We start from the raw sequence: 64,177 nt of genomic DNA, 5'->3' as shown, positions 1-64,177 counted from the left end.
GGAGGGAACATACCTCAACATAATTAAAGCCATATATAACAAACCCACAACGAACATCATTCTAAATAGAGAAAAATTGGAAGCATCTCATTAAAATCAGGACCCAGGAAATGTGTGGGTTTGTCTTTTTTTTAATGCCTAAGGCCAAATGCTTTTTTGGTAAATTTTCTAATTGAATTTTTGTGTATTTCATACAGAACATCTTAATTAGTCTTAATAGTCTTTATACCCCTTTCCGCACTGGCACCCTCTCATAGTTCCCCCCACACTGGAATTTATACATTTTGTCATTTGTGTTAAGGTCTATCATGTCAAGCTAGTGTCCCAGACATCCCTCAGTGCAAGTTCATCCACTGGGGTCTAGTCAGCCTATCTAGAGTATCCCTTTGAGAAGACCAGCTCTTTCTTACCCAGCAGTTTTCAGCTGCCAAAAAATCTTCAACTAAGAGTGCAGTCTGATTCCCATTTGCACAGTTCTGTGCTGGGGTTTTGTCTACTTGAGTTTGCATAGGTCTTGTGCATGCTGACAACATTACTGTAGATTCATATGAGCAAGGTCCAAAGAGCTTATAGGACTCTATTTCCATATGGCCATGTAACTCCTCCCTGGCTCTTAGAATCTTTCCGCCCCCTCTTCCGAAATGGATCCTGAACCTTGGGTGGACGGATTTTAACATAGGAGTCCTATCCAAGGACCCAGTCTGCAGAGTCTTACTCTCTACAATTTAACCATTTGTGATATTTCGTATTCCTGACCCTCCACTACATGAGTGAGCTTCATTGATGAGAACTGAGAGATGCATTAGTGTCTTCTTTGCCCCTTGTTCTGTGTTATGTGAGCCTTAGTTATAGAGGTTGCATTGGAGAAGTGCCATTTAGGCTTGTGCAATTCACAGACAATGTCTGTACGTGACCAATTGTGGAACTCTGTAATAATCGTTGTCTGTTGCAAAAGCAAAAGAAGCTTCTTTGATGAATGGTGACTGGCATACTTGTCTGTAAATAAAGGATCCATATTTAGCATATATGGATTACTATACAGACTTTAAATTGTATTACAGAGCTATAGTCATAAAAACAGCATCTACAATGTCGCTTAGGGTTGGGTCTCTCACAGACATTTATTCTCTGTGTGTGACTAGTTGCGGAACTCTGTAATGGTCTCCATCTGTTGCAAAAGAAGCTTCTTTGATGAATGGTGACTGGCATACTTGTCTGTAAATAAAGGATCCATATTTAGCATATATTAAGAAATTACATTTGTCTAGGGATTTGATAATCTTAGGGTTTTCTCTAAGATCTGTGATCTTTCTAGCCATGTGTATTTGGCTATGTTTACAGTACCACACATAAGTTTCCTCAACAAATGGTCATAGAGAATAAGAGTCTGCAGGGTGCGGGTCCCTGGACAGGACTCCTGTATTAAATTTCACCCATCCAGAGATTAGGGACCATTACAGAAGAGGGGGTGGAAAGATTATAAGAGCCAGGGGAGGATATGCGTGATGATGTGGAAACAGAGTCTTACAGTTTCCTGGGAACTTGCTCATATGAACTCATAGCAACGGTGTCAGTATGCACAAGACCCATGCAAACTCAATCAAACAAACCCCAACAAAGAACTGGGGAAATAGGCAGCAGGTCCCAACATTAGCCAAAGAACTATTGGCAGCTGATTACTGTTGGATGAGAGAGAGTTAATCTTCTTTAAGGGAGAGACTCTAGATAGGCTGACTAGACCCCAGTGAACTTGCACTAAGGGACTTCTGGGTACACTAACTTGACTCAATAGGCCTTAACATATATGACAGAACTCATGAAATTTGATGGCCAGGCCATGGGAAATTCAGAAGGAGGAGGGGCTGTAAAAATGATTAAGATGTTTTGTATGAAATGCACAATTGTGTGTGTGTGTGTGTGTGTGTGTGTGTGTGTGTGTGTGTGGCAAAGTACTGAGTGAACTACGATTAGAAACAGAACTTCTAGGATGAAACATACATAGTGACTCAGCAAACCTTTCCCTTTTGGTCTGACCTTGGTCTTTATCAGCCTTACAGTCGTCCTGACTTCAAGCACTGTTAGGAAAAGGCCTCCTCCATGACTGTCAACCTTCTGAAACAGAGAACTTCACCTTTCTTAGTCCATTCTTCAGTGTCCTAAATTTTTCTTGGGTTTCTGACACACCATAATTTCTCTATCTTTTGAAATGTTAACAAGTTTAACCTTCCTCCCTTAGATGAAGCTTTTTAAGCTTTTTCAATAAAGCTAGGCAAGAAACAATTATCTTGAAGAAAATAAGATCTCCATTGAAAAAACTCTATTTTCCATTGACATTTCACCACAGGAAATGAAGCACAAGCAACTAAATTTAGAAACCTCCGATCAATATTTTTACAGTCTGAACCATGGAGCTGCACTGTTTATCTAACATACTGACCCTGCATTTTATGAGCTTTGATAAAGGATCAAGTATGTCTCCATTCTAAAAGAACATTATAATGCCACATGGTTCATAAGATAAAAGGATGATGTGGTGCCACACCTCAGGATATAATATATATACTGCATTATTATATTATATTAATTATATTATATTATATATTACATATATGTTACCCAATTTGATTACTCTGGTGGATGTTTTTGCTCTTGTTTATACAGCATCTTTTCTCTAGACTTTTGGGAAACCACACCTTCCTCTTCTTCAATGTAGTTTGGCACAGCTGACTCTTCCACTGAGTATACAGATGTACAATAAGCTGTAAGCCAAAAGTCAATCAGTGTATCCCATACCCACATACAGACTGGTTCAAGCCTAAGACTTTGTAGAACTGTTGCACAGGGGACACATCCCCTTTTATTAAAACTGAAGTGCTGGATATGGTGGCACACAGCTTTAATCCCAGCGCTTGGGAGATGGAGGCAGGCATACCTCTGTAAGATAAAGGCCAACTTGGTCTACACGGGGAATTCTAGGTCAGCTGAAGCTACAGGGACACCCTATCTCAAAAAACCAACCCCTCCCTCCAAAGAATGAAGTTATGGGACTATGAACCAGGGTCTACTAGCTAGCATCCATCTTTCCTGAAGAAAGAAGTGTTTGGATTCTACTCAGAAAAGGGCAGAGCAGGTGAATAAGAAGAAAAAAGGTTTTGGATTCTGCTACCTGAGGTAAAGACATGAAGCCAATTTCCTATTTTGATCATATAAGTTAGAATTGGTTTTTCTTATTTGTTTTGTCACTTGCAATCAAAAGAATCCTGAATGTCCCTCAGTTTTGACATTTGAGCCTCTAAAATGAGGATGTTGTAAACTAGTCAACATTTCTCAGGAGAGACAGACACTATGGGCATTGAAGTAGGAAGATTCTTTATTGTGGAAATTGTCCAGAACATTTCTTTTCCTCCACCCAATTAATGCAATAAGTACCTCCACAGTCTTTACACAGCCAGGTACCACCATATTCCACATACACACAGACACATACACACAGACACATACACACACACACACACTCACACATACACACACACACTGACACAATCACACACATGAGCATGAATTTCCAAATGCCTCAGTCCCAACCTTAGATAAAAGCCAATAAACTAGAAAAATTTCTAATACCTTAATAATCAAGCTGAAAGTAGTGATGCTGTGTATCAGTCTAATCTTAGCATCCACCCAGAATAGTTTATTTTCATGTTCCTTTCTTTGGAAAATGAAGATAGTAATATACAACATCATGGGTAAGTCTATCAAAAATATTGCAACAAATTACTTCATATGAGATAACTCTAACATAATCTAGAATGGACCCTTAACATTCCCAGGAGACATGTCCTAAACACTTGACTAACTTTAATATATATGCTTTTCCACACTAAAAAAAAGAGAAAAAAATCAAATTTTAAAGTGATCTTTTAACTCTCTTATCAATAAAAGATGAAGTAACTTGAACAGTGTCTTAGTTTGTTTCTCCATTGCTATGACAAAACACTCTGACCTCTACTAACTTGAGGAGGAAAGGATTTATTTGTCTTACATCTCCCAGGTCACAGTTCATCAGGGAGCCCAAGGTAGGAACTCAGGGCAGGAACCTGGAATCAGGAGCTGGAGGGCAGGCCATGGAGGATCACTGCTTACTGACTTGCTTCCCTGGCCCCTGCTCAGCCTGCTTTCTTATACAACACAGGGCCATCTACCCAGGGGTGGCACCATCCACAGTAGGCTGGGCCTTCCCACATCACATAACAATCAAGAAGGTGCCTCACAGACATGGCCACAGGCCAGTTCAATGGAGACAATTCTCCAATTGAGGCTCCCTCAACCCAGGTGTGTCAAGTTGACACTAAAGCTATCCAGCACACATAGCTAATCTCTGCAGCCATCATTTTTCTAGACCTCTTTAATTACACTCTAGCAAGAGCAGCTGGCTTAGGGGGTAGTGGGAGGCTCATGTTAACAGGGAAATGGACCCAAGTGTTCCTTTACGAATGAGAACAGCAATGACATTGATGGCTGGGAGTCAGCTGTACTCCACAACCCAACTCTGATCCCTTCAGGGACATAATTTACTACATGTCATTCTTTGTTAGCCAAAACCACAAATATTAAACCCATGAATGCCAAGGACCTCTTGTACCCATACTGTTAAGTAGGTGAAAGAGAGCAACGTTTCCAGTGCTATTTATAAATATTGTTACTTATACTTCATCAGTTTTTAAATCTACTTTTGTTATCTTTGTAGTGCTTGTGAACTTGATTATCTTTTGCTTTAAGCTAGTTTGCTTTCTCTCCTTGGTAAGTATGTGCTCTTAATATTAATTCTCAAATGGTCTAAATGCTCCCCTGGCAAATTTGGATATGTCAAGAGACTGGGCCATGTTTCATGCATTGCCTTTGAAATCTGAGCACAATAAGATGACTTCACATTGCGTGAGCATACCAACCAAATTCAGGCTGAGGGATCCAGCCACAACACAGGCAGGCCTTTCATCCAGCTCTCTTCAAAACTGTCATAAATTATTGCTGTTGGGTATATTGCCAGAATTCTGGGGCCAATTTTCACGGGTAAAAGGATTTGAGGAATATCCACTACCGCCCTACTACTCAGTGAGCTAACTGATACCTCTCCTCTCTGTGACAGTGGCTTTACACCATGACCTCTGTCCCATGCAGCAGCACAACCATTTCATTGTATGAAGGCTAAAAAAGATGAACCGTGGGTGTCAGAGAAGTAAGACAAAGGGCGGAAGTAAGAAGAGGAAGTCAAACCACTTCAAAACTACTTTAAAGTTTCAGGCTGCATAGACAGCGGCCCTGAAACTCAGAGGGAAACCTCAGTTTTCCTGCATTCAGCTTTGAAGCCTGAAGTTTGCAGGAAGGGAGGCTGTGAAGAAAACCTATACCTTTCTGGATAGAAAATTTAAGTAATTTCCCACCTTAGCTGTGCTGTAAGTTACAGAATATTCTCCCTCATCTTCCCTTTATTTCCATGGTCTTCATACCTTCCTCAAGTTTACATCTTCCAAAGAAACTGAGATGTGATATTCATCAGAACAGGATATGATCAAGCCTCACATGGAAGTGTCTATATGTTAGAGAAATGGAAGAATCTAGAGTCTTGGCTGTTCCTCCTTTATGTAAAGTAATCATCTCCAGCTGGACCAATTTGATAGAGCAAATGTTCAACTTTTCACATGATTTTTGCTGGGACATCGTAATAAATGTATTTCTTTGATGAACTGAAAGAAGCTTCACGAGATAAACTGTTTAAGGATCTGAGCTGGAGCTGCAAACATGGGCTGCTTTGTTCTTTTGACAAGTGGTTCCCTATCTGAAATGTTTCTCCATTTTAAGGATCTGTCTTTTCTCTTCCAACCACAGGCAGCCCTCAAGCTACAATAACAGGCTCATGACTTCTTTTTAGATGCCAAAGTTATGAATACTCTTTTATGAATATCTTCCTTTGAACTCGTTTCTCTTGAAGAAGAAAAATAACCCCATGTATTGCAGAGTTGACACTCAGAGGCAAAACGTATGAATGGTTCTCTTAGTGGTAGTAAAATGCTCCACAATGCGCACAGATAAATTCCTGACACAACATAATGTTTATGGAATCCTGCCTTTGCAGCTGTAATTTTCAAAAAGTAATATTTCTGACTGGCATAAATTATACAGAACATATTTCCGAGATTACTATCAAAATTAATACCCTAAAATGTCTCCCTTTATGACCTCATGATTGCTTTCTTCATATTCGTGCCAACGCTTGATAAATAGAAGTGTATGCCATTGCAAAGCAAGAAAGCCCTCATTGGATGAAGCTGCTTGTGTTTTCACTTTCCTCTGTATCCCATTTCAGCATATCCTCTGACTCCTTTAAAAATAATTCTGTGAATGCCAATTCAACAGATTATAGCAGTTCTATTAATTTCATTCTGCCTCAAAAGGAGCTTATCATTTCATCTTATAATTATATATGCAGTACTGTCGGCTAAAGTTTAGATTCCTTATGAAAACCCATTTTCCTGATGCTTATTGTCCATTAAGCTATTATCACTTAAACCATATATCATGAAGTTATTTCTTTTCTGATGTTAAAAATGTGTCTTCCCTGAATTCCTTTTAACTATTTTGTCATGTAAAACATTAATCTGGAAAACTCATCTCCCTTTAATCCTGCTTTGTGGCTTAAATTCTTTAGCTCTGGAATCACTTGTGTTGATTTCTCTTGTACTCAGACTAATGCAAAAATAGCCTCTGGTATGGCAGAGATGTAATTCTGCATAGAGATGATGTGCCTTTGATGCCTAACATTGTGAGGTGAATCTTAGCAACGAGGATTCAAGAATACTACCCAGATTGAGGGAATGACCTATAAAATTTTCAAGATACAACTTTCACTTTGTGTTTGACACTAACAATCTTCTGCAAAGTTCTTTTCCTGTACTGAGACAATACTCCACAGTGGTCCAGAGTATGTGTGAGCTTGAGGGCCAGACTCTAAAGTTCTGGGTAAAATCTCACCATTGTCATATTAGCTACACGATCTTGAAAAATACAGTTAACCATTCTGTGTGCCATAAAGTGAATGTAATAATAACACTTTGCTCTTGGGATGGTGTAAGGATTGTGTTGGTAAAAACATACAAAGCACTTCTAGCATTGTCTGTCAGAGAGATAGCACTCAAGCATTAATTCCTAATATTGACTTGTAGGCCTGGGAATGTAATGCTGTTGATAGAGTGCTTACCTAGAATGCACAAAGCCCTGGGTTCCATTCCCAGCACCACATACACTGGGCATGGTGGCACACACCTGTGATTTCATCACTCAAAGGATAGAGATAGGATTATCAGAAGTTCAAGGTCATCCTCACCTACATAGTGAGTTTGAGGTGATCCTGGTGTACATGGAACCCTGTCTCACACAAAAAAATAATAATAATAATTCACAAGCACACACATTCCTTGTATAACTTTAGGAGCAGCATTATAAAACAAAAAGAAATTCTACGAAAAATTTAATTGTGTAAAATATGAAATTGTAATGTGTTTACAAATTATATAACATGCATGATTATGAGGATATTCTTGTACATAATTACACACAGCCATAAAATTTAAATTATGCTTTTTTCTTCTTGCCAGAAATTATATTTTAGTAGGTAAATTACTTTCTCCATGACTTCCATTGTAGTTAACTTAAAGTTGATACTGCCTCCCAACTCATCTGGTCTGTCCAATGCTCTACCTAGCCAGAGAATAACTGAGTATTTACTCCATGTCTGCCTTGAACATAGGACACATAGAGAACAGTGGCCACAGCTAACTTCATTTATACAGATGGGCCAATTTCCCTAATTGTTCAATTAATCAAGATTACTGTTTCTTGATAATTGCTTCCTGTCTCTAAAGATAATCCAGGATTCCTATGTGATTCCAGGGAGAAAAATGCTGTAATTAATGCTATAATATAATCCTGAATGCCACATAATCTACCTGCATAAAAATTAACAAAGCTTATATGCTACTAAACTCATACCTTAATAATGACTCTAAAGGCCTCAATGGTCTTTTCTGTCTTTATCTCAACCCAAGACCCAAACATCAAATACATTAACAGGAGGGAAAGTCCCCCAAAATTAGAGATATAGTTTGATTATACCCATATAAGAAATATAAGAAATATTTGCAATTTAAAAAAAGAGAGAGAAACATAGCTGGACGTGGTGGTGCATGCCTTTAATCTCAGCACTCGGGAGGCAGGTAGATCTCTACGAGTTCAAGGCCAGCCTGGAACATAGCGAGTTCCAGGCCAGCTGGGGCTACAGAGAGACCCTGTCTCAAAAAGACGAGAGAGAGAGAGAGAGAGAGAGAGAGAGAGAGAGAGAGAGAAACTAAAGAGGCAATAGTGATTCTATTAATACAATGGGATATTTTTCATTTTTTAATATTTTATTTGTTATTTTTATTTTATGTGTATGAGTGTATTGCCTGCATGTATGTAAGTGCATTCATGTCGTGCAATGCCCGCAGAGGTCAGAAGAGGGTGTCAGATCCCCTGGAACTGGAGCTATGGACAGTTGTTAGCTGCCATGTGGGTGCTGGAAATTGAACTCAGGTCCTCTGAAAGAGAAGCCAGTGCTCTTAACCACTGAGCCATCTCTCCAGTCCCCATATTTTTCATTTTTAATCTTTTTTCCAATGATTTTGTTACTGACTGTATTATTTTTACAAGAAAATGTTAAAGTTGTGAAGTTAAATAAAAATTGAACTATACATTAAATCACATTTTCATTTATGTACGTAAAAAACTTACAAAATGGCATTTAATTCAGATTTTAATTTCCGTAAAATAAACTTCACAAAGATTTCACAAAGAAATTTAAGGGCTGTTAAAGTACATCTACATTGTGTTATATAACATTATATAACATGTAACAAATCATTAAACTACAGCTATACACTGAACACCATCATATCTAAGTGTTGTTTAAAAGTCTATGATATTGACAGGTGAATCTAAATTCATTTCAAAGTTTTTATCTAAAGGGCTTTCAAGAGACTATTTTTACTTTTCTTTACATATTCCTTATCTGTAGATAAAAACTTAATGAGCAATTGATAGCATAAGAGAATTCTATGATTCATTGATCACATATTCAAAGATACCTACAGAGTAAATCTATAGGACAGAAGTTTATACACAAGATTTATCTGGAATCAAATCATTTAAATAATGTCCTTTGTATTTGTTATAGAAGCAATTGCCATGAACTGAATTAGAATGTTACAAATGAAGATATTCCAACACAAAGACTTGAATGATTTTGTTTAGATTGTCAATAGTTGACTCATTCAAATTTTCTTCATTATCATCCATGGTATGCCATACTGCAGGGAAAGGAGACGCTATCAGATGAAGAACTGGAACACCTAATGGGAGAGAATCAACTTGTAATTTACTGTATATTTCCAATGGGTCAACTAGAAAGTGACATTCTGCAAGCAGAGAGAGTTCTATATCATATGACATCTGATAATTCATCATCTCTCCTTCGCTTCTCTATGTCTTATCCTTGTAGTCCAAAAACATTGGCTTATCAAACATTAATTAATCCAGTAAGCACATACAAGACACAGCTATAAGAAATGCTAAAGTTTATCAAGAATAACAAAACAGGGTCTGGAGAGATGGCTCAGCAGTTAAAAGCACTGGCTTCTCTTGCAGAGGATCTGGGTTCAGTTCCCAGCCCCCATGTAGCAGCTAATAACTATCCATAATTCCAGTTCCATGGTATCTGACACCCTCTTCTGACCTCCGTGGGCACTGAATGACATGGTGCACTTACACACATGCAAGCAATATACTCATGCACATAAAATAAAAATAATAAAGTATTTTTTAAAAAGAATAACAAAATAAAGTGAGGGGGTAAGGATGAAAGGTGGGCAGCCATACTGGGAGAGGAGGTATTAAAAGTCAGGGAAGGCCTTCTCCAAAAGCTACCATTTAAAAAGAGCCACAAGCCAAAGAGAAAGCAAGCCAGGCAAAGATCTGGGAATGAGTACTGCGGGTAGCAATATTCCCAAATGCAAAGGTCATGAGGGTTTCCCTGCTTAGAAAACAGCAAGACAGCCAGTATGGCAGAATCACAGGGAAAAAAATGAAAATGAAAATTGGAGATGATATCAAAGGAGAAAAAAATCAGAAAATGGAAGTTCTTACAGGGCATGGAAAGGACTTTCAGTTTTACTCTACAAGATGGCAAACCACTAGAGCATTAAAATAGTATTAGCATAATTTGATTTACATTTTAAAAAGAGAATTCCAGTTTCTGTGCAAACAGAGTTGAAAGAGTAAAACTTAGAGACCATTGGAGAAGCTACTGCAAGAGTCCCTGGGTTGATTTAGACTTCTACCACCTTGACACAGGATAGCTTCCTTATCAACAAGATCACATCAGAGTTACACAAAGAGCAAGAATACACCCTAGCTTTATGGAAGGGAAGATATCCTAAACCCCGGATGTCAGTGGGTTCCAAAGATGTCATCAAGAATTAGGAATGTCTAAAATAAGAAAATAAAAGCCATGAGACGAATGACACAATGGAATGGCTGAAGAAATCAATTTATTATGTTTAATGGCTCCTGATACTTCTGGATTGCTGTAAATCAGGGGAAATAAGAATTATTATGTAAGCCCAGTGCTGTACATAGTGTTCAACTTAGATGCCATCTTGAAAATTTAAAGATGAATGTGTATAAGATATGAATGTGGAACAAAGGGAAAGGGCTGAACTAAGGACAACTCCCAGGAGTCTGACTTGAACAACTGGATGAATGCAGATCATTGCCTGAAAAGGGCAAGACAAGGAAAAAAGCATTTATTTCATGTCACTCATTCTTTCATATCAATGAACACAAGTGGGCTCTATCATTTCATCTGGTCACCCAAACAGAAAGGCTTACTAAGGGGATGCTATAGTATACATGTTGCATCTAAATCATTCCTGGCATCGATACAGACTAGGTAAGGGGGTATCTAGATTTCTTCCTTCTCATTTAATTTGGCTCAAGTATTTAACTTCTCTCTTGTGGTACATAATCAAAAGAAACATATTGGTTAAAACATTTAAAGCAAATATATATGCTTCCTTTTTTAAAATAGACTTCCATTCAAATTATTACTACTATTAGCTTTTTTAAAACAGGGTCTCCCTGTAGCACCAGCTGCCTGTAACTCACTATGTAGACCAGGCTGGTCTCAATCTCACAGAGATCTGCCTGACTCTGCTCTCAAGTACTAGGATTAAAGGCATGTACCACCATGCCTGATTCAAATTAATTTTACTCTTTATTTTAGATCTTTTAAAACACTTTTAGATTGGTCAAAACATGAATATATAAACTTAGTTCAGTCAGCTTTAAAGAATCATGGTCTTAGTGATTGAAAATACATCAATTATTATTTTTATCATTATTACTGTTGTTATTGTTATTCATGTTTAATTTGCTTCTTTGTGTGTAACAGAGACTTTGAAACGTTCACTGCAAAGAAAGCTATTCAGTGGCACCAGGAAGCTAAGTAAAGTTTGAGGGAACAGGAAGCTTCTTTTTGCTTTGGGCAGTGGTAACTGCAGAGACTCAAACTACTTAAAGTGATGCGAATAAATGAGTGCTGACTGCTCATCCAGAAATGGAATATCTATCACCTCTCCAAGCTTCAGTGAACTTCATGCAAGAGAGGTAAGAAAAATGTAAGAGTCGAGGAAAGGTGGCGGAATGGTAGAAAATGACGATTTCTGGACATGAGATGGCCATTGCACTCTTCAACTTACAACAGCTGTGATCTGCATAAGATTGGGCCCATCAACATCATATCACTGTGGAAAGAGGAAGGAGGAGCTCATGAGGTTTCATCCCTCCCTGAGGATTTATACATAGTTAATGGTTGCTGGAGGGAGAGAATAATTTTCTTCAGTGATGTAGCCACTGACAAGGTGCCCATGCTCCTATAAACAACATTTCACCTATGCTCCTTGAAATTCGTTGGGTCATAGGGGGGAGAAGACATGGAAGTAGAGGGGAGATTAATTGGGAAGAGGAAAAGACCAATAGGTGTGGGAGGAAAACAAGAAAGAGTAAAGGGGAATGAATGTGTTCTAAATCCATTCTATATATATGAAAATGTCGTAATGAAACCCATTATGTATAATTAACATATACTAACTAAAAACTAGCAGACAAAAAGAGTGGATAAATGACACGTCGTCTTAAATTTTCAAAATGCACATAAAATACAATAAATACAGTAGGCACAGTAGGCAAAAATGCATGTGCACATGTACACGCAGTTACCTTTTCTTAAGAATGGAACATGGTCATCCTGAATAATATTTCCATAACCAAAATTCTGGAAATACCTCCTCTCCAAAGAATGGTCCTTGAGAAAACCCAATTCATGGAGTTCCTGTTCTGCAGATGACAATTAGACAGTAGATGAACATCTATTTTCTTCTGATCAAGACCCAGAATGCATCCGTATTTAAGTAACTTTAAATCTTATCATATGTGAACATGGGCGTATCTATGAAACTGAGCATCTAGGCTTTGGCTTTGAAGGTGAGAACCCCATTGGGGTAAAAACTCAGGAGAACAATGGTGAGGTTGAGAAGGAGAAAACCAGAGTCAAAGGCTTCAGGAAAATTCAAGTGTAGATGTTCCTAGGTCCAGGTGGTGTGAGGAGAAGGCCTACACAGAGGTGGGAGGCTTAAAAGTAGAATATTCAAACAGGATGAAGTCTATCAACTGACCACTCTGTGGGAAAAGCATATCTACTGTGACTCATATCAATGATTCCCAAGGTGTGGCTCCTGATCAGCAGCCTCAGCACCACCTGGGAATGACTTAGAAATGCAAATTATCTGATTCCACCTCAGGCTTACCGAATAAGAAATACTGGGGAATAGTCCAATGATCTATGCCTTAACATGCCCTTAAGGGATTCTGATAAGCACAAAAGTTTGAGAATCACTGGCCTACAGAGCTCATCACTCTTGTCATTTTGGAACATACAGCCCATGTTATAAGGTGATTAGGGATCATAAAATTATAAAACAATGATTAAAAACTCCCCAGAATAGCTGTTAATTTTTTAAATTGTTAAATTTAAAGGTTAAAATTGGACCAACCAGTAAACAAGTATGTATAATGGGATTTTTAGGAACATTGAAAACCACCAAAAATAATATTCCTATTTGTTTATCAGTATCTATAGCTCCTATGTACTATAAGTTACATTTTTCTTTTCAATTAGAGATATAGTTCAAAATGTAAATCCCAGGAAGAAGGGCAGCACAATGGGTTATAATTGCAATAAGGTGCAATTGATTATGTGCATTCTGGCAGAGAAACAAGGAAAATGCACAAAACCCTTGAAAACAGACAAGCTCAAAGTAGGGGAAGCATGCTACAAGGAAGGGGCCCAAGGAGTTCATATTAATCATAATTAAGAGTTCATAATAGCATAATAACAATTCTTTGAACTGGGAATGAAAATTTGCCTAAGATGAACACTTGAGGCTCAGGTAGATGTTTCTGTCATGCAATTCTAGATCTGTTTTGACAACTCATGCAAAGGTTTAAGCTAAGATGATAGAAGCATGATTCTACCGTATTCCAAGAAGTCTGTGTGTCTTGTAACAAGTTTCTAGCACAAAGTTTTTGCCTCAGAGCAACCTCCTAGCCTCTTTAATAAAGGTATATATGTACTTTTCTTCTTTCCCTGATACTTAAATTTTGTTTTATTTTGTTTTGTTTGGGGGTGATTTAAGTACAGAGGAAAGAAGCCATTCTCCTATTCCTTCAAGTCACAGGTATCTTTGAGCCATAGATGTTTCCTGGCCCAGTCCAACTTGATCTTGCTTAGCTGACTTACATTTATTTCACTTCAAATCTTATCAATGGCTCTGAACAGATCTCTTTCTCTTGATGCCTCATCTCTTTGAAAAGTTGGAATGGCAAGGCGTGGTGGCACAAGCCTTTAATCCCAGCACTCAGGAGGCAAAGGCAGGCAGATCTCTGTGAGATCAACTCCAGCCTGGTCTACATAGTGAGTTCCAGGCCAGCTGGGGCTAGAGAAAGACCCTGTCTCAAAAAACAAACAAACAAAAAAAAAGTTGGAATGTCAGGACAAGGTAGAAAATTCAAAGACAGACATAGAAAATAAATTCAGTTAAAGAGTAACTTTTGGTATCATTTCTAAGAATATATAAATGTAAAATGTACTGTTTTGATGTTTAAATTTCAAAATAAACTTTCATGTAAGAAAATAAACTAGGCCTGTGAGAATTAGGAATAATAAAGGAATTAGTAGGACAAGATAAATGCCATTGAAGAATATTATATATTTAAATCACACACTTAAATCATGAATTTTGAATTTTAAAGTGTAGTACTTGTCAGTAGAAAGAAGTCACATTTTACTCTAGTAGTACTTACCAATTGCCCAAAGTCTATCAAACCATCTGGCAGACTTTGGAAAAAAGTTGGGAAATGTTGGATTTTCAGCTCCAATTAAATCTAATAAGACCAATAAATCCTAAGGAAGAAAAATATTGTATAATTACAATCAACAAAACATGTTTCATATTTTTCAACAGAAAAAAGTCAAAACTAAATGCATTTTAATAATTGAGGATATTACACAGATCTGTATAAATGAACAAAAGGTTTAATTATATTGTTTGCTAATTGAAGAACCTGGTAAATCTTACTTATGCAGTATGGACACGTGCTGATGTATTATACATCAAAAAGATATAACTAAGGACAGATCAGAAAGGGTTATTTGACATATATTTCATATTTTTAAAATATTTTATTATCTTTTATTTTTTATGTGTTTGAGTGTATTGCCTATAAGTAGGTAAGTGCATCCATGTCATGCAATACCTGTGGAGGTCAGAAGAGGAAGTCAGATCCCCTAGAACTGCAGTTATGAATGGTTGTTAGCCACCATGTGGGAACTGGGAATCAAACCCAAGTTCTCTGCAAAAGCAGCCAGAGCTCTTAACTGCTGAGCCATCTCTCCAGCCCCCATATTTCGTATATCAAAAAATATACCTACTTTATTTTTAGATGGGCCTTTAAGCCTGTTTGAGCTCCTGGCCCATTCTAATTAGTCTTTTTATCTTTAATCTGTAATGACATAATATCTTCCAGGAGAGCACTTGGATGAAAGCTATGGATCATGCAGCATGTAAGAAAAATTCCTTGAAGTCAGGCATGGTGGTGCAAGCCTTTAATCTCAGCACTCAGAAGGCAGAGGCAGTCAGATCTCTATGAGATCAAGGCCAGCCTGGTCTACACAGCAAGTTTCAGGTCAGCTGGGGCTACAGGGAGATCTTGTCTCAAAAAATTTTTTTCATTGAAAAGAAACTATATGACATCAAGGTCTCCATTTCCTATCAAACAAGGAGCTCAACCTGGTGAATCTCTAAGTCCCCTTCTGGTTATAAGCTTCCATAATTAAACCAATGTTCTTTAACTTATTTGAGCCACAAAATGTCAGCAGGCTTGAGGACTCCCTGAAGACTACCCCTTATATTGTCTTCTTGATTTATGTAAGTGAAACGGTGTATGGGAATCAAGTGTGAAATCTGACACATACTAGATGAATATTTTCAGATTTTAGGATTCCAAAGACATATACTCATCATTGGGAAAATAGACTTGTTTGAAATGGGAGCATATCACGAGATTGAATAAATCACTATCTGGAAAATTATCTTTTCCATCAGTTTGGATTATACATCCGGACTGATAAATAACTGTTCCCACTATTAATCATCATCTAGGTCTCTTCTCCTTTTCCTGAACCCTACTGAGCCACTTGGGCACAAGTAAATTAATAAAGTCGTGATCATATTCCCCTGACCCATGACAAGCTGCTAGTATACATGGAGGGGCCATTTTAACATAAGAAGTGTTACAAAAAGCCATAGATGACATTAAATAGCCTTTTGATTCATAGAGTGAAGGTCTATAAAAGGACATACAACACTGACAAGTGGATGTAGAGTGGAGAGGTTAGGAAGAGGTTATTAGTTTACAGATGGGGTGAGGGTCAGAGATAGATGAAGAACACTCAAGGGTAGTGTGAGGGTCTAAGCTGGGGTTGGTGAAGACTTAGGGAGAGTAAAGATCAAGTAGGGAGAGTAAAGATCAAGTACGGAGAGAGTCACGGGGAAAGGATTTACTAGCAGGGTACAGAAACAAAGACAAAAATGAGCCTTGGGTGCTGGATCCATTACTTAGTATCAGAATTTTAAGGCAGCATCAGAATGTCTCCACCTCCATGTTAAAAATGCCATATTGATCTAGCACATCAAATGAAATATCCACACTAGGGTTACTACAAAGCTTTAAAAACACAGAAAAGTCCTTGCGCCTGTCTCCTCTTACTCCATTTCCCTAGCCTCTCCTGTCTGTGCTAAGGCTTTTCTCTCTCCACTCCACACAGTATTTGGGGAATGTGCACACTGGATATATGGTTCCTTAATCTGATTTTGACATCATTTTAATTAGGTTCAGCCAAACATGGCTTCTAACCCAGAATTATTCATTTTAGCTCTGGAGTTCCTCAAAAACTCAGTGCTTGCCAAGGAATGTTCTATAATAAACACTGCTCTGAGAATTTCATGGCACTTTTAGGTCTTGGTGTTAGCAACCTTTTCTTTGGAGGCAGAGACTAAGCTACAGAGCTATAATGATTACTCTGACTAACCATGCCATCCAGTTGGTTAGTGCCTCTTGCTCCAGGTGGGTGTGGAGTTGATGCCATCTTCAGGGCCAAGTGCCGAGACCCATACAGAGAATCTTGAGGAGACCAGTGAAGGAAAGCCTCTTCTCCATCAAAGAAAATTAGCTGCAGTGAGAGATCTGGCTTAGAACCAGAGACATTCTGGAAAAAAAAATTTTTAAGAGAGCAAGTGAAGCGGGTGGAGGGAAGGCCCAGTGGTTAAGAGCACTGGCTGTTCTTGCAGAGGACACAGTTTCAATTCCCAACACCCACATGGTGACTAACAAACATCTGTAACTTCAGTTCCAGGGAATCTGATAACCTTTTCTGGCCTCCTTGGGCACTGCCCCGGCACCAGTGCATTTACATCCATGCAGGTAATACACTCATTACATAAAATTAAAATAATAAATAAATTAATAAAATTTGAAAAGAGCAAGTAAAAACTCTAACTCTGACCAATCACAGACTCACAGACTATATTAAAAAGCGCTTAATAAGTACATATTGACTTAGAATTGTCTTCAGAGATATTTATAAACAGTGTATCTTCATGATGGGCTTATGAGGATCATCAGGTAAAGAAAGAGCAAAAATTCTCTGGTCATTTAAAAACTCACATGCTTTCCTAGGAACTGGACAAAAAAACAGATGTTCCATGAAGCAAAGATGTCAAAAGTTATTTCACACTACCTTTGTGCCAAAAATCACATATTCTGCAATCTTTGCCCATTTAAATCTCACCTCCAACTCTTAAAAATAGATGTTTTATATTTGTTCTTACTCCTTAGCGAATTTTCAGACTATGGAACTCCTGCAGCGAACACTGCGATGTGCCACATAGTTCCCCTTCAGGTGGATGTGTTCTCCCGTTTGCTGGGAGAGCTGTTAGCCACTCCTACTCCAAAGATTACTTCTCCTGGGCTGTCCCTTCTGGGAGGATCCTACATCCCATGACTACCTACACCAGCACTGAGAGCCCTGTACAGAGCCACCACCTCCACAGCTCCACAGAGGTTGGCTGAAGCTGCTGCAGAACTTGCAGTGCAGCTCTACTGCTCTCTCTTCCTAATCCCATTTCTTCCCTCTACCTACCTCCAATGTTGATCCAAGGTCACTCCCTACTCAGTGACCTGAATGCTCATCAGATGATGCTCCACCCCGGAATGTGCTTCCTAGGAACCCAACCTGAAACAACTGGGCATCTTCTTCCCTCTCACCTATGTAAGTCTAAATTTTTTATTAAATCTGAGCTCAGCAGTCTGTCCTAGGAATAATGCAGGGACAGAAGGAACAATTAAAGCCTTTCTCCTAAAACAGCCTATAGTTTAGTTGGGTTATGAGAGATTAGACACATAAGCATGGATTATAATATGCAGAGAGGCACAAGTATAACATACATCCAATAGAAATTGAAAAGAATGAGAGGTGGAATCCTTGGGGCATCCTGGAAAGCTTTATGAAAGAGACAGTGTTTGAGCAAAACTAAAAAGATTTTCACTTTTCACTGCTGGCAATGACTCCTTTTCAAATCAGTTCGTTCGGTTCTTAAATCTTCACAGTCCTTCAACCTCACCAGAATCCTCTAATCTGTTGAATCTCACCTCTTCACAGCTGTGCTCCCATAATGACCCCATTTCACTCCAGGTTCAGCTGAATTCCAAGTAAACATTCTGATTGGTCCCTTGTATCTACTCTTGGCTCCCTTGTTTCTCTGCCTGGTCACACTTTGACGGCAAAAACAATAACATTGAGTCCTGTCATCTACCTACTTATTGTGCCTATGTTTGAGGGGCTGAACCTGGCTACTGAAAATATACTAGCTTAAAATCCATGACCACAAACTCTAAGTCAGCCTTTTGTTTTAACTGGAGGTCACACTGTCCTATGTTCATTCATTCTTACACTCCTCTCCCTAACCTGCAGTACTTCACCTCACCCATCCTCACTCCCAAGTGATGACCTTGATTTCTTCTTGACAGTTTCCTTAGATGCCAATCTCTCCACAAATGCACTAAATCCCGTCTTCTCTCATCTGCGCAAGGGCATAGCTTTTGCAAACATCATTTCTCCTACATCAAGTTTTCTGTTTCTGCTAGATAATCCCCATCAGCCTAAAAAACATGCTTGGGTCCACTAACTTTGCTAACTATTTGTCCATTTCTTATTCCATTCATAGAAAAACTCACTGGAAGGTTCTGTATTTGTACTGTGTCCAAGTCCTATTCTTGAGTTTCATTTTTTGTAGTCCTGGGGATTGAATCCAGAGCCCCATGCATGCAAGGCCAGTACTCTACCAACTGAGCCACATCCCCAGTCCTTTTCTGAGTGCTAGTCTTAGACCTATCCCTTCTGGCTTCATCTCTTCCATCTACTAAAACTGTTCTTATCAAGGATACTCACGATCTCTACATTGCAAACTCCAAAGATAAACTAATTTGGCGTAACTGTTCCCTCTTGGGTACACTTCCACCATTTGGCTCTAAGGACACCATCTTCTTCTCCCTCAGTCAGCTAATGATTCCCTTCCTGTCTCTTCCTTTTGAAAGCAAAAAAGTCCCAGAGCATGCTCCTTGGATCCCTTCTCATCTCTGCTGGTATCTATTCTGAATATATATACTCATACATATATTTACATGTTTATACATACATATGACACACATATGCAATACAAAAAAAATTAAATAGACATCTCAAACATTGTGTCAAAACGTGTGTTCCTCCTAAAATTTACATTATCAATAACCTTCCCCAAATAAACTGATGACAACACTATCCTTTTCAATTACTCCCAAAAGTCTCCTCCCTGTCTCTTTTCTGTTTCTACACAGGCACACACGCACCCCAATCTAGCTCATAGTGCCTCTGCAAAGCTATCTCCCACCTTTTCTAACCCCTGATCCCTTCTGTGATTTTTGTGAAGAGACCACTTGGCATCTTCTAACTCTTCTTCCCTTCACCAGGAAATGTGGCTTCTCTCTACTCTTGTTTTCATACTGTGGGGCCACTAACACATGTGCCTGGTTTCTTCAAAGATAGTTTTCTTGATTGCTTTAGGATGGTGCATTAAAAAAAAAAAAGAAAAACAGTTTTTAATCATCTGAAAGTTAAAGTGTTTTGTATGCTAAGTATTTCAGTTTTCTTAGTAGTAAGACAGCTCATTATACTCTGATCCCCAATAACCCTGGATAGTATTAAGCAAAATATGTATCCCTATAACATACATGCCCTGGGGGTTTAATAAGGACTATATAGTCAAATAGATTTTCTTATTTGCAGAGATATGAGGTACATACTTCAGTGAAGATAGTCTAAGCTTCCAGTTGTAAACAAAAAAGAAGCTTTTAGTGCTCCAAATCAAACAACATAATCATGGAAGAAGGCAGAATCAGATTGCATGGAACCAGAAACATTCTCCCCATGGCCAGGGCAAGAGTATTCTTCCCATGCCCAGGGTTGAGGCAATGAGAGGTATTTTTCATTTTCTTCAGGCTTGAAGGTTCACTAATAAATAAATAAATAAATAAATAAATAAATAATAAATAAATAAATAATACATGGTTTACTTTCATTTCATTCTCTTAGCATCAATTCATTTAGACAGGAGTAAACTGTGTGGATACTGATCTGAATTCTATGAGGCAACCTGCTCTTTGTTTATTTTCAGAACTGGCAGGAAAAAAAAATCATGGTCTTTAATGGTCTACTAACCTAGGCTTATACTTGGGAGTTAGAAGAATCCATGTGGCCTGATTTGTAATAGTATTTTTTCTTAATTTTCTTTTCAGTACTAGAATTGAACCCAAAGCCTCATGCATGTGAGGCAGGTACTCTATTGCTGAACTGCTACAGCGCCAGCCCAATATTACTTTTTGTTTTAGACAAGGTTTTCAGTAAGTTGCTCAGGTTGGCCGTGAACTCTCTCTGTAGTCCAGTCAGGCCTTGAACTTGTGTTCTTACCTCAGCCTTCTGAGTAGCTGGGATTACAGTGTATACCACAAGCCTGGCTGTGAAAGTTTTGATGGTTATAAGAGTTTATAAGAGTTTAGTTATGAGGTGTCAAAAAGCATTGACTATTCTGTAGTGTTTCACAAGCCAAGGTTATATAACTTAGCTAATACTCCAGTAGTAAAGTGTAACAAACCACCCCAAATCCAGTAGCTTAAAACAATTATACCTGCGCCTGAATATGTAACTTCTATGTCAGCCAGGGAACAAGAGGCCTGGACTGACTTTGGCTTGAGCAGCTGTGCTTCCCCCTGAAGCCCCTGAGCTTGAGTATGACCCACTGGCACCTCATCCTCCTGCTAGGATTGGCAGGCCAGTCAGAGCATGTCTTTGTTGTGATGATGGCAAAGACAGGGACAGCAAGCACATACCTAGCCTCAGGTCACACCACTACCATCCCGTTGTCCAAGAAAAGCAATAGAGAAGTCCACGGTCAAGGGATAAAGAAGTGCAACTGGATACATTGGGAGGACACAGCAAAGTTAAGACACAAGATCTGGGTATGTAATTACTGTGCTATTACTGGAAAGCAATAGGAAGAGCTGCAAAGAGTTGGAACAATAATCTAGCCAGCTCCCTCCCAGACTGCTTCCCACCACCACCTGCCCAAGTAATGATGGCTAAAGAACTCATGTCCTCCCAAAAATTCAGTTAAGATACAGCTGGACTAATAAATCTGATATTGTTTACCTTCAAAATTAGCCCATTTAAAAATTCTCCACATCACCATTTACCTCTAATAGAAAAGGTAATTAAGCCAGGCATGGTAGTGCACATTTTTAATTTCTGTACTTGAGAGGCAGAGGCAGGTGGATCTCTGCAAGTTCAAGGCCAGTTTGGACTACAGAGTGAGTTCCAGGCCAACTGGGGATATAGGGAGACCCTGTTTCTAAAAGACCAAAGAAAAGAAAAGGTAATTAAGATGGATTCCCCATCCAATAATTCAGTCTTTCTATTCCTTTTCATCATCATCATTTCTTTTTTGTAGACCTGCCTGGCCTGGAACTTACTACTATGCAGTTCAGGGTGGTCTCCAACCCATAGCATCTTCCTGCCTTAGTCTGGGATCAGCGCTGGGATTACAGGCATATGCCACAATGCCTGCATTTCTTGTCACCAAAAGCAGATGTGTGCTGTGTGGAAAGAAGGCAAAGTAGCCCACTAAAGAGAACACACACCTGCCACGCAGAACTGTGCCTTTTGGTCACACTTCTCTCATTTCATGTCCTTATGTTAGAAATGCAAATATGAAAAATTAAGATAGCCTCTCAGTTTATGAGTTCTCTCACCCACTTCTTGGGATGAATACAAGTTCAAAGCAGGACAAGGCATGGGACAAAGGCATTATAGAAGGCTCAGAAAACAAAACAAAATGAAAAACCAGTGAAAAGGATATTGAGAGGGTATAAACAAGTCTTGCTTTCTTCAAGTTCAGCATATCCAGCAATAGAACCAAATATCTCTATTACTTCCATTACAAGATAAACCTTTTACTTCTTTACCCCCATTGTATCAAAGGCTGGACTCTTTGTGAAGCCCGGGATAGTGGGAAGACATTTATTGCCTATGAACAAAGTTTTTGTTTTTGCTTTGTCATATTTGCTTGGTTATGAGTGGTATCAGAACAAAATGTCTTCATCTCATTTAGCACTTTCTTCCAATATACTCTTAAAAACAGAGACTGAAATAACATCTGAAAGTTCCAGAAGTATCTTGAGCTGCGAGCATAACAAAAGCTCTGCTGTGCTACATAAAACTGAGCTGAGAGTCACAGATAATAACAAGAAGGCATTCCTGCCTCCTGCTTTTCACCTCCCTATCTCTGAGTTACCCACACTCTGGAAATGCCTTCCCACAGCCTTTCCCCACCCCCACTCTCTCCAGAGCCACCATTTCTCACAGCAAAGGTTGTGACGTCTCATAGCAAGAAGAAATAAACACGGTTCAATATAAAACACGATTCACACACTTGGGCTTGAAACAGCCTTCCTCTTCATTATTTGCGAAGAAATGTTGTACTTAATTAAATTAATTTAATTCAAGTCAAGTCTGAGATAGTAGATGCCAATTAACACATTGTCATCTATCTGTGATTTATTGCTCATGGAACATATTTCAAATCATGTGCTCTTTCAACGACTATTCCATCATCCATCAACCTCATATTTTGTAACAAATTATTTTAAAATGTACCCAGAATTCTCAGTTTCTAAATGGCCTTCTCAGTCCAATGATTCTAGAACTCACTCTGGGTTGCTGTTTATGCATTTTATCCTAGGAGTCCACAAAAGGAAAGCAGATACCTTTAATGAAAGGAGTTTCTTGTCTAAGGCACGAGCTAGTTCCAACATCATTGCACATGGCACGGCTGAATCAGTGGCTCCTACAAATACTCTGTTATCCCAGCTGGGAAAATACTTGGAGTCATAGTGGCAGGCGAGGACCAAATGTCGTTTAGCATCCGGGTTAAGAGTGCCGATGATATTTGAGAAGGACCGGTACCCATATGGTGTCTTACTCAAGAAGGTGTCTACTTCCAAGACCCAGTCAGCCTGCAGTCTTTGAATTCGCTGCATGATGTGCTGATCAAACACAAAACAAAATTTCAGATCAAACAAATGGTTGTCATTCATTAAATATGTTTCTAAAAATTCATGTGACGCCTTCTTTTTGTTGTTGTTGGAGACAGGGTTTAACGCTGTAGCCCAGGCTGAACTAGAGCTCATTAAGTAGTCTCAGCTAGGCTCAAACTTGTAGCAATCTTCCAGGTTCAACCTTCCAAGTATTAGGATTATAGGCATGATGCCTTCAAATGAAAATTACAGTACATGTTTATCATGCTTACTGATAGCGAAAATATTGCTAACAGCTGTTATTGTAATTAAAAGCAATTTCCTCTTTTAAAGAAAAAGCTGATGTGCTCCCTCTCCTCTAACCTTTCTCCTACTTAGCAAGCCCATCTAGTTGTCAATATTTACCAATGCCAACAGTCTCATGTAGAGCTTTCCACATCTCAACTCTTTGCTTACACAAACCTCACTAACATACAAACACATGTATTTGACAGAGTATGTGGTTTTTATAAGAGAAGAGGCCTACTTTACATAATACTCTGTCCCTTGCTTTTTCCACTTAACAATATATAATAGACATATCTACAAGCCAGGAGATCTAGCCCAGCAATACTAAAGTCTAGATTGAATATTTCTAAGAAGTTATGGTGGTCTTTTTTAAAAAACTAGACATACCAAATCTACAAGCCTCTACTCTAAGCTCTTCAAAGATAGGACTTACAAATGGCAGCACTTTTTGTGACAAATGCACAGAAATGTGCCCCAAGCCCAGTAAACACTCACTATGTAGTGAACACTAAAAGAAAACACTAACACTAACACCCATCTGATGAGAGGAATGAAGAGAGTTCCCATAGCAAAGGATGGATGGGGGATATGGTCAGGCCCTGCCCACAGTAAGACTCAATAAGTAACTCTGACCCAAATTATTTGTCAGGCTTTTACTCTGCATTCAAGGAAGATCCAGACCTGCTGCTAATGCTGGTAACATAAGAGAAGTTCTTTGCACTACTTTATATGTACTCTGGGCCTTATGAACAGCATAGTGACCGAAGCAGGAAGTCACAAGTGGAGAAAGGACTACCACGCCAGGGACCGAAAGTGTCTTCCCTAAGAATCTAAACTTCATGGGGGCTGGAGAGATGGCTCAGCAGTTAAGAGCATTGACTGCTCTTGCAGAGACCTGGGTTTGGTTCCCAGCACCCACATGGTGGCTAACAACCATCCATAATACCAGTTCCAGGGGATCCAACGCCCTCTTCTGACTGGCTTTGCATGATAGGGATGCACTTACATACGTGCAGGTACTACACGTGTATACATAAAATAAAAATAATTAATAAAATATTTTAAATAAGAAAAGAGAATCTAAAATTCATGGTCTGAGAAGTTATGGGTGAATTCATTGCTATTTCATTTGCCCTTTTCCTGTCCACATTTTTGCTTGCCCTCGTTTCTCTCACTACATTTCTTTTTTTTCCCCTCAAGTATTGTGTCCATCTGTGTAAAATGCCTTATTAAATCAATTAAAAGCCCCAAACCACAAACTAACCATTATAATAACTGACAGTTACTAACATGTAGAAGGGATGAACCTAGAGATGATGAACAAATAACTCACAATAGCTGGAAAACAGTGGGAGGGATATTTGTTTTTCCTCCCAAGGAAATACAAGATATTCTATTCTGGCCAAGTCTTGTGTGGCCTACAGCCCGCCGATATAACATGGCACATGGGCAAAGGGCTTGGGAGAAACTACAGCAGGAAACTTCCAGGGACAGGGGAATTTAAACAGAGGTGGTGGGGGGCCTTTGACACACAATCGATCCTGAAAAAGTCAAACAGATGATTCCCTTTGCTTTCTGTAGTGGGTAGACTTTAACCTAATAGTACTGTGTATACCTTCCTTTTCTTTCTTTTTTTTTTAATAAAAAAAGGTATTTATTTAAAACATGTATCTTTATAATAAATTGCTAATTCAGATTTATTAGAAAATATTTGTCAAAGAAAAACACACAAACAAGAAAAGGCAAAAGGAATAACTGCTTATTTCCTTATAATCATAAAGGTTTTAGTGTCTAGGTTCTGTTTTGTTCTGTTGTTTTTTGTTTTCTTGAGACAGAGTCAAGCTTATATAGCCAGGGATGACCTGGAACTTGCCACGTAGCCCAGGCTGACCTCAAACCTGCAGAGATCCTGCTGTCTGCCTCTTAAGTACTGCTGGGATTAAAGGCATCACCATGACCAGCTATCCGGGTATTTTAATAGGCTTAAAGAGGTGGGCCTTCGTTTGCTTGTTTGCACTTAGTTAAGTTTTTACCTTCTTTTTCTGTTACAAGTTTGTATGTTGTCTTTTTTATATCATCAGAAGAAATGACTATAGCCTTTAGCAACCAGCTTTTCCATCCTACTTATTTTGTTATTCTCCAGCATTCTTAGTGCCATGCTCTACTCACAGTAGGCTGTCATAGGAAATATGAGTTGATAATAACAGTAACTGTGGGTTAGTGAAATAAGAACATACACAATTACACACTATAGAATATTAGCTGTTTGAATAGAAAGAACTCTCTATGCATCTAAAAAAAGCTTTTCCAAAGAATATGAGAGTGAGTTATCCCAGACTTGCTGAGCTCCAGAACATCTGGTATCCAGATGATGGACTGTTCCACCAAATGGCTTCTAACACCAATAGTAGCCTGCACAATGAATTGGGATTTTTAAAGTATCTGTTAAAGGATGTCTGTTAGCATTGCTCAGAAGTTTCACCCAGAACCTCATTTCTCAAGTACTAACCATCCTTAGTCATGACCTCTGACATCGATATGCATATTTACAGCCACAAAAAATCAGCAAGTGCCTTCTAAAGAATTGTCCCTGCAGTAACCTTTTGGTATATGATGTAAATATTTTTATTTATCTTAGCAACTAAGATAAATTTAGGTCACTGTTACCAGTTGTGTTTTTGGCTTTCAGATTTAATCTTCAAGTTCCCACTGCAAGTCTCTGAAGGAGGCTCCCCAAACCACTGTTTTTATCACTGCAGTATTCCTGAAGTCTAAACACCATTGTTTCCCTGAGTCAGAGGGTCCAAAGACTAGGCCCTCCAGGAATGATGAGGGAGGGGAATTATTATTTGACATTGTAATTCTGGGTAGGGCAGTGAAAGCAGTTACTCTAGGCTAACAAATTAGTGAACAATCCTAGCTCTAATTTAATTAATTCTAATTTCAAGTATCTGAGAAATGATGACATCAGCAGACCAGGGTTGTTTGGAAGAAGTGGATTCCTCAGTAGTTGCACTGAGTGTGCAAACACACTGCTGTCAGGATTCTGACCCTGCCACAGTGAACTTCCCGATCACCTGTCCTCTTGGATATCTTGGATATACCCCATACGAGCCTCTGGTGCTCCAAGCTGAAGGGACCCCACACAGGGACCTCCACTCAGGATGGTGTACCCTATAATCTGCACACCTTTTACTGTGAAGAAGTTCATTTTCAGCCTCTCAGACTCACTGTGTATCCCTGGTTTTTCTAGTTTGTCTCTTTTGGATAAAGGATCTTATTTGTCTTTCATGAGACTTTATCATCCTGTGTCTTGATTTATTTTCTATGTCTAAGTTAAGAATTAATGAAATGTCTCCAAATTTAATGCCTTCAATCATTTATTTTTCTAAATCATTTATAAATAAGTTATATCTTCAAATAAAAATATTCCAATAATTTATTAGACAGCTTTGGACTCATTGACCAAAGATCATAAATGCAGATTTTAATATATGACTCAAAATACTTTCTCTAAAAGAATTCATAACAATTCATATCTTTTTTGATAACTGCAAGAGTTAACCAACCAACTTTATATCAAGTCCACAGCTTTTTAAGATCTGAAGGTCTTCAACCCTGCAACTCTATGAACTATGAAACATTTGATCTAGTTCTCAAAAAGGTGTCAGGAGAAAAACATTTGCTATCATGAATATATAAATTCAGTTCTTAGTGAAAGGCTCCAATCCTAGTTAAATTAAGGCCATTAGCATGGTCCCCTGGATGACCTCAAACTCACCTTCCTCTGCCTCCTGAGTGTTAAAATTAAAAATGTGTACCACCATGCCCAGGTCAGTTTTGTAATTTTTTTAATAAGGAAATCACCATTAATTTTCAGAGGCATGCCCAGTAAGCTGTGGAAGGCAAAGGACTCTCTCTACTTCATTTTCAAATGGGGAAGCCCTTTGCCACAAGTTCCAGGCCAGCCAGGGCTAAATAATGAGTAAACAGTGAGACAGTGAGACCCCACTCTGTCTGTGTGTGTGTGTGTGTGTGTGTGTGTGTGTGTGTGTGTGTGTGTGTCACATACCTTTGATCTCTGTGCTTAGGAGGCAAAGGCAAAAGAATCTCTGTGAGTTTGAGGTCAGGCTGGACTACATAGGGAGTTCAGGGTCAGCCAGGGCTACATAGTGAGACCCTGTTTCAAAAACAAAACAAACAAGAACAACAAATTAGATGCTAGATAGATAGATGATAGATGATAGATAGATAGATAGATAGATAGATAGATAGATAGATAGATAGATATAGATAGATAGATAGATAGATAGATATGATGTAAGTAAAAAATAAATTACAAAACTGAATTTCTTAAGTAAGATTTCTTATACAGCCATCCTGTTACGATTTACTGCTACATCAGTCAGGTCATGCATAAGCAGCCCAGTCAATTTCGTAACTTATTCTAAAACACTATCAATGCTACTGCAGATTTAATAACACTTGTAGATGTATGTGTATCTTTTAAATTGTAACAGTATCTATGTATACTGTTTCCACTGTATGTTCCATTGGAGCTAGAGCTTCAGCAATATGCTTACGGGTTTCAAGGATCCATACACAAGGAACTTGGACCTGAAGTTTGCATGTGCGTTTCTGGGTATAGATGGTCTTCTGAGAAAATGATATGAGAAAATGAGAAAGACCAAATGGAGTGAGTATCATAGACTTAGATATTTTTCTAATGAAAGCTGAGGATTTTAGAAAGTGTCAGTAAGCATCCTGCCCTCTTTTAAAGAAAATGCTTAGGGCATGAAACTCTGAGGAGACTGTGAGATGAAATGTGTCCCTCACTCTCAATGTGATATGAGAAGACCCAGAGCTTGGAGTTCATAAATCACTGAAGTGGTTTCTCCCAGATCTCCAGTCATAAAACAGCAAGCAGACTTGAGCCCAAATTTTAACTCATCACTAGTACATATGTAACTGTGAATAAATTACTTCAGATACCTAAACCTCAGGCCTTTTGAAATAAGTGCATTGGAATAGGAATGTAGCATTGTTTTGAAAACTAAATAAGCTATAAAAGTGATCAGTGAAAGGTGGCCATCATCAATCCAGGCATGGTGGCTCACAACTATAATCCCACCTCTTGGGAGACTGAGACAGGAGGATTGCAACAAGTTTATGGTCAGTCTAGGCTACATGGTGAGAGCTTGTCTCACAAAAATAGAAAGAGAGAGATAGAGAGTGAGAGAAAGAAGAAGAGGGGAGGAAGAGAGAAGTTGACACCAGCATCATTATCTGTCCTGTCTTCTTGAAAGTTAAAAGGAATTAAGATTTTGGGGTCTAATCATAGGAGCTATTCTCATGGAAAGCAGGAGGCTAAAAGGCCAGCAAACACAGTAAGTAAAGAAGAGCCTAAGAGCTGGACAGATGGAATTTGTAGGTCTCTCTTGATACAGCAATTATTGCCAAGGTCTATTTGTCTAAGAAGTTGAACAAGCAGATGGTTTTTTTGGTTGGGTTTGGTTTTTTTGTTTTTTCATTTTATGTGTATAAGTGTTATGCCTGCACATATATAACTGCACCCATGTCATGCAGTGCCCACAGAGGACAGAGGAACATGTCGGATCCCCTGGAACTGGAGTTACAGACCATTGTTAGCCACCATGTGGGTGACTGAGACTCAAACCTGGGTCTACTGCAAGAGCAGCCAGTACCCTTAATCACTAAGCCATCTCTCCAGCCCTGCAAGTGGAGGATTTGAGAGGCTAGTCTCTTTCCATCTCAAGCTGCCGCTGAAATGGGGTTAATCCAAAAAAAGTATTAAGAGATAGGATTTCATGTTATTTAGGAAGATAGACACTACAAAGAGAAAATCAAGGTCCAGTCCAACTTATGGCTTATTCTACCCTTACATCAATGTCTTCCAAAAAGTGTTTGTAAAATCAGTGGATCTAGAAATCAGCTTCCTGAGTCATGATTAGCATTTTTAACTCAAAAAATATAATTCACAATACCCAAGTAAATTATAGGTAATGACAGTGATTACTTTTCCAAAAATGTTTGTTACAACTAAATATGTTGGTGCCTCTGTGTCTACAAAATATGTAATATATTTTTACTGTGATCAGAGCAAGAAGTTCAAGAAGCACTTCTCTAGAAAAAAACCAATCACTGGCCTCAGGAAAAAAAAAAAAAAAAAAAAAACAATTTCCCTCAAGAGGAAGAAGGCGGACAGCACAGTGACTCATGCTTGGCTAAGAGCTGTCAAGTAAGTACTGTCAAAAGCTGTTGTTGACATTTGGCTTTTAGAGGCCAAGAAAACTTGGTTAGGATGCTAGAGTGTGTTACTGAAATGATCAAGAGTTGAAAACTTAGTATCCTGCTGCTATACCCAGACAGAGATTTCATACATACCTGATTCTGAATAGCATGTACCACTTAATTCAGAAAGCCATTTATTCTGTTGTGTGACTTTCTCCGTTGCTTCAAATGGTGAGTAATGAGATGATGTAGCTGAACATTATACAGCTCAGAACTTCAGCCCTAACATTATCCTCCATGGTAAATCGAAAAATTAAGCAACCTTTAGGGATATTCTCACCTGGCGTGCAGCATAGCTTCCAGGTGATCCTGGATAACGTTCTATCAACAATGGTCGTAAGTCATTTTGCCACATTCCAGAAATACTGGTACCTTCTACAACTTGCCAAAGAGATGAAGAATTCAAAAGTGCTGGTTGGTGATAGTTCTAGGAATAAATAAAATTATTTAGCTGTAATTCTATATGTTTAAGACAACCTGACACATTTGTAATTAGAAGCTTTAAGTCCTCAAAATAAAGGAATAAGTCTTATGTCACATGAGGTCAACCTCTCAGCTGCAAGATTTGCCCCTTACATCTTCGAGAAACTTAATAAAACTTTGGAAGCTTGTTTTAAAAATAAAATTAACAGTATGCTTTCAATATGAGAACATTTCATACTTACAACCTATATAACTTTTAATGATTTTTCTAAGTAACTATGTTGTAAAACTAAGATTTTTAGAATAAGCTAAATGGATTGATGAGATGGTTTAGTGTGTAAAAGGCACTTGCTGCCAAGCAAGTCTGATGACCTAAGTTCAATTCCCAGGACTTACACGGTGGGAGGAGAGAACTTACCCTTAAAAGTTGTTTGACTAAACTGTGTGTATGCGTGTTCATGTGTGTGTGTGTGTGTGTGTGTGTGTGTGTGTGTGTATGTAACATCGTGCACGTGTGGAAACCAAAAGACAACCTTTTTCCCTGCATACACCAGGCTAGCTGGCCTGTGAGCTCCCAGGGCCTTTCCTGTCTCAATCTTTCATCCTCCCATAGGAGTGCTAGGATTACAGGCCCTCAACTATACATCTGGCATTTACATGGATTCTGGGCAGTCAAACTCATGTCCTCATGCTTGCACAGCAAGCACTTTCGGCCACTGAGTCACCCCTCCCCCAGCCCTCATTGCCTGTTTCTATTAGCACTGACTCAGATGATTGGTGACACTCTTTCAACCTGAGTGGGATGAGTCTATAACCTGCTAAATAGGAATTCTTTTAAATCTTTGGTTAAATTATTTTAATATTCTATTGAGGCTCATGTTCTTAAATACACTTATATATTAAAGTGAAACTTTTTTTAAAAAAATGAGCCTAACATTCAAATTTGTATCCTGAATGTGGCTTTATACATGCTGTATTTTCTGATGACCTTCAAAACAATTAGTCATTCATCCATTACAAGTTTATCAGATACTCTGAGGGAATGTGTTACTCCTCCTCAAAGGGAGATGAATTGTAGATTAAATGATTTCTTCCCTAATGATAATAATGAAGGTGACACAAAGATATTGAATTACTTGTAATGCAAAACAGAAATTGAGAGAGCATTACCTATCCTATAGTTCCATCCAGGATTAGTGTTAATTGTATATGTTTAAAATAATCATGCAGGCAGTTTCACTCTGTATGAATCACCCCAGGAAGCTGGTGAGACACTGTAGAATTAGAGAATGCTTGTTGCCTAATGACTTGTATTCCACCACACTTTGAGATGGCCCAGTGTTTACTAGGGGAAGAGTATAGGCTATTGGATCAGATACAGCCTCTCAATTCAGCTTTCAACTCAGCTGTAACTCTGGCCAGGTTACTTAACCTCATTAAGGCGCCATTCCTCCATCTATAAAATGCAGCTACTAGCACCTACATCCAAAGGTAATTAGAAGTAAATGAACTAACATATGTAAATTGCCTAATAAATATTCAGTCTGTTAGGTCTATTGTTCCCTCTGTCAAACCCTAAAGAGGTATAGAATATTAGAGCTAGAAAAGCCCCTTAGAGATGATCTAGCCCAACCTCCTTGATTTCTCAGTGACAAGTGAAGTTTGTAGAAACCAACTGTAGGAGCTGCAGCGAGCTATAGGTAAATCCAGTGAAAGAGCCGTGGTAGGTGGGTTCCCAATCCAGTGCTCGTTCTTCCACCTCACCGCTGCACTTCCACTTTACTCTTTAATGTTGGCATTGTGCCTGAATGTATCAAGGTTCCTATTTGTTCATTGGTAGCACATTTTAAAGTATATTTCTGGGGACCAGCAATATGGCTCAGCAAGTAAAGGCACTTGCTGCCAAGCCTGAGGAATCTGAGTTCAATCCCTGGAACCCACAAGGTAGAAGGAGAGAACCAACTCCCACATGCTGTTTCTCTCTCTCTCTCTCTCTCTCTCTCTCTCTCTCTCTCTCTCTCACACACACACACAAATAAATATAAAAAATATCACTGTCTATCTCTGTACTGTGTCGAGAAAACTGACTTCCACAAGTTGTCCATTGACCTCCACACACGCACTTTCTCTCTCTCTCTCTCTCTCTCTCTCTCTCTCATACACACACACAAATAAATGTAAAAAAAATTGAAGTCTAGTTCTGTAATGTGTCATTTTCAGGAAACTAGATTCAACTAGAGATAATCACATCATCTTTATAGATATATAAACTCATATATACACTGATGACTTGAAAGTAGAAGCAAAACTTTGTGGAGAGCAAAGGGGACTAACAGGAGGGGAAGGGAAGAAGGGGAGAGATAGTGAGGAACAGGAGGTAAGATATGCTTCAAGTACATTCTATACTTGTATAAAAATGACCCTGTATAACAAAAAAATATACTTCCTCAACAGATTAGTCATTGTAGCCTTTAATTCCTTAGTACCTCCAGGGTCTAAATCCTCATGTTAGATCTCATGTTAGAAATGTGAGGTGGAAGCAGAAGAAAATTGAGGGGAGAGGGAGAAGATCTTCATGGTTGTTACTTAACCGTCCAACAAAAGGTTGTCTGTGTCTCCTGCTGACTGGCAAGCCCCATGCAGTGCTGCAGGCACCAGTTCTCCTTGCTTTGGTCTCCTGGTATCCACGCTTCCTGAGGCTCTGCCCCTTGGGGCCTTGGTGTCAGTAGTGTATGCCATCTATCTTTCAGACTGATTGTCTTCATGTGGCAAACTCTCGCCTTCTTCATATTTCAGCTTGGAGGCCGTGTCTCATGTGTTACGTGTTTAATGTCATACAAACCGTAGACTACATGATGGCTAGGACTCCTTCCTGTTTACGTGTCTCTTCCCAGAGCTGCACAGGACCTGGTCCATATTGAGCACTCAATAAATATTGGGCAATTTCAAGAAATCAATAGATGAACTCTCTTTCTAAAACTATCTTAGCTAAAAATGTGTTTACATAATAGCAAAGTAAAATTTGCGTTTCTATCTTCATTAGCACTAAACTAGCTGAATGCACAAGGAGAAGAGACAGACAGACCTGTTACAGAGGGCCAGGCTGTTCCATGTTAGTAAGCTTTGTCCTTTTTTAATTTCCAATAGTCAATGCTTCTGACAATTCAGATCTGAGTTGGCCCAGAGCCATCTCAGTGACAATCAAGAACGTTTGTGTCAAAAGCTTCTTTAGGATCAGCAGGAAGGCTGAGCTAGTAAAGGTGCTTGCTGCCAAGCCTGATAGCCTAGGTTCAATCCCCAGAATCCACAAAGTGGAGGGAGAGAACCAGTTCCCACAAGTTGTTCTCTACCTCCACATGTGTGCTGTGGCATATGTACCTACACACACACAATAAATAGATTTTTAAAAATGTTATTTAATAAGCTGTTTCAACCAGACATGGTGGTACATACCTTAATCCTAGCACTCAGGGGCAGAAGTAGTTTGATCTCTGTGAGATCAAGGCCAGCCTGGTCTACATAGCAAGTTCCACACCTGCTGGGGCTACAGGGAGACCTTGTCTCAAAAAATAATAATAACAATTAAGCAATAAATAAAATAAAATGTTGTTTCACCAGTGGATTGTTTTCTATCTACTGTCCATTTCTCAATCCCGAGGCCTAACCAGTCATTGTAGACAAAGATCTTTGCTTCCTGCCCACACTGAAAGGAAATCAAGCTAATGGTTAAATAAGTGATTTAAAGAGGTTTGACAAAGTTCCTAAAAGACAAGCAAGGCAGTAGTAAAATAAATATCTCTCCAACATCTCTGTATTATTTTTTTTCTTGATGCTGTGACAGAATACCAGACAAAACCACTTAAGGAAGGATTTATTTTAGCTCAGAGTTTGAGGTTACAGTCCATCATGACAAGAAGGCATAGTGACAAGAGAGTGAGGCAGTTGGTCATATCACATCCATAATCAGGAAGCAGAGAGAGATGAATGCTGGTACTCTGCTCGTCTTCTCCTTTTTATTCAGTCCTTGAAATAGTGCCTCCCATATTTAGAGTGGGTCTTTCCACATCAGAGGTTTGTCTCACCTATGTGATTCTAGATTCTGTCAAGTTGGCAATCAATATTTAAACATTGCAATCTCTAACTGGACAAGATATTATGGATGAAACTAGATGATGATACTTTTTAAAATCTTAGTGATGAAGCTGGAGAGATGGCTCAGTGGTTAAGCACACACTGCTCTTCCAGAGGACCTGATTTAAATTCCCAGCAACCATGTCAAGCAGCTCAAAACTGCCTGAAACTCCAGCTCCCAGGAGATCTGATGTCTCTGGCTTCTAAGGGCACCTGCACTCAAGTGCATATACCACACACTGACACACACATTTATACATAATAAAAATAATAAATATATGTCTTAGTAGCTGATAGTAAGTTTAGTAGACAGGACCATGGATATTCCTGAAACAGACTTATAAGCACTGTAGATCTTCAGCCTCCTGGCTTAAGTCAGAAAATGGTTGATTTCATTATTACCTTCAAAATCACAGAGATAGCAAACTTCCTAGTCAGTGAAGAACATTGACGATGAAACAACTACACTCATTTAATTACTTAAGCCTGTCTATATGGAAAGACATCTAACTCAGCAAGGTTAAATGGCAGACATTGAACAATTAAGGAATCTTACTCCCAGAACTCACTAACAATAAAAAAAAACTATTAGGAAAGAAGAAAAATGCAGAAGACAAATGTGGGAAGAAAGGGTAGCCTCAGCAGGACAGTAACAGAACCTAAAACTATACTGAAGCTGGGTATGGTGGTGCACACAGGGAATCCCAGCACTTGGAAGCCAGAGACAGGAAAATCACAAGTTTGAGGACAGCCTGATCTACATAGTAAAGGTCCAGCCCTATGCCAGGGCTGCAGAGCTAGACCCTGTCTTAAAACAAACAAATAAGCAAAACAGTGTTGAGCCCAAGGGTAAATGTAAACTTCAAACTTACTCTAGGTTTACTTCAATTAAAAGGTACTTCAACAGTTTCTACTGATGCAGGCATTCTCAGAGGGATGAGGCTCTGTTACAGCCGTGGCCTTGCATTTTCATCCAAGCAGAAATGACAATAAAGTCTGCTCTAGGTGACAAGAATCTTTCAGCTAAAAAAAACGTGTGAACCAGATATCCTGAACCACCTCCTGTCATCTAATCATGCAGTCCCAGGTCAAAGGATTTGGTTACATAATTTAGAGAGCTGGCCCAGCTTATAAAGGGAGATAAAGTGCCAAACCAGGGAATTATAAGGGAGATCATTACAGAAATACAGCTCATTCAAGTTTCCATCCTCTATGAGCATTCCAGACAGTAGTCAGATTAAACTTCTGCTACCTGAAAGTATAAGACACTTACTGAAATTGTGTGTCAGGGGCCACAGAGTACAAATGCAGCTGGAAGACAGTTGGAAACCAAACAAGATACTGTCTTTTTCTAATGCAAACAGCCTTGATTTTTTTTAAAAAAAAATATTTATTATTTTTGTTTTATAGGTATGAGGGTATTACCTGCATGTACATAAGTGCACCCATGTCATGCAATGCCCACAGAGGTCAGAAGAGGGCTCTGATTCCCTGGAACTGGAATTACAGGTGGTTGTTATCCACCATGTAGGTGCTAGGAATCTGGGTCCTCTGCAAGAGTAGCCAGTGCTCTTAACCACTGAGCCATTTCTCCAGCCCCAGCCTTGCTTCTTAACACTTGAGCAGAGTGAGATTAAACACAAAAACTTAAGAGTCTAATCCCAGCTCCTCATTCAATAGTTGTGTCTAAGAAAAGATTCCTAATGTGTACATGCATATCATAATACTTATCTACCAGATGGTAGAGACCCCAAAATGACAGTTGTTTTTCTCCTTCTACCAATACTCAGCTCACCACTAATTTCTTGGTCCCTTCTGCCTTGAAGTCTTCAGTATTGCTTCCAGAAGAATCACACAGGAGAAGGATGGGTGGATGACTAAGGACTTAGAACCATGGAGGAGGGGAGTCTTATGGACTTTGAGAATAAGAGGAATGCCAGAAGCAGAAGAATGTGAAATGAGAGAGTGGTTTACAGTTTGCCACAGCCTACCATGGGGACTTCAGAGTCTCTGCCCTTCCACCTCTAATACTGAATTTTCCTGGTTCAACTTTGCTGCAATGAAGGAAAATTCTTCTGATTAAAATACACTGGGTTCAGGGGTTGGAGATTTAGCTCAGTGGTAGAGCACTTGCCCAGCAAGCACAAGGCACTGGGTTCGGTCCTCAGCTCCAGGGAGGGGGAAAAAAAAGACAAAATAAAATGTACTGGGTTCCAATTTTATAATAGACAAGGTTTTCAAACAACCTTAACATTCAAAGAAAAGAAATAAATTATTGACTGGTGATGGTTTTGCAATCAAGTTATACTTTCAATAAATCTTATTCACTTAAGGTAGCACTCATGACATACTACTATTCAAGAGAGTAAGATATGAAACTGTATATGTAGTACAAACTCTAGAATAGAATGAAATACATTAATTTATTTTAAAATAATTAAAATTTATTGAATCTTTATCATAAGTCAGCCACTTTATCATAAGTCAGCCACTGAATTAGCTCACTCAATCCTTATGAAAACCTGAACTGATATAATTGTTATTCATCCCTATAAATATACATCTATATATACATGTATCTGTGTGAGTACAGGGATGAAATAAAACACCAAAAAGATTGAAAGAAGTTATCTCTGGAGAGTGGGATTATGAGTGATTTCAGTTTATTTTAAGAATAATTTTCTGTATTTTCTAAGTTTTCTAAAATGCACACATTACATTCATAATTTGAAAACTTTAAGAGAAGCTATATTTTTTAGTTTATTCAAGTTAATATTCTTCTAGAAATATAGGAAACCTTTCAACAGCTGGCAGCTCTCCTCACCTAAAAGAGAACTGATTTAATAAGATTCCTCTTAACAACTGGGAGATAAAGTTGTACTACAAGAATGGGTCTAGGTTCAAGGACCAGGGGGAGGTCAAGGAAACGGGAAAAGAGAGGGTGAGAAGTTGAAAACAAGCTGTTTTAGAATTCCACTTAGGGTCCACCCTGACCCAGAAAGAGAAAGCAAGCTCTTTGTACTCCAAACTACATACCAGCCCTACAATCCTGCCCTACCTGGACTTCGTTCCTTGTCAATCAGCCAGTACTCACCTACCTTAGAAAAAGAGAGCAAAAAAGAACAGGGCAGAGAAGGGTTTAAGCCAAATCCTAGCACCTCAATTTGCTGATGTAATCATGATAGTGTCCACATTTCTAAACTGGAGATGAGTGTACTCTCTACAAGGTACTATGAAGTTCAAGTGAGATGTTACCTACATGCCAGTGTCCTTCAATCTACATCTGTGGGACCACCTGAGAGTGTAACAGTTCACAATGTTGTTGCTATGGAAAGGTTTCCAGGTTTCAAATCATCAAATCATGGTTCTAAACACAACTTATAAACTAGGGTTGATCTGCCTTTACACATTAGACACCACTAAAAGAGACACACCCTTTTTCAAAACAAAGGAAATGGATTTCAAAATTGATGCTTTCATTGCCACACCTCTTCTGTTGGCAGACCTGTGTACCAAGAGCACACCTTAAATGATTAAAAAGTCAAACATCATAAAAGGCAGGAAGGCATGAATTTTAGTGTGTACTGATTCATCTCCCAGGTTACAGTGTGGAGCTGGCTGCCCAGAAGACTTGATGAAGGCCTACAGAACAAGACAAGGAGGAGGTGGCCGTAAACTGGGAAATGTCAAGGCTGGTTGTCACTTATTTGTGCCATGAAAGTTTGTTTTCCCAATGAAACAGTGATTAGACACTTCTTAAAATAAATGACAGGAATTCATTCTTTAAAAACATTTCTCAAAAGTTAAATACTCAGTTTAAAGTATTTTAAGAATCAAAGCACCTTCTCCCACTTAGAAATAGCCCCTGTGTACTAAACATGCCCACAAACTAGAGGAGCTCAATTCCTGTTAAGAATTTTCAACTTCCTCATTCCCATCCATTTAGATATATTAAGATATATTAAGGCATATTTGGCCTGGAGCCACATTCTGGTTTTGTTGTTGTTTGTTTGTTTGTTTTATTAATTTTATGTGTATGAGTATATTGCCTGCATGTATTTAAGTGGACCTGTGCATGCAATGCCCGCAGAGGTCTGAAGAGAGCGTTGGAACTGGAACTGGAGTTACCGACGGTTGTTAGCCGCATATGGGTGCTGGGAATGGAACCCAGGTCCTCTAAAAGAGTAGTCAGTGCTCTTAATTGCTGGGCCATCTCTCCAGGCCCCCACATCCCGGTTTTAATATCCCCTTTCCAAGGTCTGTCCAGGAAGATACCCCAGAGTAGGAAAGGAAAGGATTTTGCATGTACTTCCATGCTCCACTGCTTGGGCATCGCTCCTGTTGAACCTTCATAGGACGCTGTTACACTGTACTGAAGTGACTGGAGTTGACTTCTCTCACACCATGCTCCCGGTGCAAGTGGGGATTGTTACCCGGTCTGGAAGGGAAGCTGGCTAAGCCTAAACTCAACTGAAGTGAGCCATCCATATACATGTGTATGACACTCCTTGGGAGTATTTCAAAGGGGCGTAAACACAGGCGTACTGAAACCATTTAGAACCGTTCCGTAATGTCAAAAGTTTACATCCCTAGATTGTTGCTTTTCTTAGTTTCTTTGAAAGTGTAACATTTTAATCCAAAACCATCAACATTTGCACAGCGCCTAGCAATTTCATGATTTCAAAACTGTGACACAAGAAAAAGGAATTGTGATTCTGTTTACTTAATAAACAGGGATTTGCACATCATTTTTATTGAGTTCCTTATAAAAGATTTTTCACTCCCTCCAAATGCATTTCTCTGAAAACAGCATGCACTTCTTTTAAATCTAAGTATCTAAAACCCCCCTGGTCCTAGACCCACAGAGAAACCCAATTCCGACGGAGCATCCTTGGATGCAGCTGTTGGGGAGCCGCAGGCACACCCCCAGGTGCACTTCTGGCGGCCAGAGAGCTTGGGGACCGCTGGCCTCGCTGGTCCAGAGTGGGCGTCAGCGCCCTCTTTGCCCCTGCTCGGTCACAGACCACGAGACACACTTGCTGTGTCTCACTATCAGCACCCCAATCGGAGCGCAATCAAGGGAAAGGCGAGTGACATCACCCAGCCCCTGGCATCTCCAACGTAGCCCGGAGGCCAGTGAGGCGCCCAGGCTGCAACCGAGAGAGCTGGCTCCCTGGGCGCTGGGTGAGGATCTGGCCCCTGGGCCGGCACCGCAACCGTGGCCCGACTCCCGCTAGCCCAGGGGGACCTGGCCTTACCTTCTCCTGGGTCCAGGCAGCTGCTCCCCGACTGCGACTCGCAGCTGCCAGGGACAGGACGACCGCCAGCAGCAGCAGGTGGAAGGTGCCCATGACGCGCCAGTTCTCGCTGCCTGCCATCTCTGCAAGGCTGTGTGGGCGCCGGTTCCCTGGGCCACCAGCGGTCACGAGCCCGGAACGCGCGTCCGTCGCCTTCCCCCTTCTCCACCCTTGGGTCTACTGTGCCCGCCTCCCCATCGCCTCCAGCCGCCTCCCGCTGCGGTGCAGGCTGAAGCTGCAGCCCTCCCCCAGACCTGAGCAAGCCAGAGGGCTGGGCTGCCCTGGGTGACACCAGCTTCCGCATCCAAGGGAACAAAGAAGGCTACCTCCTTATCTTGGAGAGGTTGAAAGGAAGGAAGGAAGAGAGTGGAAGAGCCTGTTTTATGATCTCCAGTGCCATAACAGGGAATAATAGAAAGGGGAAGAAGGGTTCATCAGTCCCTGGGAGCTTTAAATGATTTTCTACATCTCTTTATGGGAGACTTGGCAGTCAACGTGTACCCAATACACTGTGCTATCCTGGCTTCATTATTTAATCTCCTAATTCCATTTGGCAGTAGGGAAACTGAGACCTCCCTAGAGAAAGTCTGAATTGGAACAAGACTCTAGGAAAAGCATTTCCTCCTGAACTTTGTATTTCCATCTTTTTTCTTTTCTCTCAAACAGTTGTCTTGCCTTACAAGAGACCGACCACCATACCCCCAAATTGACAAGTATGGTTGAAGTAATAATCCAAAATATACAAGATTTAAATATTACAGTGGCTCAGAAGGTAATCATCTCGAACACATGCCTCCGAAAGGAGAGGCCTAAGCCAAATTTCAGGTGGTCATCTTCATCCACAAGTTCTGCTTGGCACTCAACTAATCATAAATTGAAAACAATGGGGGGTGCACCTGTGATGAATGTGCACAAGTTTTTTGGCCGATGTTCCCTAAAATAATAGTTCTTTGCACAGCATTGACATGGCATTAAGTATTATAAGTAAGCTATAGATGATTTAAAAGTCCATGGATGATGTTCATGTTACACATAAATGCTATTCCATTTTATATAAAGGAGTATGCATCTTGGATTTTGATATGGAGAGAGTAGTACTAGAACCAGACACTGAGAGATGTTTTTTTTAAATCATATGTCATTGATATACAGATAATTTTATATATGTGTGTGTGTATGTGTGTGTGTATAAAGCACATGCTTTCAATTCCCAGCACAGGAATAAGAAAAAGAACAACTTAGGGTTCATAGGGTAGTTTAGTGGCAGAGGCACTTGCCTAACCCAACAATTAAACTCTGGGTTCAATTCCAAGCACTGCAAAAAAACAAAAAAAAAGCAGGGGGGGGTCTTTTGTCTGTGTGCTTTTGGCCTAAATTATGAGGACAGTTTCTTTTCCTTCCAGTTATGAGAGCTTGTTCTGTCCTAAGTTATTATCTCCCGGTTACATAGAGTTCCCACAAAAATCAGAACAAGGACATACAAGACTATTTTCTAGTGATCAAAGTTGAACGTCATGAAATCTGTCACACACACGCGCACACACACACACACACACACACACACACACACACACACACACACTACATGCCCACAATGCATACTATCTTCCTAAGCTTGGCTACAGGGTATTTTTGAGGAAAGGGAGAGCTGGTCTGGGAACAACTGTTCTGCCCTCCTCTGGAGCTGCCAGGGAAGACAGGAGGAAGTGTCTCCTTTGCTGATATTCAAAACTGTTAACTATATTTGGGTCTGAGAGTTTTGAGTGGCAGTTTAAATATCCAAGCTTAAATAATGTTAAATGGCTTCCTTAGAACATCCGGGGATGGTTCTAATAATCACACCACTTTAGAACTTTCTGTTGGTTCAGTATTCAGAACAAAACAACTATCACGTGTCCCTGTTTACTTCTGTTCTTGTTGCCTAAGCCAACCTTGAAATAGTGGATTTCCTGAATGGCTGGCTAGGAAATAAAGAACCTGCTTCTCCTACCTTTTCATATTTTCATAATATGACTCCTTTGAGAAAGAGGAGGTGGAAATGCCAAGCCTATATGAAAGAAAATGTGAACCATAATATCATGCTAAGTATAAACAATTCAAAATAAAAATGTGAGAACACTTGAGCTAAAATATTAAAACATAACTTGATGATTTTCTTCTCCCTGGAGGTCTCCAATTTGGGTAATATTTTTCAGTAAAATGCTGTTACAGTTTGACATCCACAGGAAGCAGACTCTGAAGCAGTTTAGAAAGCAGGATGTTGCTTAGGGAGTGCCCTTGGGACAAACCCCTGTGGGAGGAAGTGGACAGGACAGGGCAGAAGGAGACATCTATAGTGAAGTAGGACTCCAGCACCATTGGAGATGCATGGAGCAGAAAAACTGTCATGTTTGTCCTAGGATGGGTCAAAATGCCCAGGGCTTCATGGCTCCACCTCAATGGAGGGACTTCCTGTAAGGTACTCTGCTGCCAAGAGAGCGGCAGCCAGCAGGACTCCAACAGCTGGAACAATCATTCCCTGAAGGGATCTGAACAGTGCATCTCAGTATCCCCCATATATGTATCTAATGCATTTGAAGCAGATGGAGCCCATATAGACAAAATATTTTATATAGTAAGGGCTGATTTTAATCAATTATAATGTTTTACTCATGTAAAAACTTTTCTGACAACTTTTCACAAATCTACAAATTCAACCTGATTGTATGTTTTCCTACCTTCCTTAATCATTATTCACATTTAGAATTAGGGTTAGGCTTAGGGGGAAATTTCACAGGGTCCCACCTCAAGATGAAGAGCTACAGGCAACCAATGGATGCATGAGGGAGGAGGAATCAGTTTTCTCCAGGGACAAGCTCCTTGAGAGACTATCTAATCCCAAGTGAGCATGCCTAAACACAGGCACATACAAGCACATATAAATGGACTCAGTGCATTATATAGACAGACAGACAGACAAAATCCATCATTACCATATTAAAACATATCTTAATTTTGTTTAATGAGCTTGTATCAAGGTCAGGTGCATTATTGCTTGATTTCTTGAAATTTAACCCTACCTGCCCTTTAAAAAAAAAAAAGGCAATGGGGTGATTGTGACCCCTCTCCCTATAGTGCTACACCCTGGTGCACTTCTCTTGCCTGGGGCTGGGCCTGTGAGCAGTCACTACACAACGTGCCCATGGTCAACCTAGCCATCATGACCATTCAGAAGCTGTCAAGACTTGGCTGCAGTCCTCAGCAGCAATAGGAACCTGAGAAGTCCACAGATTTCAGGAAATAAGCTAGAGGACACTGAGGTAAAGCTGTTATGTAAAGCTGTGAAACATCCCAACTGATGCTCAGAGAATCTTGAATTGGAGGCCTGTGAGCTAACTAGGAGGACCTAGCTTCTGCTAAACCACAGTAAAACCTTGTAGGGAATCAATTTGTTGAAGAATGCCTTGGACCACAATGGGGTGATTGTGCTGAGTGAGGCCCTGAAACAGCCAAACTGTAACCTGTGTGTACTCAGACTGTGAAAAACTGACTTCAATGAGACAATCCAAGCATTTCTGGTTGCTGAGGAAGACAGAAATTCCTACTTGACATTCTTAAGCAGTGTGTAAGAGAAACAGAAAACAAGAATGAAAATTCCATTCCAAGAAACTTGGGTGTATTCTGATTCAATACCACATACAAAGGAAGGCTGAAGAGATGGCTCGGGGATTAAGAGTGCTTGTTCCACAATCATGGGGACTGGAGTTCAGATCCCAGAACCCTCATTTGAACAAGTTGAGCATCTCTGCAAATTCTTTTAATTCTAGTTTTAATTTTGTTTGGGGGGACAGAGTCAGAAAGATTGCTGGGGCTTGTTCAGAGGCAGACCCTGCCTCAAATGAATAGGTGGAGAGAGACAAAGGAGAACACCAGACACCCTGTTCCAGCCTCCACATGCACACAGATACATGTGCACTGCCCTACACATACAAATAAATAAATAAATCTTTTTCTAAAACAGAATTCATTGATGAAATCTCAATTTATAATCATATACTTTTAACTTTATTGAACCATAATACTACATTAAACTATACATTTTAAATATAAAATGTGATGAATTTTAAAATATGTATATACCTGTGAAAACATAATCAAAAGAATGAACATTTTCACCACATCCAAAGTTTCTCCCCTTTCCTTTATAGTAACTTATCCTTCCAATGCTAAGCTCAGACAACGACCAGTCAGCCACACTATCTTCCGGAATCAGTATACAATGCATATACACATATGCACTACTATCAGCATTGTATGAGAACTTCGGTTCCTCCACATTCCCACCAACAGTTCATATGGCTAGTCTCTAATTTTAACCATAAGAATGGCTGATTGATTTCATTGAATTTTTTCTATTATGCTTCTGCTTTAGTTTCTGTTCTATTAGTTTCTAGTCTGCCCTTTATTATTTCCTTTCTTCTGCTTACTTTGGGTTTACTTTGACACACACACACACACACACACACACACACACACCACTATTCTCTTTATGTTCTGGACAATGTAAGCTTAAGTCATTTAGTTAGAACATTTCAATTTTCTAATAAGAGGCCTTTAGTTACTACAATTCCTCTTTATGTGTTACTCAGCTATATTCCATTTGTTCTACCACAGTGACTTCTTTTAATTCAATTCAGAATACTTCATAGTTTCCCTTTGGGTTCTTCTTTTACCAGTGTGTTATTCTAAAGATTAATTAAAGATTAATTTGTGTTTATTTCTCTCTCTCCTCTCTCTCTCCTCTCTCCTCTCTCTCGCTCTCTCTCTGTCTCTCTCTGTCTCTCTCTCTCTCTCTCTCTCTCTCTCTCTCTCTCTCTCTCTTTCTATGATGTGTGTGCAGGTTCTCATAGAGGCCAGGAGAGGGCATCTGATCCCCTGGAGCTGGAGTTAACAAGCAGTTGTGAGTCACACAACATGGGTGCTGGTATCTGAACTCTGATTCTCTGAAGAACAGTAAGGCTTCTCTTTAGTGTAATCTAGGACAAGGTGTTTGACAGTGTTACCCAAATCTTCTGTATAATAATTGACATTTAGTCTACTTGTTCTACTGATTACTCAGAGTGCTATTTGGATATTTAATTATATTTGTGAATTTGCCTATTTCTTCCTTTAGTTCTATCAGTCTTACATTCAATGTATTTCTAAGCTTGCCTAGTAGATATATAAATGTTTAGGACTGCAATATCCTCTTAACAAACTGAGCCTTTTAGCATTATGAAATAACTCTCTAATTGGTATTTTCTTTAAAGTCTATTTTGTTCTAATATTAATATACCCATTCAAATTTTCTTTTGATGAGTGTTAATATATTTTCCTCCTTATCTTTTTAAACAAAATTTTTAGAAGCACAGATCCTTTTAAAAATTAGTATATTTATTTATTTTATTAGGGGTGGTGGCATATGCCACAGAGCCTGTGTGGAGGTCAGAGAACAACATGCAAGAATCAGTTTTTTCCTTCTACCCTGTGGAACTGGAGAATTGAACTCACATCTTCAGACTTGGCAGCAAGTGCCCTGCCCACTGAATCATCTTACCAGCTCCTAGCCTTCTTCTTCTTAACTGTGTTGTTATTTACATTTAAAATGGGCTTGCAGCTTTTTTATATAATTGGACATCTGGCTTCTAAAACAGGTATATATATTTAATGTGGTTATTGATATGATCCAAATTTCATATACTGCTCTGTGATTTGTTTTTCATGTATTCTATTTGGTTTTTGTTCATTTTAACACTTTTTTCTGATTATCATGATTGACTTTTAAAAATACTCTATTTTATCTCTTTCATTGACTTACCTAGCTATAACTCAGGGGGGGGTTGATTTGGAATTTGTGTATATATATATGTGCTTGCCTTAGGATTTATAGCATATGCTTTTAATTTATAAGTGTCTATCTTAAAGAATCACTCACTGAGTCTTATATAAACCACAATAGACTGTTTTTCATAGCTTTGGTCTTTGTGCTATTTTAATCATTTTACCTGCACATATGTTAGGTACCTCACAATAGTCTTTTCACTAAACAATTATTTTCAAAATGTGTGTTAAACTGAGTATTTTGAAGTTTTTAATATATACATTTTCTTTCTTTGTGTAGATGCATATAGCAATCTGGTACCATTTCATTGTGCCTAAAACAATCTTTAATATTTCTTATGCCTCAGGTACAGTAGTGGCCAATTCTTTCTGTTTCTCTGTACTGAAAAAGTCTTAATCATCCCTTTATTGTTGAAAGTTATTTTCTGTGTATACAATCCTATGTTAACAACTATTTTTCTTTCAGTAGTTTAGTGATGATGTGCCAGTGTCGCCTTGTTTCTGATGAGAATTCTGCCATCATCCTTATTCTCGGTCTCAGTAAATGTTCTTTTCAACTCAGACACTGCCTTAAATTTTTTGTCTAGGTTTTCTTTGTGCCATCATGTCTTTCCTTGCATGCTCATGTTTTCTTCTTCCTTCTTAGACAAGTGGAACACAGTTGTGACAACTGTTTGCTCTTATCTGCTCACTTATCATCTGTGTCTTTTTCTACTGATTGGGTTTCTCCTTTTTAGAGCTTGTATATGGTATTTCTTTACATACCTGATGAGTTATTTTAATAGATACTAGACATTGTGAAATTTGATTTTTTAAAACATTGGGCTGGTGTGTGTGTGTGTGTGCGTGTGCGTGTGTATGTGTGTGTGTGTGTGTGTGTGTGTGTGTGTGTTTTCCATTAAATATTCTTCATCTTTGTCCTGGAACATAGTTAATTAAGTTGGAAAATTTTTGGTTCTTTGGAAACCGGCCTTTAACTTTTGTTAGCCAATAGGAGAGCAGCTTGTAATCCAAGGCTAATTTGACCCACTACTGAGGCAATATGCTCTTAAGTATTCTATTTGTCTCTTTATTTGTGTTTTTTTCCACTGACTGACAGAAACACAGGAGATGTCTTTTTCCACTGACTGACAGAAACACAGGAGATGTCTTAACCCTATCCACACTTCCAGACTTGCTATTCCTACTCTTTTTCATAGTTCTTTCTCCTGTCTTCAGCAGTTGGTCAGTGCTAAGCTGAACCCTTGTGGAAGAAAGTCGTTGCCTCTCCCGAACTTTCAAACTACAAAGACTTCCCAAACTCCAAAATCAAGCCACTGGGTTCCCATGCTCTCAGGCCTGTATTTTCATTTCATGGAGAATTTGGCTCTGTTGAGAATCCCCTACATCCACTTTCTCCTGAAAAGTGTCAACATAGTAAACTAGAAAAAGCATCAGGTTTCTTTCTTTTCATTCTCCCTTTCCATCGCTTTCCAGTGGTGCTGGTCTTCTGGAATTTGAGCACCATTTTTGATAGTTTTTTTTTTTTTCAAATAAATCTAGTCACATCTTTGGAGGCATTAGTTAAGAATATGCTTCTTGCGGTCTGCAGGACAAGTGGGAAGCACACACAAAGCTCTTCTGCTGCACACTGAAGGGCAAGTCTTCTCTCAAGGACAAGCAGTTGTGCCACTGTTTGAGATGCATTGTGAATTACTAGCTTTTTTTTCATAAAATTCCTTTTTTAATTGAAAGAACAATGGCTGATAAATTATTAGTATTCGGACTTGGCTATTTAGCAGACATTTGTTTGAAAAATGAATAAACTGCCTATGCTTTCAGGAAAATAACTGGCAGTATTTGTTGCCAACGATAACATTGGATATTTCCAGGGAAAATTGCATTTGGAAAGCTTGTATCTGTTACCACAAGCTTGATGTTTCCTTTTACATAGCATTTTCTTTCTGATGAAATCTGTGATTTAAAAATGTAATTATAATATAGAATGAAATGTTCAACATTTGGAAGAGCTGTGTAATTCAGAGACTCAATAGTTCCCAGAATCTTGATCTACCATATTACAAAGTCACAGAGAAAAATTCCATTAAAATTTTTAAAGAAATCACGAAGTTTCACCACTAAGAGAGTTTACCTATTTGGTTTTAAAATTCTAAATGGCAATTAACTTTTAGGTCACTACCATATGTCATGCTTCAGTTAAATAACAAAAATTATCAATAATTATCTGAAAAATGTCATTTTCCTACTACACATTTCTGTGATACCATTTTCTTCATATATGTCAACCAAAATAATCTGATAACAGATTGAATGCATCAGTAAATATGGGAATCTAGTTTTCTTCTCAGAAATCAGACAAAGACATTTTTAAAAAACATATTCAACAATTCCAATGCTCTTAATCTTTTTATTTTGGAAAATATAGGGGTTTTTTTCAATAAAAATGCATTATGTGGGCTGGAGAGATGGCTCAGTGGTTAAGAGCACTGACTGCTCTTGCAGAGGACCCAGGTTTGATTCCCAGCACCCACATGGCAGCTATGAACTGTCCTTAACTCCAGTTCCAGGGGAATCCGAAGCCCTCTTCTGATCTCTGCAGCATTGCATGATACAGGTGCGGGTGCACTCACATACATGCAGGCAATACACTCATACACATAAAATTTAAAAATAATAAATTTTTAAAAATGCATTATGTAACATGTAATGCTTTTTATTATTTTATAATAAATCCACAATTAAATATTTATAAAGTGCTCGTTTCAATTTTCAATACAACAAATACTGACAGACATAATTTGCATAAAGAAAAGCTACTGTGGTCCTCAATAATTGTTACTAATGTTATGGCTCTTGAGATCAAAACATTTGCAAACCATTGTTCTCAAAGCTATTTTATTTGGGAATGATTTTATGTTAAGCCAATAGTTCTAACTGTAAATACACATTAATATTATTTCTTGTGTGTGGTCTTGGCATGGGATTGTTTAAAAGCTCCCCAGGTTATTCTAATGTGCAACCAGGGCTGAGAATCTCTACATTAAGCCACACACTTTGGGAAACACATTAGCAAAAATCGTTATCATCGGATTAAAAATAACATTAGTAATCGTGCTGCATAGTAGTTATTTAGGAAGGCCCTGAGTTTGAAAGTAAAAAGATTGGGAAATGGGCCATTATTAATCAAATTATGAAGTAAGTAACTTAGATTTAAAATTCCCCACTTAGCCTCCCCTTTCCCCCACCATTTTGCCATCATGCACATCTCAAACTGAAGCCCCAACCTTTGTTCCTTTAATAGTCATGGAGCATTAAAGAGGCCCACATTATATCTCTTCCCAGATCCACCTACCATGGCTTTCAATAATGAAAGTAAAAATCAAAATATTTTCTTCTGCATCTAGTCAAATTTCTGCCATTCCTTAGAAATCTAGATTTCATATAAACCTTCATGACTCCTTTCACAAGATCAGAAAGCAGGTCAAGGTGGAAACAAAAGTCAGGAATAAGAACTCCTTTTCTCTGGTTTTCTAACCCTCTCTTTTTCCCAGTCCAATAGAGTAACATTCATTCTTCTCTCAAAGATGGATAGAGAAGCCAATTTGTAATCCCTAGTTCTTTTCATGGACACTAATCCTTTTTTGCTTTAGTTTTTTTCTGGTAGGCCTGGAACTCACTATGCAGATCAGCTGGCCTCAAACTTACAGAGATCTCCCTGCTTCTGCCTCCTGAGTGCTAAGCACTTTCTCACCACATCTAGTTTCACTGACACTAATCTTGCACTTCCAACTAAACTTCCTGCATCCTTTTATTACTTTTGCTTTTTTATTGTATTTTCTCTGATGGTTGTGAAAACTAAAAGTGTTCAAGATTCCAAGAAATGAATCTCTAGTAAAGAATTTTTATGCACTCAAGGAAATGAGAGTGGGAGACTCCCAGACAAAGAACTGAAGAAAAACTTAATTATTTCTCACAAAATAGGCCACTCAGGGCTACCCAATGTCAAAATTATGGGGTGAAGTTACAATCAATTGGTTGTCATGGGATATAATGTATCCATACATATATGTATGTAGGTATGCATGTATGTTTACATATATATACCTGTTGGCTTTTTTAAATCTATGCTATGTTTGGCGTCTTGTAGGATCAAATCTGATAACAAAGCAACAGTTTCTGCAATTTAATAAAGAACATAGTCAAAGTCATAAATGTTCTAATTCCAGAATTTACTTCCAGCCAGGTTTGGTGGTGCACGTGTGTAATCCCAGCACTTGGGAAACAGGTGAGAGGATCACTGCATGTCTAAGGCCAACCTGGGCTATATCAAGCATTCCAGGCTGGCCAGAACTACAAAAAGAACTTACTTCCATTCAGAATTATTAGCTAGATTTTTAGGATATAAATTGAAAATATGATCAGGGATGTTAGGTGTGTCAACAATAATATGCTTTTGAAGATTCTCTAATTAGTAATATTAGCAGTAGTAATAGTAGTAATATTATTATCTTTGCTGTTAATGACAAGAAAATTAAGGCACGAAGCAATTTAGAATCTATCCAAGGTCATAAAAGCTGGTTTAGCTGTAGGCAGTGTACTTTAGTCTATCTTTGCCTTACACTATTTTCTGTTGTTATAACAAAATACTTGAAGCTCAGTAACTCATATGGGAAAAAAGTTTCTTTAGCTTACCGTTTTGAAGACTGAAAGTCCAAACAATTTTGGTGCTGGCTCTGCTAAGAGTACTCTAACTGTATTATATCATGACAGAAACCTACCTAAGAAGAAGAGATCGCACATCAAGACAGAAACCCGGAGCTTGGGAAGGGCTTAGTCTTGCTCTTATAAGAGCTCAACTCTCTCTTGAGACCTTACCAGAGTCTCACAAGAATGATATCAGGGCTCTATGTGTAGCTCAGTGGAAGAGCACTTACTCAACATGTGCAAAGCCTAGGTTTGCTCTCGAGCATCGCACAGACAAAACCAAACCAAAGCACCACCAATGACCTTCATCGCCCTGGATTAGTCCCATTTCCTAAAGCGCCACCACCAATCTTCAACACATGAATCATCTTGGGGACAAATTATATCCAAAACATAACAATTATACATGCAGTTTTAGATTCAAAGGAAAAAAGTTAAGAAGTCATTCAAACACAAGTTATAATGTGTTATGCTTTGACTGAAGGAAAATCAGATAATTTATAACTAATTTTATTTCTAAGTTTTAAGCAGAGAATTTATTTTCATATTGTTTTCACTCTTTTGATCAAGTATCTATTATATGTATTAAAAGAGAAGGAAAAGAATATTTTTAATTAATACCAAAATATAGCTTAAAGTCAAGACTGAGGCACTCAGCTGCCTTTTGCTTTGGAATTGTTTGTGAATTTTCTAAGATATTATATTTTGCTTGTCTATATTTTAACTATATGAAATAGAAAGGATTTTCTACTGATCAAGCTACAAAGAGTATAAATCTTTACTGAAGAAAATAGCCTTTCCACCAATCTTAAAATTTTGAAGTGGTGTTAAATATGATTAATTAGCCCCTTCTGATTTTCAAGAAAGAATAATTATTCCAAGAATAATTTTCAAGTCATATACATATTTTTTTAAGTTTTTTTAAGCTTGCTTGTTTTTAAGATGCAGGTGAGGTCTAGAAGTCTCAAATGAAAAAAACAAGAAATCCTCTTTTGAGAGGGCCCAAAATAGAATGCTAAGAAAGCAAATAAGGGTTAGGAATGTAGCTAGTGTTATAACGCATGTTTAGCATGAGGGAGGTCTTGGGTTCAATTTCAGCACAAAACAAACAAGTAAAAATGACACAAATTCACAGAAAATAGCAACAGCCATTTTTTAAAAATGTTGGTTATACCACATATAGCTATTACCACTAATAATAGAAAGCTACAACATAATATCTTAAATTCTGCCTTTAAACCATGTATGTTCATATATATATATACTTTTGCTTATTTACTTTTGCGTTTAAATTTAGGCTAACTTCATGTTATTTATTTTTATATCTATAAACATCAGTGAAGTATTTTGAGTGGTTTCCTTTTTTTTAGAGACTGACCCTTTTGTATATTTTTATTGAATTTTTGTGTATTTCATACAAAACATCTGAATCATCTTTATACCCTCTGCCTTATCCACACTCTCCCATAGCCCCCACACTGGATTTCATGCATTCTGTCATATATGTTAAGGTCTATCAAGTCAAGTTAGTGTACCCAGACATCCCTCAGTGCAAGTTCATCAACTGGGATCTAGTCAGCCTATCTAGAGTCTCTCCCTCACCCAGGAATAATCAGTTGCCAATAGTTCTTTGGCTAAGTTTGGGGCCTGCTGCCCATTTCCCCAGTTCTATGCTGGGTTTTTTGTCTGAGTTTGCATGGGTCTTGTGCATGCTGACAGCATTGCTGTAGGGTCAAATGAGCAAGGTCCCAGGAACCTGTAAGACTCTCTTTTCATATGGTCATGCACCTCCTCCCCTGGCAATTACAACCTTTCTGCCCCCTCTTCTGCAATGGTCCCTGAACCCTGGGTGAGTGAAGCTTAATATAGGAGTCCTGTCCAGAGACCCACATTCTTCAGACTCTTATTCTCTACACTTTGGTCATTTGTGAGTTTTTTTGTTCATTTCCCTCTGTTGCATGAGGAAGCTTCACTGATGAGTTGAGAGATGCATTAGTGGTCTCTCTACCCCTTGTTCCACCATGTTCCATGAACTTTAGGTGTCCAGGTTTCATTGTAGATGTGTAACTTAGGGTTGGGCACCTCACAGACAATCTCTGTACATGACCAGTTGTGGAACTCTGTAACAGTATCCATCTGTTGCAAAGAAATCTTCTTTGATGAGTGGTGACTGGCATGCTTTTCTGTAAATATAAGGATCCATATTTACATATAGTAAGAAATTAGATTTGTCTATAGATGTAACAGTCTTGGGGTTTTCTCTAAGATCTCTGACCTCTCCAGCCATGTGTATTTGGCTATATTTACAGTACCACACATGAGTTCCCTCCCACTGAGTGGGCTTTAAGTCCAATTAGGTAGTTGTTGATCACCCCCAAGATAAAAGTGTCACTACTGTACCAATATTGTTTGCTGTTCCAGTCATTCATAAGGTTACTAGACCTTAAAGCTAGGGTTGGACCATCGATTGATGTTCTCCTTTGGAAGCTTGCATGGTGTCCTCCAGAACTATGAGAGTGAGTCTTCAGGGAGGAGATTTCCAGGTTAGGTCCACCTCCATTGCTCCAAGTTCTGTGTCTGAAGTATGACCTGTCCTCAACAATAAGATCTTACTTTTGAGTTCTGGAAGACAATCAAGGGCTGTGACAACAGCCTGTGTAATTTGGAGAGTCTCCTGGACAACCCTGGACAACAACTCGAAGGGAGATTTCTCCTGTCTGGAATTGTTTCTTGTTATATAACCTTCAGCTATACACTGAACTCAGGTAGCGATATTAGAAGAGATAAATAATGCTTAGCTGGTGTGAAAACCAGAGCAAAAATGTATTAGTTCAAAGGCCTACTGAAAAATTACACATATTTTGAGTGTTTAAGTATTACTAAAATAGCATAGACTGTGGGCATAAAAATTCTGCAAGACTATAGCTTATATATAATACATGATTCATTTAATGAATAAGATGAACTAATCCATTTTCAATTTTAATGTTTGAAAAAGCTTTTCAACAGAGTTCATCATCAACAAGAGTGTTCCTAAATTTCTCCAAAAAAGCAGCTTAAATTTCAGCACACAGTTTTAGCAAGACTAATCCCCTTCCATTACTGGCCACGGCTTAATCTCTTGGGTTCTTATTCAGTAAGTCAGACACCTATTACAAAGACTATTACAGTTTAAATTCAGAAATCTGAGACAAACTAAAAAGTATTTGATTAATTGCCTTTCATAAATATGTGTTTATTCTTCCACAAAATCCTTTAAATCTGTATTTAAAAATAGGAAAAAGTAAAGTAGTAATTTTAGAAAGAAATCTGGCAGGAAATTTCATACACAAAAGGGAGTGGTCATAACAGAACTGGGCATCTCTATTTATGGGTAAATGTTCTACTTTCAATGTTGCTTTTGGATTAGAAAAACTAGTATCAGTCAGAAAATAAGACAATGGAACTGGGGAAATGGCTCAGTCGGTAAGAGGGCTTGCTGCATAAACATGAAGATCTGAGTTCAAATCCTCAGCACTTACATAAAAAGCTGGGCCTGGTCATGCCTGTATCCATAACCCCAGGTCTGGTGGGAAGATGGAGAGAAGAGGATCTGGCCATCAACCTAACTCCGGGTATAGTCAGACATCCTGTCTCAAGGAATTAAGGCAGAGAGTGATGTATGAGGATCCCCAAAGTCCTCCTCTGACCTCCATTCATGGGGAGGTGTATCCACTACATACACATACCACACACACACACACACACACACACACACACACACGTGCATGTGCATACATGCACACACACACGCATACATTCACTGAATGAATACAGTGATTTTTTTTTTAAAGACACACACATAGCTGGGCACGGTGGTGCATGCCTTTAATCCTAGCACTTGGGAGCCAGAGGCAGGCAGATCTCTGTGAGTTCAAGGCCAGCCTGGTCTATGTAGCAAGTTCCAGGACAGCTTGGGCTATAGGGAAACCCAGTCTTAAAAAAAACCAAAAAAAAAAAAAAAAAGACACACATGCATACACATAATTTAAAACTGATCTTTAAACAACAAAAAAGGCTGAAGAGATGGCTCAGTGGTTAATGGTGCATAGTGTTCTTCCAGAGGATCTGAGTTCAAATCCCAGTATCCATGTCCCATAAATATTTTTAACTTAAAAAGAAAATAAGACAATGGCTCAGACCCTGTCTGAATGGCTCAGATGCCATTCTGAGCAAGCCATATATATATGATTCAGTAAAAGTAGCCATCAAAGATTCTTATAGATTGAAAAATATGAAACATGGAATAGTTGATAACCATCCTGAGTACTCTTATTTCTGTGTACTATTATTACATGTGTTCATCAAATTATGTAGTTAGTATAGAGTGTTATTACTTTGTAACACATCCATGTCTTTAACATATAAATATAGTGTGTGTCCCTGAAAGAGGAGGAAGCATTCTTAGAAATGCATCATTAGATGATCTCATCATTGTACAAACGTCATAGACTTCACAAATGTAGATAGTATTGCAAAGTACATATGCAGGCTATATATACATATATGGTGTTTATTTGCTATGACCTACTGTTCTAAGGGCCATGATGAACAAAACAGTTGGAGATTAAATAAAGCACAAGAGAAAATTATGTGATCAAGAGATGCTGTAAATATGAGATATATGAGGCTGCTATTGGCAAAACACAATCCAACATTTTACAGAAAGCTCTTTTATATGAATATGAGTACACTCTAAAATAGCAAGAACTATAGCTCTGAGGCAGAGTATGTGCTTAGCATTCACAAAGATCTAGGCTCAATCCTCTGCATCAATCAGTTGATCAATAATAGCATAGTATAGTTTAGTATAGTACATCGGTAATGTAGTAAGTACCAAAGTATATCATTGGTAAGTATTGCACACTGCACATAGTTGTATGTGCCATTCTTTCATATGATTGATAATGCAGTAGGTCTGTTTACATCAATGTGACTACAAACATATGAGACGTACCTTTCTAATATTTTCTAGCCCCTTTATTTTGCCTTCGACTTTTTTTTTTTTAACTTTTCTTTGTATTATAGCTTTCTCATAGGTTGGTGAATAAACATCAGGTTCCTGAAAACAGGAGTTGTTTCTCCTTTAGAGCCTCTCAAATGCCTTACACAAATGTTTGAGAAGCACAAAAGCCTCTCAAAAAAGTTCGGCAAATCAATAAGTCAAAGACTGTCAAGTCTCAAGGGGAATTTAAAGGGGAAAACCAAACAAGCTAAATTAAAATCAACTAGTTTTTAGTGAAGTTAGTCATCATCATTAAAGGAACGGAGACAGTTTAACATCTAACATTATATAATCAGAATTCTTTTTAGAGATACTTGAGATTTTTAAATTTGAGGTGTCATAATCAGGGTACAATTATAGTAAAAAAAAATTCAAGTCACTACAGTCTGACTATATTATAAAGAAAACCAACAAACAGATCTACTCAGTGATTTTATAGCAGATTAAAACACTGTCAGTCAATAGTACAGAAAACCAGAGCTTCTGGTCATTTGAGAATGGCAGTAGACCTGTCCTTTGATGAAACAAAAAGGAATTCATTCTAAGGCAAGAGTCCTGTTTCTTTTCAGCTTTTTTAAATTATCATTTTAAATTGCCACTTACAGAATCAAGCTTAGTAACTTATTTTTCTCCAGTCAAAGAGCAAGAGATAAAAAGATATAAAGAACCCTGTCTTTAACATAAATAACATTGACATCACAATATTTATTGTGCATTTTCTGTGAGCTAGACCTTTTTAAAAGTCCTTTCTATGCATTATTTCACTAAATCCTTATAACAACTTGCAGGGTAAAGACAACTATCTCCCCAGTTAACTGAAGAGGTTAACATGTTCATGGACACACAGCTTGTTAAGTGGTAGAATTATGACCCATACTAAGGCAGACTAATTACATGTGTCATGCATTGCATTGTTGATTCTTCATTTAATTGTCACAAGAATCCTATGATGTAAATAATTATTTTCCCTCATTTTATGAGTAACATTAATTTTTAGTGCAATTAAATTGCATGAGGTTACTAAATGGCAGAGCCTAGACTGGACTTCTTTCAAAATCCCACCCCAACTCTGATTCTAATGGGATCGTTGGAGTAGTTTCCAGGTGGTGAGAGAGGGAGTCTAACTTCTTTGTCTTGGTCAGTCCTGATATGATACTTAATTTAAATATTAGCTTCCTACTTAGGTCAGTTTGCTTTTAATATATAACTAGTTGACACTATTTCCAAACAGAGCTTCTAAAATTAGAATTCCGGTTACATGGCATCCTAAATAAGAGAAATATTCTAAAGCCCATGAGAACTTAAAGTTAATTTCATTTTAAAAATCGATGAACAGGGCTGGAGAGATGGCTCAGTGATTAAGAGCACTGGCTGCTCTTACAGAGGACCTGGGTTTGAATCCTAGCACCCACATGGTGGCTAATAACTATATATAACTCCAGTTCCAGGGGATCTGACACCCTCTTCTGACCTCCTTGGGCATTATACGACATGGGTGCACTTATGTTTGTGCAAGCAATACATATATATATATAATATATACATATATAATCCAGGAACATTTATGCATTATCTTCTTTTTCTTGAAGAAAGGCCATAAAGACAAACAGAAATGACTGGAGGCACGTAAGTTCATTTTTTTTTTAATTGCAGATTACTGAGTACTAACTTTTAAGGATACCATAGGAAATCCTAGGTGAAGCTGAATTCTCTAATCTTCCTCTTAGTTAAGTGGTATGTAACATACCATCTTTTTATTATAAACTTTTGTTAAATACATATACCATGCTGTAAATATGTATTATATTTAATTAAATGAAAATTATATAAAGCTTAAATAGAAGTGCAAATAATGAAAATGGATGAGTTATGTGGAATAAAAAAGAAAGCTGTATTAAGAATGAATGTGTCTGACCCGGGGCAGGGGGTCAAATAATGAGAATGTTAGTGATAGCCTTGACATTCAAGTAAAAGCATTTGGACCTGGTTATTGACAGCAGGAACTCTCAGAGAGTTTATCATAGGATACTCTAGGACTATTAGGCTAACCAATATAATCATGACATTGAGAATAAATGTTTGCTAATTCAATAAAATTTACTGAACACTATGCTAAGTAATGATATAAATGAAAATAAGTCCTGTTCTTCCACAAGTTCAGGAGGGCAAAGGCAGACAGAGAGCCCAGGAAGATCTGGTACACACTCAAGACACAATGAAATGTGGCAAGTGACATGAGTTGCCTGTCAGGGGCTATCAGAATAAAGAATAATTACAGTTTGCAAATTAGAGATGATGGATGTAACCAACACTAAGGTGTTGCTAAGGATGTAACAGTTCAAGCTAGTCTAGGAGGACAGCTAAAGAGAAAAGTCTGTTGCAGTAATCCAGACTAAGAGTGTCACTAAGATAACTGTGATGGAAACGAAGGCAGTGTCAAAGACTGCATCTAGAGTGTCTCTGCTGATAGCAAAATAGAGCCTAAATCATCTTTCCCCAAACTCATTTGACTATGTTGATGCTTGAATGCTGTAGACATTTTTCAGCTATATTCTAAAGTCATGGAAAAATGACACAAACAAAATAAGTTTCCAGTAACCACATTCTACAAATTAAACCAAGCTGAAGTTTAAAATAATGACAACTTCCTCCAGCAGGTACCAGTAAATCATGTTTCCCCACATTTAAGATTTGGAATCAGGAAACTCTGTTATCTCAAGTCACAACCATGCTGACTCTCTTTGCTTGTATTAGGTAACATGTGAAAGATTATGTCATTGTGGACAAGAAGGGACATCAAATGCGGGACAGGAAGATTTGCAAGACAGCCAAAGAAGAGGAAGATTATTGGCTCCTGTTTTCATAAAATATCATTGAGACAAAATATCCTTTCCATCTTGGATATTCAAGTTCCATTTCTCATAGGGATCAAGTGTATCACTTATGAAAACCTATCTTCATCTCTATAATGAAAAGGATTGAAACTCTAGAACAAATTGTGGTTCATGTCACACAAGTAAAAAAGAAATTAAGGTACAGAGTCTTAGCCTCAAATGAGTTGTTTTCAAGAAAACAATTGAAAAGCAGAACACTGAGAATGCAGCGCAATTAAATATATATGTAAAATATGTGTTTTCACATACAAAAACACTTAAGTCTCTGCAGAGTAGCAGTTTAGTTCTTTTAGGAAAGTTACTCCTATGAAAAGTAACTGTTTCTTTAAGGACCAGGACAGAAAATGCAAGTCAAGAGGGAGAGGAGACAGGCTGCACACTGCTCCAATGAGGTCCTGGGAATCTTGCTGAGAGAGGATGTCCCCCGCTGGACTAAAATATCTGTTGGGAAGTGGAAGGAAAATAAGAGCACAGTTAGGCAAAGAAGTGCTTAAAAATGTATGCTTGACTAAATCTTTTAATCTTACAGAGAATAGCAGAACAAGGCTTTTTTTTTGGACAATTTCATCTATATCTAATGCATCTTGATTATATTCACCCCCATCACCTTCCCATTGAACCCCTTCTTCCCAGCTCGGCTCCTTCCTACTTTTGTATCTTCTTTGTGACCCACTGAGTTTAATTAGGATTGCTTCCATGAGCATAGGTAGGGGAATAGAATAAGGTTTTAAGAACAAAAATTTTATCAGATTGGATTAGATGCTAATGGATGTTAGCAACTTCCATTTCAGAGAAAGTATCAGAAACACCCATCCCCAGTAGAGAAGGATTAAACACAATTTCAAAATCTCCACCTCTTAGGAGATATGGCTGTAGCTAGAAGTCAGTGCTTAGCACAAGGACAACCTTGTGGGTTCAGCTCCCACCTTTATCCTCCCCTCCCCCCAAAAGTCAAGTTCAAATCTGGGACCATCAATTAATAGTAATGACTGTGTATCAAAAGTAGCGGTCCACTTAGGTTTCTTTCCCTCTGTTCTCAAAAGCACGCCCCACTCCCCTTCTGCATTCCGATGACTGCTGACTCTAGTTCTTCTGATACTATCACATATTTTACATATTTAGGGGATAAAATGTCGACGTGGGTAAACTATGTCATTTTAGTGACAATAGCTGTCAAGTGCTCTCACATAAGACATTTGTAATTAACACGCAGTGTCTTTCGCCTCTTGATCTTTAACGTGACTCCCACTCCCTCCGTCCCCACTTATCCCGCATTCGTTTCCCCACAGGTAGAAGCCTTAGTACTTTTGGTACTAAGGGTCCCACTCGACTGTAAAACAAGCAGGAAACAACAAAATAGGGTGCAAGAAGTCACTCCAGTCCACTGTGCCGGAGGTGAAGGGCTCTGGCCGCGCCAGCAGGGATCCGAATGCCAGGCGGCCACCTGGAACGCCGGAGGGAGGGGATGGCCGGAGGCGGGAGATGGTACCCGCGGCGGCAATAGCCTTCTTCCCTGGACGCCTTCAAAGTCCCGCGTCCAAGTTGTAACCTCTTGCTCCTTTGCAGCCATTGCCTGTCTAGTGGACGGCTAAAGAGAAAAGGGCACGTCAGTAGAGAGAGGGGATCGAGTCTGGCACGTCGCTGGAAGCCCTGGCCGCGGCGCACGACCGCCGGACCTCAGCTAGTAGACCTAGGCTGGACGCCCAGGCGCAGCCCAGGGCGAGACCCACCGCGGCGCCCGGCGGGGAACTACAGCTCCCGGCAGGCCCCGCGCGGGCCGCGCGCCCCCGCCCGCGCGCCCCGGCCCCCCGCCCTCGGGCCTCAGGACAGGACGGGAGGGAAGGAGAGAGGGAGGAAGGGGCGCGGGCAGCGGGTGGGATCGTGCAAGGCGCGTGAAGCCTCGCTGGCGCCTGCTCCGGGACGCGGACGCTGGCGGGCGCGGACTTTCTGCCGAGGGGCCGAGCGCACCTCTGTAAGTAGTCGCCTCAGGGAGCGCGGAGCAGACACCGAAAAAAGTTCTCGCGGCCGCAGCCGCCGCCGCGCTTTGTTCTCCAGGACCGTCGGGCCGAGGCGGCAGCCCCTCCCCCACGCCCGCACGCGGCGGCGGCACCGCGGCGGGACTCGGACCCGCGCGGGGCTGGGCGGTGGCTGGGCGGGAAGTCGGGGCGGGGGGGGGGCGGTTTTTTTTTTCCGTGGTCCGCGCCGAGGCCAAGTTAGAGTCGCGCGTCGGCGGGTGACCCACCTAGCCCGGCCTCGGGGACCGTCTGTTCCCGGGTCCCGCAAACTAGTTCTGCCGACGGCGCAGCGCGGGACGAGCCTGGCTGGGTCTTCGCTTCGCCGCGCGAGGTCCGGGGCTGAAGGGTGAGTGGCGGTATTAGGAGAAGGGAGCTCCTGACCCCGGGCTCCCGGCGGCCTTTGCTGGGACTCGTGCTGGTCCCTGGGGAGGTTTGCATTAAGATGAAACACCTTGGAGTGTGAAGCGGTGGAAACCAGCCACGCTCTGCACGACCCGTTGGCGTGTCGGATGCTTCATTTCGGGTCGTCGACCTCGGTTGCATAGGCCGTGCTGTCCGCAAACACGAATGTAAATCAAGGGACAGGCGACCTGCAGACTTTTCCATACCCAGATTGATGGCATGGACGTAACTGTCTCTTCTACCACACCCGTCGCCACAGGAAATAAGACTATCATATCAGTGTCATCTTTGATTAGGAAGGATAAGTTACACCCTGAAGTAGGACGGGGCCTTTGTGAGCCTAGTCACAAATAAAACAAAAACTTTTTCAATGCCTTAAACATGTGTACCCTGGAAAAGGTTCTTAATGCTAAACATGCTTTTACTTGGTACCTAGTCTGTTTTTCGCGATTTTAATTTGGCTTAGCTCACGCTTGAACTTTCAATGAGGGCAAAGAAGTCTGTGGGTTTGCTGCACAAGGCTTCCATTAAGTTCCCCAACTCAGGTCTCAATCAGTTTTGCTCAATAGGAACACTTTTCCCCTCTCCAGTTATAATCTGGAGTGGGATAAAATATAGCAATTTGACCAGAAACAAGGTGTTGCAAATTGTTTGTGGAAAGTATTGTTTTAAAGCGCGTTACAGGAACCTTCACCATCGTTTTTACTTCATAGGGTAGTTTTAGATGCCACGGACCTGAGTGCATGAGTTTGATAAGTTAGTCCTAAAGCAGTTAACATTTCAGTATTGCTAAGATTAAAAGGATTTTCTCAAAAAATTTCCCTTTGACAGTTTCGTACATGTATATAATACATTCTGGTCACACTTCATCCCCCACCCTCCTTACACCCCTTCCACCTCCAGCTCCTTAAAGAATTGTCTTCTATATAATAATGATCTTCTAGTTATGAACATTTTATAAGCTTTCGGTTTCATCAGATGACCTGATTGGTAAAGTAGACATTTCTGTCTGCTTGTGGATTGTTTTTAATCTAAACACTGCACCCCTAAGCCACAATAAGTTAAATTTTAAAAATCAGATGAGTTGAAAACACCTCATATAGTAACAAAAAGGTTAAGTGCGCTTTTCACAAAAAGGAAATTTTCTCATGTTTCAAAAGAATTCTAAAGTTGGCAAAAATATTAATTGTAGTGCGGTTGTTTGTTTTTCAAAAGTACTTGTATAGAACTTGATGTATGATAATAATTACCTGTACCTAATTTGATTAGACACCTAATTGGATTTAATAATCACAGTCTCTTCCGCTAGTGATACTTTGAGTCTCTCAGGATATGTAATTTAAACTTAAGTTGCCTCTTTGGAGTAGTCATTTTAAGAAAAAAAATGAGATAAGGTATTTAGGAGATGTTTTCATTTAGGCTTAATTTCAATATGGATAAAAAGTTTTCTCCTCTTGTGTGGTTAGCTTATAGTGGTGGTGGTAAGTTGCTCATTGGCTATTAGCCAATCAGATTTCTTAGTACTGGTGCAATGATGAAGATGTAGCAAGCGCATCATAGCTTCATGTGCATTCCAGACTGGCAGTCTGTAATCTGGATATCTACTTCAGTGCCTAAGCAGAGAGCCTGACAGTGGAAGGACCGAGATGTAGTGCCACTGGCCTAGATGAGCAGAATTTTTTTTTTTTTTTGTTTTTTTGAGACAGGGTCTCCCTGTAGTCCCAGCTGACCTGAACTCACTGTGTAGACCAGCAGGCTGGCCTTGAACTCACAAGGATCTGCCTGCCTCTGCCTCCCGAGTGCTGGGATTAAAGGCGTGCACCACCACGCCCAGCAGATGAGCAGAATTTTAAAAGGAGCATTTTAATGGATTATGGGGTCTCAGGAGTGGAGAGTATTATATTAATGTAAGGGAATAGTCATGTTTCTGAAATATATAAATAGGTGTGGGTATTGCCACAACGTGTGATTTTTTTTTAATCTAAGAAGATACTTGATTTTTTGCATAATATACAACATAAAAGCAACTTGAGGATTATTACTCCCCCCCCCAACGTGAGGATTATTAATCAAAATCAAATGTCTGTCGAGGCAAAACATGGATATTGACTTCAGCGCTGGTCAGTTATTGCACTGAAAAGGTCGCATACATGCTAAAGGTTGCATTACATGCTAAAGCAGTACATGCACATATCAGCATGGGTGTGGAGACTACACTTCATTGGCAGTCCTAGCACAAAGAGCTAATTAAACCTGGATGACTTTCTAGGAGTCATGGTAAATGTTATGCTATTCCAAAGGAAAAGCATTTTTTCTTTTCCCTTTAACATTTGCTGAATGCAGAAAGAATGCTGCCTATCCTAAATGAGAACATCCTTTTGAAGTATTTAGTATGTTTTGTCTTCCTGGAATCCTCTTACTTCTTTCTCTCTTCTTTTCTTTTTCGTTTTCTTTTTTTCGTCTTTGTTTTTTGAGACAGTGTCTCACTGTGTAGCCCTGGCTTGACCTGGAACTTGAACGCACTATGCAGACCAGGCTGGCCTCGAACTCACAGAGCTCCACCTGCCCCTGTCTCCTGAGTAGGAATAGAATACTGGGATTAAAGGTTTGCTCCATCACAGCCAACTGCCTCTATTTCTTTAAAGGGACCTTCCCTGAGATCCCAGCTGAAATTAAGTCTCCTTGATATGTACTCTGTCATACTGCATCTCATAGTTTGTAATTACCTAGTTACTTATGTAAATGTTTAATGTCTGTGAGTTCCAGAAAGAGCACTGACCATGTCTGTTTCTGTTACACTGTGTAACTTCAGGGTCTCTCATAGCACTCTGGCAAGTACCAAGTACTCAATAAGCATTCCTTGGGGAAACTGCCTCTATGAGTGCTTCTTCTAATTGAGACTTGGTTAAGGTAGGACATAATGTGTTGCAAGGAAGTGACTGAGAGCAAAAGAAGATAGATCAGCTTGTGACATTACCATGAGTTATAACTCAGTCAAGTCCCCTAATCTAATCTACAGGTTCTTTGTTTTACCTTGTCTATAATAATTGGGCACACCGGGCTCAAAATACTTTTGTGTGTATGTGTGTGTATGAGTGTATTGCCTACATGTTTGTAAGTGCACCTGTTTTGTGCAGTGCTTGCAGAGGTCAGAAGCATGTGTCAGATCCCCTGGAACTGGTTACCAATGGATGTTAACCACTATGTGGTGCTGGGAATTGAACCCCGGTCCTCTGCAAGAGCAGCTAGTACTCTTAACTGCTGAGCCATCTCTCCAGCTCCCCCAAATACTTTTTGTATTAGTCATTTTCCTGTTGCTGTGATAGAAACACTGACCAAAGCAATTTATAGAAGAATTTATTTGAGCTTACGGTTCCAGGGGAATTACAGTGTGTCATGGCAGGGAGGCGTGGTGGC

At 39.2% G+C, this 64,177-nt stretch overlaps 3 protein-coding genes across 6 annotated transcripts in view; 1 reads left to right on the top strand and 2 right to left on the bottom strand.

The window, feature by feature from the left end:
* Positions 1-8,827: 8,827 nt before the first annotated feature.
* Positions 8,828-40,048, bottom strand: Qpct (glutaminyl-peptide cyclotransferase). 2 transcript variants are annotated; one of them, XM_008822606.3, is made up of 7 exons: positions 39,804-40,046; positions 30,272-30,418; positions 23,122-23,400; positions 16,796-16,972; positions 14,509-14,608; positions 12,367-12,483; positions 8,828-9,440 (listed from the first exon to the last, which is right to left on the bottom strand). In XM_008822606.3, the coding sequence occupies exons 1-7, from the start codon at positions 39,921-39,923 to the stop codon at positions 9,295-9,297; spliced, it is 1,086 nt and encodes a 361-aa protein (XP_008820828.1). In that variant the 5' UTR covers positions 39,924-40,046; the 3' UTR covers positions 8,828-9,294. The 2 variants fall into 2 exon arrangements, with proteins under 2 accessions (XP_008820828.1, XP_029414249.1); XM_029558389.1 differs by lacking the exon at positions 8,828-9,440 and adding an exon at positions 11,869-11,891 and having other exon boundaries at positions 39,804-40,048.
* A 17,699-nt stretch (positions 40,049-57,747) lies between these two features.
* On the bottom strand, positions 57,748-60,964 carry LOC115068330. The gene is made up of 4 exons (XM_029558387.1): positions 60,596-60,964; positions 60,312-60,491; positions 59,649-59,931; positions 57,748-58,784 (listed from the first exon to the last, which is right to left on the bottom strand). Exons 1-4 carry the CDS (start codon positions 60,962-60,964, stop codon positions 58,669-58,671), a joined length of 948 nt encoding a protein of 315 aa, XP_029414247.1. The 3' UTR covers positions 57,748-58,668.
* Prkd3 (protein kinase D3) overlaps positions 60,141-64,177 on the top strand; it is a 95,276-nt gene continuing 91,239 nt past the window's right edge. The window contains exon 1 of one of the 3 annotated variants that reach the window (XM_008822604.3): positions 60,141-60,315. The gene's annotated coding sequence lies outside the window, so the exon portion shown is untranslated. Of the gene's footprint in view, positions 60,316-60,549; positions 60,705-64,177 lie in introns of those variants that run through there. The other 2 variants (XM_008822603.3, XM_017795476.2) reach the window with 2 other exon arrangements.

Source organism: Nannospalax galili, unplaced genomic scaffold, assembly GCF_000622305.1.
Source record: "Nannospalax galili isolate Female #2095 unplaced genomic scaffold, S.galili_v1.0 scaffold88, whole genome shotgun sequence".
Classification (NCBI taxonomy): domain Eukaryota; kingdom Metazoa; phylum Chordata; class Mammalia; order Rodentia; family Spalacidae; genus Nannospalax; species Nannospalax galili.
The sequence above is the reverse complement of the archived record's forward strand: the minus strand, read 5'-3'. Positions and strand labels throughout refer to the sequence as shown.

Coding starts and splice junctions, on each gene's coding strand:
- LOC115068330 (XM_029558387.1), bottom strand. CDS start 60,964: ATGGAAAAGTCTGCAGGTCGCCTGTCCCTTGATTTACATTCGTGTTTG. Junction 59,932..60,311: donor TGAGGCGACTACTTACAGAG/GTGCGCTCGGCC, acceptor TTTTCTCTTTAG/CCGTCCACTAGACAGGCAAT. Junction 58,785..59,648: donor TGGGACCCTTAGTACCAAAA/GTACTAAGGCTT, acceptor ACTTCCCAACAG/ATATTTTAGTCCAGCGGGGG.
- Qpct (XM_008822606.3), bottom strand. CDS start 39,923: ATGGCAGGCAGCGAGAACTGGCGCGTCATGGGCACCTTCCACCTGCTG. Junction 30,419..39,803: donor CTGCCTGGACCCAGGAGAAG/GTAAGGCCAGGT, acceptor ATTTATTCCTAG/AACTATCACCAACCAGCACT. Junction 12,484..14,508: donor TGATAGACTTTGGGCAATTG/GTAAGTACTACT, acceptor TGTCATCTGCAG/AACAGGAACTCCATGAATTG.